Genomic DNA, 72,089 nt, shown 5'->3' on the forward strand with positions numbered 1-72,089 from the left:
GACCCTTGCAACCTAGCATGCCAAGCCGTGCAAACCTAGTGTCAAAGTCGTTACGCGCGCCATTGGCACATGCCATGCAACACTTGCATTTTGGCATTACCACCTGCACCCGATGCGCAACCTACAACCAAGGCATTCCACACAAGCCATTGGCACATGCCATGCAACCCTTGCACTTTAGCATGCCGCGCCTACATCAAAGGCCACGATTCTTATCAAGATAAAAAATATCGACCGTCGAAGGTCGCCAATGAGCCGAAACATCTCTCAAGCTTAAGTTATCAAACACCAGAGACATGCTACACGTTTTTCGCGAAAACACTCGAGACATCAATACATGTCACAAACTGGGGGATGCTTTTTATGGTTTTGGTTTGGCAGTTTACAGCGTGCGACATACACAAATACCCGTTTGAAGACAGTGTATTAAGAATAAAACGGTTAATAAATGCAGGAAGTAATGGTGAAACTCTCTTTCATTATGGAACATCAATTCCATCAAATTCCATCAATACCAGGCGTTACCACCTCTTCCCATTTAACTCATCCGTTTCTTTTTCTTACGAGTCCATAGTACGTTTCACTTAGACTTGTATAAATAAGTCTTACCTATTTCCACCAAGACAACAAGTTTTTGGTCAGGAGAAATGCAATACTCAGAAAGGAAACTTTGCTAGCTTTCACCTCTTGATACAAGTCAAGTACTTCTCTTCCAGAACTGTTCTGGTCTCAACACTCTCTTCGCTTCCCTCCCTAAACCAGCCCTTCTCCTCCTCTTTGTGATCGAAGCAAATCCGGAACGGCCATTTCTTGGTTTAGGCCGGACTTGTACAGATTGATCTCTCTAATCTAAAGTACCCCAGTGCAGTACATTTGTTTAGGGTTTAGATTTGTTTCTCACTCGTCTACCTAAATTGGAAAAATCGATAGAAACGATTTCACTCATAAACAACAGTCTCCTGCACGGAGTCCCCAGAGGCTCCACAATTCCTCACCCGAAGTGGATCTCTATTTTCTCCCTCGTTCCCCAGCTGAAGTTCCCCTGCTTCTATATTTGTTTTAGTCTATTGCAATCACTGGTTGGGTGATGAAAAAATCTGTGGTAGTGGCAGTATTTGGGGTTTGCCATCTCGGCCTCAGTCGGTGGGCGTCTGGGAGATGGTAGTCTGATAACATCATCTTGAATCCATGCTTCTAAGAGATCGATCACCTCCTCAATGGGAAACGGGAAATCCAGAGCATTTCCTTCAGCTTCGTGATGACGCATGGGAGCTTTAACGACGGCCTTCCATGGCAAAGTTGCTCGTTGTGCTGGTGCTTGGCGTTTAGGCTGCTGGTTTGCAGCTAGGGCCTTCCTTTTTCCTCCCTCGTTTACTACGATCAAAGAGGAGGGACCGACGTTTTACTATTTGTTGATAAAACGTCTATTCCCGCGAGTTTCGCCCACGTCTTCGGCTCTGGTTGGTCTAGCTCTTTCCAATAATATTGGTGTTGTTGTTGCTGATCGCTTGGAAGCTTCATGGAGTTCAGAGAATGTCTGGAAACGCAGGTTCTCTAGCAAGGCGCGGTAAATGGGAGCCATACCCTTGATGCATGAATTCACCAACTGTTGCTCGGTCATGTTTGGGTCATGAAAGTCTAGTGCTTGAACCCTGAATCTCTTGACAAAATTATTTGGATGCTCATTATCCCGTTGGTACATCCTTCCTAGGTCCGAGAAGGTAACTTGTTCAGACACAAAGAAGTACTTCTTGTAAAATGCGGTAACCACCTCAGTTGGGGATGTTGTTTGGCACGATGCTGTTGTACCATGTGTATGCTCTTCCGGTGAGCGATTTCGAAAAATCCCTCAGAGGAAGAACGTAATTGTATTCATGATTGCCTAGGCACTCCAGGAATCGAGAGACATGCTCACGTGCATTTCGGTGCCATCGTACATGGTGAATTGAGGAGAGGAGTATCCTCTTGGAAGAGGAATTCTTTGTATTTCAGGTGGGTAAGGAGGTTGATGCTGATGCATGTCTACTTCATCATTCTTGATTTGGTTCCGGATAAGTTGCTCCGGATCCTATCGTGTGACAAAATTGGAAGGCTGATTTCTTTCCAATAGGGTTCTGGAACGAATCTCCTCGTTCGCGGAGATGCGGTCCACCGAGGTGCTGGCACCGGGGGTGTTAGAGGCGTTTCTCATCGGCTCTGGAGGGCATGACTCCTGCGACAGCCGCTCTGTCAGGGCTTTGAGAAAGACGAGTACTTATTTTTGTGTCAAAACCATGACCGTCTGGGCTCTAGCGAGAACCTCCTTCTGTTCCATCATATCAGAGATGGTGATATAGGGTCGGCTTCCTCTAGTTCCTCCGGTATCTCGTCCTGTTGGCAGGGTAATTGGAGTCTTAGTGGCGGTTGGAGGCGCCATGGTTGACAAAGCAGTAGGAACATTAGCGTCATCTCTGGCCCTGGTGACTGGCGGCGTAACGCCTGAAGGAGCGCTTTCAGTACTTCCAGGATTAGCAAGTTGAACAGGAACATTAGAGGCGGCAGCGGCTTTAGCCATGGTGATCGGTGGTGTTACACCTGAAGGAGTGCTTTCAGTGCTGCTGGGGTCAGTAGGTGGTGCAGTAATGCCTTTGGAAGTGGCGTTAACACTAGGGACAGATTCTGTGTTGGTGTTTTCGGCAACTGATCCGGATCTGAGTTCCACCATGTTGGAATTGGAAGTGAAAGGTGATATCGGAAATTTGGAAATCGATGTTTCAACCGAGAGATTGATCTACCACGGTGGTCGTCAATTGTTTTAGGGTGAAAACGGTTTCTGCTGATTTTGGTAATTTCGGGTGTGTGGGTGAGAAACGAGTTTAAACCCTAAACAATGTACTGCAAGGGAGTACTTTAGATTAGAGATATCAATCTGTACAAATCAGGCCTAAACTAAGAAATGGTCGTTCCAGACTTGCTTCAATCACAAAGTGAAGGAGAAGGGTTGGTTTTGGGGAGGGAAGCGAAGAAAGTGTTGAGACCAGAATAGTTGATTCTGGAAGAGTAGTTGTTTCACGACTTGTATCAGAAAATGGGAAGCTAACATATGGGAAAGCTAGCAAATTTTTTCTGAATGTTGTATGCTCCTGACCAGAACTTGTCGTTCGGTGGAAATAGGTAAGACCTATTTATACAAGTTGAAGTGAAACGTACTCTGGTCTCGTAAGAAATGGAAAATGGATGAGTAAACGGGAAGAGGTGGTAACCGGTAACGCCTGGAATTGATGTTCCATAAAAGAAACCGTTTTACCATCATTACCTGTATTTACTAACCGCCTCATCCTTATGACACTGTCTTGTAACGGGCGTAGTGTACGTCGCACGCTATAAACCGCCAAACCAATACCCAATGCGCATCCCCCAGTTTGTGACATGTGTTGATGTATCGAGCGTTTTCGTGGAAAATATACAACATGTTGTTGTTTGGAAAGTTGAGCTTGGGAGACTTGCCGGCTCGGTGGTGACCTTTGACGGTCAAGATTTTACATCTTGAGAGGAAAGATAGCCGTTGATTTTGCAAATCCTTCGTTTGGTAGCTAGTGGCATGAAAGCATGGACGGACTGACTTTTATATGGCATAGTTTAAGCGCGTCCAAAAGTTAGGGTTTTGTTATTGTTTGGGAGCGACCAAAACTATGGCTTGGTATCGGGCCAAAGGTTGTCGGGCGTCGGCTGGTAACCTTGGACGGCTAGGATTTTCATCTAAGATGGAAGAATGGTCGTTGATCGTCGCAAGCCTTCGTTTTGGCAGCCGTAAAGGGAAGGCCGGCATGGTATGGCAAAGCAAGGTGGCTGACATGATATTGGCACATGTGGCATGGACGGCATGCCTTGGCGCGGCCTAGGCATGGCCAAAACTAGGGTTTTGGCGTTGGGCCAAGGTTACCATGCGTTGGTTGGGGACCTTGGACGGCTAAGATTTGCATCTAAGATGGAAGGATGGCCGTTGATTGTCGCAAGCCTTCGTTTTGGAAGCTGTAAAGGGAAGGCTGGCATGGTATGGCATGGCAAGGTGGCTGGCATTCCATTGGCACATGTGGCATGGCCGTATTTCCTTGGCGCGGTTTAGGCGTGGCCAAAACTAGGGTTTTGGCATTAGGTCGAAGGTTACCATGTGTTGGTTGGCGACCTTGGACGGTTAAGATTGGGGTCTCAGATAGAAGGATGGTCGTTGAATGTCGCAATCCTTCGTTTTGGTAGCCGCAAAGGGAAGGCCGGCATGCTAGGGTTTATGCATGACAAGGTGGCTGGCATGCCATTGGAACATTGGCATGGCCTACATGCCTTGGCACGGTTTAGGCGTGACCAAAACTAGGGTTTTGGCGTTGGGATAAGGTTACCATGTGTCGGTTGGCGACCTTCGACGGCTAAGATTTGCATATGAGATGGAAAAGGTGGTCGTTGATTGTTGTAACTCTTTGTTTTAGCAGCCGTAAAGGGAAGGCCGGCATGGCATGGAGCGGAAAGGTGGCTGGCATGCCATTGGCACATGTGGCATGGCCGGCATGCCTTGGCGCGGTTTAGGGGTGGACAAAACTAGGGTTTTGTCATTGGTTGGCGACCTTGGACGACAAAGATTGGATTCTCAGATAGAAGGATGGTCGTTGATTGTCGCAAGCCTTCGTTTTGGCAGCCAGCGGCATGTAGCAGGGCCGACATGGCATTGGCATGGGAACATTGCTGGCATGGTTTGTCATTGACACGGTGGTGCGGCTGGCATAGTCGGCATGTCGTAGCGTGGAGACGTCGCTGGCATGGCAGGACATTGGCACAGTGGCGCGTCTGGCATGGTCGACAATGGCGTGGCGCGGAGACGTGGATGGCATGGAATGCCATTGGCACAGTGGTGCGGCTGGCATGGTCGGCATGCCTTGGCGCGGAGACGTGGATGGCATGGCATGCCATTGGCACAGTGGTGTGGCTGGCATGGTTGGCATTCCTTGGCGCGGAGACGTGGCTCGCATGGTTTGCCATTGGCATGGTGGTGCGGTTGGCATGGTTGGCATGCCTTGGCGCGGAGACATGGATGGCATGGTTTTCAATTGGCACGGTGGTGCAGCTGGCATGGTTGGCATGCCTTGGAGCGGATACGTGGATGGCATGGTGGTGCGGATGGCACGGTTGGTATGCCTTGGCGCGGTAACATGAGAATTAGGGTTTGGCATAGACGATTGTCAGTCAATGTTAAGGGTTCTGCCGTGGAACATGACCCATGTAAAAAAAGGTACCCCTGTAATTCTTACGTAGGTGATGTGATTATAGATAGTGGTAAAAGTGGTTCGTTTCTCAGACTTGCGAAGGATAAAATATAGACTTCAATTCTAAAACTAAAATAGAAAAATCACTAATAATTATAGCAAACACTGACAAAGTTGATATCAATATTAAAAGACAACTGAGGCTAAGATTTCACTATTTTCCAAGTTCAAAGTGATTTAATCCAATCTTTATCTTCATGCAATTTTCTCGTTCAATTTGATTTTAAAATATTGCAACAAGTAGATTTTCAAAAGTAATAGTTGTAAAAAAAAGTATGAAGAATCAAAAGTCTTAAATTGAGCATACTCCATCAAAATAGATCACAATCACTCAAATAAAAATCATATTCAAAAGTAATTTGTTTTCTCGCTGACCTAGCACAATGCCTATAGCATAATCTGAAGCATCACACATAATCTCAAAGGGTAGGTTCCAGTTAGGTGCCTGGACTATGGGGGCGATAGTGAGTAAATTTTTAAGCTTCTCAAAAGCCTCTAAACAAGCATCATCAAAGACAAACTTAACATCTTTTGCAAGCAAATTGCAAAGAGGTCTAGAAATCAAGCTAAAATCCTTAATGAATCGACGGTAAAAACCTGCATGCCCTATGAATGACCTAATATATTTTACGGTTTTAGGGACCTGTAAAGTCTTAATAAGGTCAACTTTGGCTTTGTCTACCTCTATACCCTTTGAAGAAACGATGTACCCTAACACAATTCCTGATTTAACAATGAAATAACATTTTTCCCAATTAAGCACTAAATTCTTTTCCTTACACCTAGTCAACATTAGTGTCAAATGATGCAAGCAGTCATCAAAAGATGAACCAAATACTGAAAAATCATCCATAAAGACCTCTATAAACCATTCTACCATATCGGAAAATATGCTCATCATACAACGCTAAAAACTCGCAGGGGCATTACATAGCCCGAAAGGCATGCGTCTATACGCGAAGGTACCAAAGGGACAGGTAAAAGTGGTTTTCTCTTGGTCTTCTGGGGCAATAATGATCTGATTATAACCAGAGTATCCATCTAAGAAGCAATAATGACTATTTCCAGCTAATCTCTCTAGCATTTGGTCGATAAAAGGAAGGGGAAAGTGATCCTTCCTTGTGACCTTGTTCAATTTCCTATAGTTGATACAGACACGCCATCCCGTGGTCACTCGGGTTGGGATCAACTCGTTATTATCATTCTGGACTACAGTGATACCTGATTTCTTGGGGACAACCTGAACGGGGCTGACCCACTTACAGTCTGAAATTGGGTAGATAATGCCCGCATATAACAAATTCAGCACCTCATTTCGAACTACCTCTTTCATGTTAGGGTTTAGTCGACGTTGCATCTCCCTAGAAGGTTTGGAGTCTTCCTCTAAATGAATCTGATATATACACACAGTAGGACTTATACCCTTAATGTCGGCTATAGTCCAGCCTAAAGCTTCCTTATTATCTTGAAGTACATTCACTAGCCTACTTTCCTGATCACTATCCAAATCGGAAGCTACAATGACAAGTAAAGTCTCATATGGGCCTAAAAAGACATACTTTAGAGTATCGGGTAGTGGTTTAAGGTCCAACTTTGGAGGTTCTTATAAAGAAGGGATTAGGGTAGTCTCAGAAACTGGTAATGGTTCGAACCTAGCTTTCCATCTATCAATGTCTAACACATGGGTAGAATATAATAGAGCATTCACTTGTTCAATAGGGCTATCATCATCAAAATCTAAACCAAAATGGGATAGACAACTCTCTAATGGGTCTTCAGACAAGATGTTTAGTAATGACTCCTGAACTAAGGATTCTATCATATTCACCTATTTTACGCATGTGTCATATAGCTCATAAGGTAGCTTACTGACATTAAAAATGTTCATCTCCATAGTCATATTACCAAAAGATAAATCCATCACACCATTTCGACATTTAATGATCCAATTGGACGTAACTAAGAATGGGCGACCTAAAATCACAGGTATCTATTTCTCTGGGTCAGGAACAGGTTGGGTATCTAGGACCACGAAATCCACTGGAAAAATAAACTTGTTGACCTCAATAAGAACATACTCAATAACACCTCGAGGAATTTTAACAGACCTATCAACTAACGGCAGTGTCATCTGAGTAGGTTTCATTTCACCAAGTCCTAGTTGTAAGTACACATGGTACGGAAGTAAGTTCACATTGGCTCCTAAGTCAAGTAAATCTTTTTCTAACCGGTGTTTACCTATTGTACAAGAAATGGTAGGGGAACCTGGTTCTTTGTACTTTGGAGTTGTGGTGTTCTGAATGATTGAACTTACTTGACTAGCTAAAAAGGCTTTCTTATGGACGCTAAGTTTTCTCTTTAGCGTACACATATCCTTAAGAAATTTGGCATAAGCAGGAATTTTCCTAATTGCATATAACAAAGGAAGGTTTGTGGTAACTTGATTAAAAACCTCCAATATGTCATTAAAGTTCGATTCATTCTTTGTTGGTACTAATAGCTGGGGAAATGGGGCTCTAGGCACAGAATCAGACCTCTCAGGAACCGAATTGGCATCATCGAAAATTTTATCAGTCCCCTCAGTTAGTGGTGATCCTGAGGGTGAGATCCTGAAGGGTAAACTACAATATGTTCACTATCGGGCATGGTTACCTGATTTTCTACTACTCTGCCACTCCTAAGGGTTCTAATAGCATTCAACCGATTCGATGGTTTTGCACCTACTTCATGAACTCCTCTAGGATTGGGATTAGTCTGACTAGGGAACCTTCTGTTATCTCTTTCACTTAAGGTCTTAGCTATTTGGACCACTTGAAGTTCTAACTTAGCAAGGATCTGAGCATTAGTTTGAAAGTTCTGCTTGGTTTCCTGTTGAATACTAATTTGGCTCTCTGCTAACATATCTTGAGTTTTTGCTAACATCTTAATAGATTCCTCTAAGCTAGTCGTTTTATTTTCTGGGCCTGAAGAGTTCTTAGTATAACCAAAACCTGGGGGAGCATTAGAATTACTAAACTGAATATGGGTTTCTAAATTATAGGTTTATGTCCCTTAGACCAAGAAAAGTCTGGATGGTTTATCCAACCAGGATTATAGGTTTCTGAATATGGGTCAAACTTTTGACTATTATCAAATCTTGTGTTATTATAGAGAGCATTGTATTGCTCTTCATTATTCTGGCATTCCGAAAAAGGATCTAATCTACCACTAGTGTGACCCACTTCTAAAGCTTCTAACCTTTTCGCTATAGCAACAATTTTGGCATCTGAGTCAAAGCTTCCTCCTATCCTATTAACGTTTCCTCTGCCTATAATAAATTTTTTTCTGGGGTCCCCTATTACTTTCCCATTGTTGGGTCTTTTCGGAGATTTCATGCAAATATGTCATCGCATCATCAACTGTTTGGTTTTCAAACCCACTTGTACACATAGATTCTACTGTGGTTGTAGTGGGATAATCTAAATCCTCATAAAGGATATGAACTAACCTAACCTTTTTTAAACCATGATGAGGACATTGGGCTAATAGATCATTGAACCTGTCCAAATACCTATACAAAGATTCTCACTCTTATTGAGAAAACGTGCATATTTGCGTCCTAATAGACGATGTTTTGTGCCTAGGGAAAACTTGTTCAAAAAGGAAGATATAAGTTGTTCATATGTTTCAATTGAACCAGAAGCCAAACTATATAACCACGATTTATCTTTATCTTTCAAGGAAAAAGGGAATAACCTAATTTTGAAAGCATCATCATCAAGGTTTCTAATTTTTAGGGTACTATAAATTTCCTCAAAGTCCCTAACATGGAAATAGGGGTTTTCATATTCTTTCCCTAAGAAGATTGGGAGCAGTTGTAAGGTCCCAGGTTTAAGTTCATAATTTGCTTCTGTTTCAGCTAACCTGATACACGAGGGACGAGTAGTCCTAGTCGGGTTCAACAAAGCTTTCAGAGTTGCCATTTCTGGCACTATCGGAATATTAGGAATTGCCTCCTCAAACGGAGGTTTAAAAACGGATTCTTCAAAAATCGTACTTTCTAAATTGAGGTAATCAATACGCTTAGAAATAATAGGTTTCTTTTTAACAAATCTACCTAGGGCGTCTCTTTCAGGTTCAGGCATGCAAAAGAATAAGGAAGGGGATTCTATGCAATCACAAAACAAGGATGACTCAACCAAACCAAACCTATTTATTTCTAGCAAAAAAAAAGCATGATGGCTCCACTTAGATCGTTTCTAGACCAGCTTTTAATCTTCCGAAAGGCAACTAGGTACAATTTTAGCAAACCTCAAACGAACGAGTTAAGCTAATAAGATACACAATGCAGTCCTTTTGAACGATTTTCCTACAAGCTCGTTACCTTATCAGTCTCGTTCTAGTCAAAATTTTAAGCTTGGGTTCTCGTTTGGTATCGTTTTCCTAAGGGGGGGGGGGGGGGGGCAAGAAGAGAACGGTGATGAAATCCGAACCCTTATCTTGTATGGTCAGGCTTGCCCTTTATTAGGAAATTAAACTCTGTATTCAGTCCTCAACATATATGCAACCGAAGGAATACAGTAAACCCGCTGACAGGAGATTCGCGGGTGTTTAGAATCTTACCTCCCGTTCCATACGGGGGATGAATCAGTTGTAGTCGACTCGGGCCACCGACTCCGATGTTAGTGTACAAACCCAAGGTGCAGAGACAATATCGTAATTGTCCTCCTTATCTGCAAACAGTTTATATTTAAACGTACCCTTCCGTAGGGTAAAATTAAAAATAATGTCCAAAGTCCAAAATTCCAAAAGTGTCCAAAAAGAAAGGAAAAATTACAAAATAATAAACCCTAATACAATTTTTTTTCCTTCTAAAAATAGAAAAATAAACAAAAGCCTAAAAAAAATAAAATAGCTAAAAAAAACTGTCTCTTTTCCGTTCTTTTCTCTTTAATCTTTCGCTCCAAGTCTTTACGCTTTTAGCTCCAAGTCTTTTCGAAATCACCAAACTCCTTGGCTCAATTTTCTTTATGATCCAAAACCTGTAGACAAAAGATAAATACCAAAAAAACGTAAAATAGAACAAAAATAATAAAAACCTAAAAAAGAAAAGAAAAGAAAAATAAATCTAAAACCCTAAAAGCAAGTCCGCGTCGGCGGCGCCAAAAATTGATGTGATTATAGATAGTGGTAAAAGTGGTTCGATTCTCAGACTTGCGAAGGATAAAATATAGACTTAAGTTCTAAAACTAAAATAGAAAAATCACGAATAATGATAGCAAACACTGACAAAGTTGATATCAATATTAAAAGACAACTGAGGCTAAGATTCCACTATTTTCCAAGTTCAAAGTGATTTAATCCAATCTTTATATTCATGCAATTTTCTCGTTCAATTTGATTCTAAAATATTCCAACAAGTAGATTTTCAAAAGTAATAGTTGTAAATACCCAGTATGAAGCATCAAAAGTCTTAAACTGAGCATACTCCATCAAAATAGATCACAATCACTCAAATAAAAATCATATTCAATCATAGTTTAAGGCAATAAATAGATAAAATAGAATATACCACTTCTTGTTGGAAAAATAGCTTCCTCTATCGCCTCAACAATAGGGTTTAGCTCCTCATATTAATCATGATCTCAAAATATGTGTTTATGGCTTAAAAGATGATTGAAAGGATGAAAAGTAATGATATAGACGATTTGCAACAATGTAAATATGTTACAGAATCTTTGCTACAAAGAGGAACAGTGGGTAAAGACCTAATGCAATTACTATTGGTAAACGATATGTAGGTTCTGTTGTTGAATAGAAATAGTTTTCTGCGATAGATACGCGTGCGTCAATGTTCTTCGTGTTCTTAGTATTTCAACAGCGGAAATAAAACTCCAACTCATGATTTGAGCTTCCTGTTCTCCTCCAAACTTCCCCAAAGTGTACTTAACCCCTCTATGACTTGCAACAAACCTATATATAGCCAACAACCCCCAAGTAAACCCTAAACAACTCGAGTTTATCTTCATTCTTCTTTCACGACAAGTCACGGATTTTTATATTTCTTCTCTTTTGTACGCGTCAACTGGGTCAATCCCACCTCTTCAATATTCCAGCATGATCTCATGAACTCAATCCTGTGCGTTCAATCCTTTCCTAAATCATCCCATAATTTCCAAATATCCCAACAGAATCCCGGCAACTTTTCTCTTCCCTGTTTTATCCAACTCGATGATTTCCTCCTCTATTTTCGAATCTTAAGGAATTATCATCCCTGTTTGACCGAAGCAGGATACTTCTAATCCATATCTACGTCAAACTCCGACTAAATCTGCTCCTAGTCATCAACAGAACTTCGATAAGCTTCCACCTCCTCTGTTTCGCTCCAACACGGTTGCCCAGCCCAAAATACTCGATCCAAACATACACACCAACCCTGTTAGGCTCTAACAGGTCTATTCCAACGAAAATAATCCATTGAATCTCCATAGAAATCGCTCAAAACTCCAACCCTAAATCTTCCTGCCTTTGCATTATTTCCCGTCAATTTGAAATTTGAATTTGGGAAGAAAGATGGTCTCCCCTATCCAGAGTAGGGATGCGAATAGAAGCTGCCTTGAGGTGTACTGTGGGTTTCCCTTATCCAAACCGTGGGTGCCAATATCATTTCCTCCGGGCGATTTAGACAACTTTCGAGCCGATTTCTCCAAAAATGTTTATTGGCCAAAAATACCTACACACACATAAAATACCATAATAAGTACAAAAATGAGCACTATCAATATATAGAATCGAGACAAATCGGACACAAAAATGTGTCCATCAGTAGGCATGCTGATTGATTTAATAAATGTGCTAATGGTCATAGTGACGTCATGTCAGATGTACAGTTTTACGATTTTAACCCTAAGTTAAAAACCACCATCAACAGGAGTAAAGTTATTGCTGGACCTTACTGTTGGCAGGAGACTTTTATTGAGGATTGGGGTCGCTTGAAATCGCTGGAAAAAATTAATCGTGTGGTTGAAATGCTCATTACAAGAAGCTAAGGTTATGTAAGCAAGCTAGGGATTATTGGAATTTCAAGTGACAGTACTTTGACCTTCAGTTCTTGTCAGTAAGTGCAATACCACTTCGGTATTGCAGAGACCTTAATTTGTATCATAATTGAGTTTGAGTGGTAGTAACTGGTTTACCACACTTATCTCTTTGTTTGGATTTGCTTTTACATTCTACATTTAGTTCACTTATAACAAAGTTAATTTCTTGATATTTTCTTTTCATGGTTTTGACTTGTCTCTGCATATTATACCAAATATAGGCTTTAGTCTTTTGTTTGTAACCTCGTACTGAAACATCAAATTGGTTATTATGCAGGTATTTGGGCTTAAGTCAAAAATCATTACTTGGTGATATTTTAGCAGCAGCTGAATCTACGTATGATTTGCGGAGGAAATTTGTTAGTCAAGCGGAGTCTCGTGATACATTCTGGTGATATTTTAGTCATTTTTTCCCTGTTTTTCAATGCCTCTGTCAGTTGACACAAATTAACTAGGTTACCCATCCATTTATAAACATCAACATAGAACGAATATTGTATGTCATTCACAAAATTTTGGGTTATGTAAGTTTACTTGTGTACATTTGTATCAATTGAATAATTTTTTCTTCTATAATATTATCTAATGGTGGTTCTCAATAAAATTCTCCACAATACAATTTTGTATCACCATTGTAGTTTATATATCTGTATGGATATTGAATATGGGGAACTGGGTAATTGCAGGGGGAAATGTAGGGGCAATGAATTTTGACTAGGTCGATAAACATTGACTTGACCTTTTTTTGGTGGTCGCAAAAAATTAGCAACCTCAAGAATCTGTTGCTAAATTAGAACCAGAACCAATAAATTAGAACTGAAATCAACAGTATCTAGGTCCGGGTAAGGGTATTCATGCAATTAGAAACAGATTAGCAACAACAGCATGTTGTTGCTAATAAAAAAATGTAGCAGCAACGTCAAGCGCCATTGCGAATTCCCATTGCTGACCGAGATTCGCAAAAAAACTTATGTAGTTGCTAAAAATTGCGACACTGTGTTTTTCAACAACGAAAGCCTGTTTCGACCCTGTTTAGAAACATCTATGGTAGGTTGCTAATACCTTAAAATGGTGTAGTGTGACTATAGAGATTTAAATAGAGTTACTATACCGTATAGGTTTCCTATACCACGCATTAATGATATGATTGGTATACTTTCTGGTGCTAAAGTCTTTACCAAGCCTGATTTACGTATTGGATAACCACCAAATACGTATTCGTGAAGGCGATGAGTGGAAGACAGCATTCAAGGCAAAAGAAGGTTCATATAAATGGTTAGTTATGCCATTTGTTCTGTCTAACGCGCCTAGCAGATTTATGTGTCGCATGAACCAAGTTCTGCCACCTTTTATTGAAAAGTTTGTCATTATTTATTTTGATGACATATTGATCTTTAGAAACACGGAAGAAGAACACATAACACATTTATCTCAGGTGTCAAAGCTTTATAAGCAAATGTTTTATATGTGAATTTGAAGAAGTGCACTTTCTTTACAAACATAGTTACTTTCTTAGGCTATGATGTGTCCGATACTGGTATTTCTCTAGATGATTCAAAGGTAAAAGCAATTGTTGATTGGCATGTTCCAACTTCTATACGTTAAGTACGCAGTTTTCATGGATTAACATATTTCTATAGAAGATTTGTGAGGAATTTTAGTATTGCAGCTGGTTTCACAGATTTTTTGAAGCATGATACTTTTGAATGAACTGAAGAAGAAGATAAAAGCTTTAATATACTCAAAGAAAAGTTGTGTAGTGCTCCTGTTCTTCCCAAGCCAAATTTTGATAAACCCTTTGAGATTCACTCTGATGCTTCTATTGTTGGTATTGTGTTGTGTTATCTCAAAAAGGACATCCAGCTGCATACTATAGTGAAAATAATTCAGATACAAGGAATAAGTGGTCTACTTATGAGTTGGAATTAATTGTTATTGTTCAAACTCTTAAAAACTGGCATCCTTATCTTATTCACAGTGAGTTTGTTGTCAATATTGATAATCAAGCTCTAAGTTTTTGAAAACATCATCTAAGGTCAATCGTATGCATTATAGGTATACTATCAATCAATACACCTTTTCTATTGAATATCGGAGTGGAAAACTTAACTAAATAGCCGATGCTTTGAGTATAAGAGCTCATCTTCTTGTGACTCTCAAACATGAGAGTTTCTCTTTTGATTTCTTAAAAGATCTGTATAGTGAAGACAAAGAATTTCAGAAAATCTGGGAAAAGTGTGGTTCTTCAATAGACAGCATTGATGATTATCTCATTCAAGATGGTATTCTTTTTAGTATGGACTTTGTGCTTGGTTTACCACGTATTTCTCGAAGGAATGATTCAATTATGGTGGTTGTTGATCGTTAATCAAAAATGACTCACTTAATAGCATGCAAAAAAAAACAACAAATACCTCCAATGTTGCTTACTTATTTTTCAAAGAAGTGGATCGTTTGCATGGAATTCCAAAGATAATTACTTCTGATCGAGACGGTAAGTTTTTGAGCTACTTATAGAATTCTTTATGGATGCGTTTCGGAACTAAACTTCAGTATAGTACAACTGCTCATCCCCAAACATATGGCCAAACTGAAGTAGTTAATCGATCATTAGGAAATCTGATTAGAGTCAAGGTTATTGGAGGAAAAGAGAAGCAATGGGACAATTTCTTTCCCAATATGGAATTTTCTCATAACACTTCAGTTAATCGATCTACAAGTAAAACACCTTTTGAAATTGTTTATTCTTAAAAAGAAAACACATATTGGATTTGGTAGTGCTTCCAAAACTGTGAAAATAAAATGCTAAGGCCGATAACTTTCTTGAGAAAGCTTCACTCATTCATCAGGAAGTAAATTCCAAGCTTACGAATTCTAATAACAATTACAAAGAATATGCAAATCAACATATAATACTTAAGACTTTTGATGAAGGAGAATTGCTTATGGTTCATCTCTGAAAATAAAGATTTCGTACTGGTACTTACAACAAGTCCAAGATGAAGAAATATGGACCATTCAAGATTTTAAAGAAAATCAGTGACAATGCATATGTTATTGATCTTCAGTCAAATTGGAACATCTCTAATATCTTCAATGTACAAGAAATATTTACATTTCATGAAGAGAATGAAGTTCTTTTTTACACATTAACTCGACGGATAGTTTCTTTCAAGAAGGAGTTATATTTTGTTTTTTTCTTTTTCTTTTTTATGTTAGTCGGTTCTTGTGAACCTATTTAAAGTCTATGCCTTCTTGTTTTGAGGACACATCTTATTATCAATATTATTATCAAGTTTGATTATCAATATTTCAACCCTAGAATCTTGATCCTAGAATCAGATTTTAACTAAGTTCATTACGAAATTTATATTATTACGTACGTGTATATGTGATGTGACCTTTGATTTTCCTTCTGCTTTTGTAAATATTTACATGAAGCTTTCAAAGTCCCCCTTGTAATACAACTAACAAATGATGAGAAGTACGTCTATAAGAATCTTTCAGTAGAAGAAACCAAGAGGCTTTCTCGTGAAAATGCCAAGCATATCATTGCATGTGGCTTTGATATAACAAGAACCTTCATTTTCTCAGATTTTGGTTATGTGGGTGGAGGGTTCTACGAAATCGCGATTAAAGTTTTAGGTAACACCAAAGGAAATCAGATGCATGGAACATTTGGTATCACTCTAGCAGATTCTTCTGCGAAGTTCATTTTTCCAGGTCTGCAGGCAGCAACATCCTTCCCGGGTTCGTTCCCTCATTTGTTTACAGGTAAAGATAAGTTATGATGCCTGATCCCTTGTGCGATTGACCAGGATCCGTATTTCAGAATTAAACGAGATGTTACACCTAAGCTTGGATATCAGAAGCCTGCTTTGATTGAGTCTTCTTTCTTACCTGCTCTTCAGGGGAACACAGGGAAAATGTCTGCTAGTATTCTGAATTCTACTATATATGTTACTGTCTCGGCCGACAACACTAAAAGAAAGGTAAACAAGGCTGACATTGGTGGAGGGGATTCGTTAAAGGAACAACAAGAACATGGAGCAAATTTGGATAAAGATATACCATTCAAGTATCTAAATATTTTTTCTTGAGGACGATTCTGAGCTAGAACAAACAAAACAGGCATATAAATCTGGAAAGATGCTGTCCGGAGACATTAAAGACCGTCTTGCTAAGGTTGTGTGGGTAAAATACCCGACGGCCACGTGTCAACATCCTAAGGAATGAATATATGATGAGATGATGAGGTTGGAGCACCGAATCATTAGTGGAGAGAAGGATTTGTATCAGTCGAGGCAACTGCACAAACCCCACATGAATGACGCGTATGTATAAAGGTCTAATCTGCTCAGACGGTCAAGTATAAAAAGAAATATCGCATTTAGTGAATAATAAGAACATGACTTGGGTAGTTGGTCTTCGTGACGGAAGACTTGGACGATCTATACTACGACCTAGAGGCGATGGAGCACGAGGTTCTCCACAGAAGGGAAGCACGATCCAAGGGAGAGCGAGACAACTCGGAGGGAGGACCAAGTATATATTTCATCGCGAGGGATGGTATAGAACGAGTTCGAGGGAGACAGGATGTCGGAGGAAAGCTCACCCAACTCGGACAATCAAGCGACCACGAGTTTATTTTGTCTATAAATACCAGTCCATGTACCAGGAGATGGACAACTTATGTAATCTTAGATGGTCTTTCTACAGAGAATTCTTGAGAGAGACTTAGATAGAGAGAAATTGAGAAATCTAGAAGAGTTAACACTTTCAAGGGTAAGACCTTATGATCAATAAGAAAACATCTTCATATCTGTGGACTTAGGTCTTCATGGCCGAACCACGTTATATGCTTGTGTCAATCTTTACATTTCATTCTATTTACATCTTGTTCATGTTGAATCTTGTATGTTTAAGTAGTTTTTAGTCTTTAATCTTACTTGGGTGTAGTAGTCAGAAAATATGCAGCTACATTTTGGCGCTAGAAACTGGGAGGTATGAAGATCTAATCTACCTCCGTAACAAAAGATCTATATTATTTTCATAATCTCTGTAAGAGAAGTGTTTTCACACAACAAAGTAGATTTCTGTTGAGATGAATGAGTAGAGCTCGGACTCAAAAAGGATCTTCACGATCTGAGAAGTCTAGAAGAACCTCAAGATCAACAGATCTACGTTTTTTCACTAATTTTCTTTAAGATTTCTTGTTATTTTCGAGATTTTTAAAGTCTTCCTCATGTAGCTCAGGAGAGTTGTAGATCGGAATAAACATGGAGTTTTAAACACTTCGGTGCTCAAACGATATCCTCCATGAAAGCGCTGGGAAGAGATGATAGTCAGTAAACTACATAAGGAAGCGAGCTATGAAGAGCAGCCTCTTCATCTCTGAGTAACTACGACTACCCTCATCAATCAATCAGGAAATCACCAATTCACGATCATCATCAAGTGATTCAAGTCTTACTAGTTAGTAGCTATCAATAAATTAGGTAATCTTTTTGATGTAAACGATTTTAAGTAGTTATGGCTTGATTAATCAACTAACCCTAGTGTTTATACTCACGCAGGTTAAGTGGTGACTGCCAAGGATACCAATTTCTTCTTCGTCTATCAGATTCAATCTAAACCTTTTTGTTTCCAAGGTACTTTACAGTCTTTACTTATTCTTGTTCTTCTGATTGAGAAATCTATATTATGAAATTAACCTTGTTGATGTGAATGATTTAGGGTTTGACATTGATTAAGAGTTTGAGATCGATTTAGGTTTTGAGAATTCAGATTGATTGAGCAATACATGTTAATATGTTATAATGAATATATAGATTGATTGTACTCTGTAGTACCGTGTGATAAGTGATAAGTGATAACTGTGATTCTATGAATGATTTTGCAATTAGTTGTATCTTTCTTGTATGAGTATGTATGATAGTATCACTATGTCTATGTGTATGTCTCACTGGAGGTATTTCCTAACTTGGATTTGTTGATAATATTGAGTTTGTATGTCAGTATGTTTGTATGTTGATAATATTCAGATGACTGTTAAGTTCAACTCTTTGAAACCATATGAATTGTGCTTACTTGATGCTTGTTATGTAAAATTATGTTTGCTTATCATATCTTTTTTTTGTTAGATGATCATATCAAATGCAACTCCAACTACAAATGCAACTCCAACTACAAGTACAACTCCAACTACAAGTACAACTCAACAAACAGAAGTTGGATCATCATCTCAAGCTGCATCTCACGTAAATTAATCTGAAACTGCAACTCCAACTCCAACAAGTACATCTGAAGCAGTTGAAGTTGGTGATAGCAAAAAGAAGCACAGCAAAGTGAGATCAACTGTTTGGTTGGAAATGACTAGGATAGATGATGAGTGGGCTGAATGTCATCATTGCCACCATAAATACAAAGATCACAATGAAAATAATGGCACTTCTGGATTACGCAAGCATTTGAATAGATGTCTAAATAATCCTAACAGGAAGAAATAAAAGGGACAACCATCTCTGTTGATGCCACCCCCAAAACCATGTCAGGATGGTAAACTTATTGCTCATACTTACAGTTATGATAGGTTAAGAAGGCGTTTTGTTGAGTGGAAAATTACGGATGAAATTCCTTTTAGAAAAGTATAAGGGTCAGGATTTGTAGCAATGATGCAAGAGGCACAGCCTAGGTTCAAGGTTCCAGGACGTATGACAATTTATAGGGATATGTTAAAGATGTATGTAGAAGAGAAGAATAACCTAAAAACTTACTTCTTAACATCTAAGCAGAGGGTATCTTTGACAACTGACACATGGCATCACCAAATAATTTTAATTATATTTGTGTAACCGCTCACTACATTGATCAGAACTGGAAACTGCAGAAGAGAATACTCATGTTTTGTCAAGTTGAAGGTCACACATGTAATGCAATCGGTGAGAAGCTAGTGGATTGTTTGAAAGATTTTGGTCTAAAAGATATATTTGGTGTCACTCTAGACAATATCAGTGCCAACACAGTAGTTATGGATCATCTGAAGCAAGTTGTTACTAGTTGGACAGGATCACCAATCAGAGCTAAATATTTACATGTAAGATTCTCATTTCACATCATTAATACATGTTCATTAATAATCATAGTTCTGAATTTGTGTGTGAAGTTTTCACAGGCATCTTATGACTAATTTTTCTTGATTATTTGTTATCAGGTGAGGTGTTCAGCCCATGTTCTTGCTCTTGTCATAAAAGATGCAGTACGACTCTTTAATGAATCAGCTAAAAGGATAAGGTCAGTTGTAAAATATGTTCTTGGTTCTCCTTCTAGGTATGAAAAGTTTAAATAATGTGCTTCCCTAGCAAAGGTAGATTACAAGAAAGCACTGACTTTAGATGTATACACACGATGGAATAACACTTACTTGATGTTAGAAGCTGCTCAAAGATATGAAAAAGTTTTTGCAATGTTAGCACAGATTGATAAGGACTTTCAAGAGAGGTTTATTTTTGAGCAAAACAAGGAATTTGTTTTACCAAGTGATGCTGATATTGAGGAAGCTATATCTAGTGATGATATCGTAGAAGAAGTGGTTGAGGATATGAAAGAAGATGAAGAGGTTGAGGATATGGAAGAAGAGGTTGAAGAGGTAGATACAAAGGGCAAGAAGAAGAAGAAGAAGAAGAAGAAGAAGAAGAAGAAGAAAAAAAAAGTACAAACTCATGCTCCTTATGCAGAAGATTGGAAATATGCTAGAGGCCTTGTGAAGTGTTTAAAGGTATTATTCGATGCAATTGTGAATTTTTCTGCATCTACACAAGTCACTACTCATTCTTTTTTATGGGAATTGGTATTCATCCATGAACAGTTAATTGAATTTAGAGAAAATGTAGCATCAAATCCATTTATTGCACGTATGTCTCGTCTTATGTTTTCCAAGTACAATAAGTATTGGGGTGTGTATGAGAAAATGAATTTTGTTATGTTTTTTGCTCAACTGTTGGATCCAAGGGAGAAACTAAAGGGGCTAGAATTTACTCTTAACTGTTTGTTTGAGAAAAATTCGTGGGAGGTTCAAAGAATCATGAGAAAGGTGAAATTAGAATTTCAGGAACTCTTTAATGATTATAGGTCAGTGTATTCAATTCATGAGGAAGGGTCATCTAGTGCTGCTCCGGTAGTTGCCAGTTCGGTTAGCACGCAAACTCGAGGCTTGAAATCTAGAATTGAATCAAGGAAGAAACAACATTGGGACAACCCAAGTTGTGTTGAAGAAGCAAGAACAACGGAGTTAGATAGGTACTTGACAGATGTAATGGATGGAAAAATGCGTGAAGTAGATCAAGATGATGGCTTTGACATATTGGCTTGGTGGCAGGCTAATGCAAACAGGTATAAGGTACTGTCATACATGGTAAGATATATATTAGCCATGCCTGTGTCTTTAGTTTCCTTTGAATCAGCTTTTAGCACAGGGAAGCGCGTGCTTACTCCATGGAGAGCTTCTATGTCTACAACGACAGTTGAGGCATTGCTCTGTACACAAAGATGTTTACAAAAGCCCATTGCTTTTGATCTTCTATGTGATTATGTACCTGATGATGATGGTGAAGATGCGGCAGGTACGTATTTAAGTTTTTCTTCTTTTTTGTTTTCTTTAATAGTACTTACTTTTCTTGTATTGGTACTTACTTTTTGTTAAAAAATTTTTTTGCCTGTTGCAGTCATAATTGAGAATCTCCTAAAAGCTTGCAGTTTGTTCCTTTGTTCCTTGCTAAGAAATGGAAGGTTGGTAACTTTCTTTATCTTGATGTCCTTGTTGAAACATAATTTGGATTCATTTCTATATCAAATTATCATTGCTACTATGTAATGTATGGAAATGAATGGACTGAAAATATTCAATCTATATAAATTCAACTGTAGTTATCAACTTCTTATGTATTTGCTTGTTATTTGTTCTGAACTGGTTGTAAACTTGTAATACACACAGGTTGAGGTTGTGTTATCCAATCAATGGCCTTATTGGAGGGGAAAGTGCAGATTTGTGGCCTAGGATTGTAACTTGCAAGTGCAGGCTGTGCAGCCATTCATTTTCGTTTGTAATGATCGCGTTTCATTTCTTGTCGACTTGTCCTAGACAGACTTATATGGTTGTGGAAATGTTGTTTTTACTTTTTAGCAAACTGAACTTATTTTGGATTGTTGTCTTGAAGTTATAGAAATGTTGAACTTAAGTATGTATGCAATCTGAACTTATTTTGGATTGTTGAACATTGAACTTATGGAAATGTTGTATTATATTTTGTAATATTTTTCAGGTAAAAAACCCGATACCGCTCTTGTACCGGATCGGTACCGGAGGACCGGTACAACTCTAGGTACAAGTACAGGAATCGGTCCTCAAAATGAGGTACCGGTCAACACCAAGTACAAGGACCGGTTCCATAAGAAAACCGGGCCGTACCGGAATATGTGCAGCCCTACCAAATACGAGTACTTAACTGGACGTTACTAACGCCGTTAGGTATACGAAACTTCCGTCCAAATTCAACCCTAACCGAGATACCATTGAGGTTGAGGGAAAGGAATAATTCCCCCCCTTTTTTTTTTGTTCCTCCCCAATTTCATCCCACTGTTGCAGAGAAAAGATTTTGATCGAGAACATCGTATCTCTGCTGATCAGAAGGAGGGTGTTGGGTTTGCTTTTAATAGGCTCACTTGATGTTCTTGAAACCTAGAGATTAAGAGGGGATGGAGTTTCAAATGGATTCATTCAGTATTTCTTCGAGGTTTAAAGGTTCCATTAGTGGCGGTAGTAAAGGTTTCAGGTAGGATTTTTTGGTATGCTTTTGATTTTTTATTCAATTAAGCTACAATTTTAAGTTTGATTTTTAGGGTTTCAAGCTCAGTACCGATTTTGGAAACCCTAATTTCGGCTAAGAACAATAGGTAGATAACAAATTTTGGTATTTTAGGGCTTAAATGTTATCAATTGAAATTTGATTGATTTCTTAACAACAACATTAGTGATGGTGTCTTTATGAATTAGGTTCCGATTTAGGTGTTGTTTCACCTTTTTACTGCTGCATTTTCCAATAGTTTATCTCTCTTTTTTGTAATTATGCTTAAATAAGGAATACGTATCTTTCTCTCTAATAATTTGTTCTTCACTGTTAATTGGTTAAATTTGAAATCTGTAATGAATTAGGATTCAGTATGGGATTATGTGAATTTGATTGTTTACACAAATGGTGTTTGCTTAAATGCCTGAATGAATTGATTAGTATTTATGCTACTCAAAGGCTGCTGTTTCCAATTGAATGAGGGGTTGAAGTAAAAGCAGAATTTCAGGTAATTCAATGATATCTCATATTGCTTTGCATATACTGAACTGTGCTCCAGGTTAAAATTTTCCGAGCTCAAATCATTTTCTGATCCTTATAAATTTATTAACTACATGTGCTTTGTTAAATTTAAAGTTTCTGCCATTTTGGTGTTATAGTTTATCGACTGGTGCACAGCTATAGGTGTAAGCAATTGTCATACCTCAAATTGTTTTCTTGAAGTTAGTGTATCTGCATTGAGTTGGTCATGCAGATGATTGATTAAGTATGAGGAAAATGAAACATAAGAGTACCTACATTTTCAGGAGCAAATGGTGTTAATAATTTGTACTGTTCATGGAGATTATTTGACTATCATGTTAAAAGCATTAGTTACTGGAAATGTCTAAGACTAGATGAGTTATGGATTTTGTAATGATGGGGCAACTTACTTTAGCTCCAATTTAGATCTTTGATTCTAAAATTTTGGTCACCTCGAAAAAAGACTCAGAATCTCTTTTATTTATTTATTTAGTTTGTAGGTGTAGAGAGTGATGAGGAGATAAGAAGAGTTCCATAAATGGGTAGTGAAGAACGGGTCCATCAATATCATGTAAAGGAGGAGGAGGAAGAGAACCCGGTCCAGACAGGGTTCAAGCATCAACAACAGTAGGTAGTACTCGAACGAAAAGAGGAAGAAGTCCAGCTGACAAAGAAAACAAAAGGATCAAAAGGTAAAATACTTTACCTCACTTAATCAAAATTTTCTTTCCATGGGGAGCTAAGATTGAAAATGGCTGGCTAAGGGGGCAACTGGACCCATTTGAATGGTTTTTTATTAAACTGTTGTGAACGGATTCTAGGTTGCTGAGGAATAGAGTTTTAACACAAAAAGCAAGAGAAAGAAAGAAGGCTTACTTGACATATTTACAAGTGAAAGTGAAAGAGTTAGAGAAGAATAATGGGGAACTGGAAGAGAGACTCTCAACTTTGCAAAATGAGAGTCAGATGCTTAGACATGTATGTATTCGATTTCTCATTATAACCCATTTTTGTTACCGTTGTCATTCGTATACAATTATCAAAACAAGTATGCTGGTGCTTTTGTTTGAAATTATTTTACTTTCAAGGATCATACATGACATGTTACTAGATTAGTGCCCTTAATATCTCATCATGAACTGGCATTTTAGCATTAAGTACATGAATTATGGATCGATTTGGATTTTAGCTCAGTTGGCTGGGGGCTGACAGTCAAAGTCTTATTTTAGCATGTAGTACATGAATTGTTAACCAGAAGGATTGGTTTTGAATTCGAATTTGGTTTGTTTATGGACAATGGTTGTTTCCGTGAAAATATACAGCAAGTGAGATCTATGTCGTTGGTTTTAATCGACAAATGGTTTAAGTAGACATGGTTTGTTTAGAATTGAATGTCTTGCTGGGATGGAGATGCAATAGCTTTAGTAATCAACAGCAATCCTAAATCTGGTGTTTGAGGAAATGCTTTGCTAAACATGTGAAAAACAAAAGGGCATGAGAGAATTCCCATATTAGTTTTCAGTTCACTTATATTTTCATTTGTTGCCATATCTTTTGATTAGTTTTTATGAAATGGCTAAAACATTACAAATTCAAGTGTGCCTGTTGGTATCGTAGGCTTTTGCTGATTCGTTTTTTTTTTTCTTTTTATGTTTCTGATGTTCAGTAATTCTATTTGTCTAGATAAATTTCACTTGCTTAGTTAATTCTATTCTATCATAATATGACCAATAATCATGTCTGGATAGTTCCTTATAATTGTGTTCGTTGGTGCTTACCTGGAACTATCAATGTATGGAATGATTTATTGATGGTTGTCTTACAGAATGAAGATGGTCACTCCTCGAGTTAAGTAAATAATATAGAGTTTCATCTATCGTTTGGTGATCATGCTCCATATGTAATCCCATTAGGTTAATTTTGATCGAAAGCTGTAAAGAACTCATTGATATTTGCTAATTGTCATACTTTTTTTTTAATATGCAGGTTGTTGTGATCAATTCTCAAAGTATTTGCTAAATGTCATATTTTTTTAATATGCAGGTTGTTGTAATCAAATCATAAGCGACGAGGCGAGGCTAAGCCGAGCTGCACCAAATAAAAGTTCCTAAGCGTGTATCGGGACGGGACGAGGCGAAGCCGAGCTACACAAAATCAAAAATCCTAAGCAGGAATCTGGACGGGCGAGGCAAAGTGGTTTTCGGGTCGGCCCGATGCGTCAACAAATCTAGTAGTTTATACTACTGAAAATTAATTATGCCTCGTTCTCATCTCACTTCTTCTCATAGTTTTCTCTCTCTTCCTCCACTTTCTTTCTCTCTTTGCTATAGAAACGGCAAACAATGGAGTATTTGATTTCTCCGCTTTATGTTCATCACTAATTATCACTCATAGATGATAGTGACTCATACTACTCATACATATTTTGAGTATAAATCTGTTATGTAAGCATCATAATAGCAACATCACATAAGCACCTATTCGGCACAACATCAATTAGAGCATCATCAAATTGGATACAGATCTGCTATTATGTTCTTAGTTTTATGATTAGTTATTTTTATGTTGAAGATTAATTTTACTCTTCTCTACTTCTATAATCTAATCTCATTATGAATTTTATGCTCGTTTCATGTCTCTTTGTGAAATTATGTTGAGTGATTTGTTGGATGAAGATTCAGAAGAGCACACCAACCAAAAAAATTGTTTGATTTTAGATTTTGATCAATGCTCGGTCGATCCAGTGTTGGACCTTACTGGGTCGTACGGTTCGGTAGTTGAATCTCCCGGATTAGCCGGGTTTTGAAAACTAGAGCGGTTTTTATGAAATTTGTTGGGTCAGTGTTGAATCGGACCGGAAAAGTGACTGGTTCGCGAGTTTTCCGGTCCGACCGATCCGGTCCGGTTCCTGAACACTGCCAAATATGCATAATAAAACTCACTCGGAAAGTGCCGAGTGAGCATGTAGAGTGCGTCCGAAATGAAACGTGATTTTTTTGCACCCGCTGAACCTAAAAACCAAATATGCCTTATGTAATTCCGCTTCACGAGCATAGTCGATCTATGAAGCCTAAGAACCGAAATGATTATGCTCGCGCGTTACTCAAGCAAATACCATTATCACAGCCAACCATTGAACATATGGATGGCTGTGACGATATTTAGCAAAATTAAAAACCTTGTTTAAATTAAAATCTCTCTTTTAAGAACACCAATATATAAAAAAAGAAAAAAAACTAGAAAATCATTGTGGATTTAAGTTGGCCAGGAGTCTGATTCTCGAGTAAGAAGACAGTGGGTCGTGCCCTATTGGCTAGGTTCGTGTAGGGGGCTTTTATGTCTAACATTGGTGTAAAAAAAAAACCCACTCTTTCACCATTTTTTCTCGCATGAATGACATTTTGACGGTGATACACGTTACGTATTCCTCTGACGGTACCCCACCACCCCGGTAATACTAAAAATCCTCCACTTTTATATCCCAAAAATTTCACATCCCTATGTGTCCATGTTTTATTGGCTCACTTTTAAAGAGGACCCCCTGTTTTTCTCAGGTGGGATAGACTGACGATGAAATCTACGGTGGATAAAAGTGACACATAGAGGTGTAAAATTGTGGTGTAAAAGTGGAGATAAATAGCAGCTTCGCCACCACCCTCCTCAGTAAAGACTTCTAGTAGACTATTTACCATGAACGATTTTTTGGGGACCATGGTTTTTTTGGGGGGACCATGGTTTTATTTTGGGTAAAGGCATTAGAAGTAATTTTAGGTCATCCCATATCTAGTTATTTATTTAATACCTAATCTACCCTCTTAATTAATTTTAGGTTATGATTAGTGAATGATTTAGTTAAAAATAATTAGTGAGATTAAATTAAAAGATGGATTTATTATTAGTTGAGTAGAATTATTGAGAAAGTAGAGTTAGAGAAGATGAAGGAGAAAAACATGGAAAATAATTTTTTTTCTAATTCACTAAGTTTGAGTATTCAAATGATGAAAACTCATCTGATTCTTCATCTCCATCCTCTCCTAGAATATTTTTTAATCTTCAAAATGATCCGGATTTGAACTGGATTTTGAACAGTTCGGTTACTTTATATGAAGAAGAAGTAACCGAACTCATCTGAAGCTGTAGTTCGGTTGCCCCGTGAGATGAACAAGTAACCGAACTTATATGAAAGTGTAGTTCGATTACTTGTTCCAAACACGCAGGTTACCGAACTCTCAAATAATAGAATTTCTAGGAGTTACAACGTTATGTTCGGTTGGTTCTCAACTAACCGAACTTTGGTGTACAAAGTTCGGTTGGTTCGCAAACTGCATGCACTTTTGATCTAACCGAACTTTACGTAATATAAGAGTATATAAGTTTACAAAGTTCGGTTCTTTCGCAAATTTGAACCTAACAGCTAACCTACTGAACTCCGAGTTCGGTTTCTGCGATAAAATTATGACGTTACCGAACTTAACAAACAAAAAAAATGTGAAGTTCCAGCGTCTATTAGCTAAGTTCGGTTACTTTGTAGTTTTAAAAGTTTTTGCGAACAAACCGAATTCTATTGGCTAAGTTCGGTTACATTTTTCTCCTATATTATAAGGATATATAGTAATTATACTTGCACAAGTCCCTCCACATCCTCCATTCGCATTTTCAAGTTTCTTGGTATAGTATTGTAGTAGGCAAGTTAGATGTGAAGTAGATAATATTGTGGATATTGCTGGCAATAGGTGGTGATGGATGCCTCAAGAGAGTAGTGTATCTGGGTAACGTTGTTGGTGGTCTTAACAAGTTCAAACTTCATTTTTATTCTCCTTGGTTAATCTATAAAAGTGCAGTGAGGTCTATGAAAGTCTTCACTGACCTTTATTTAATTTTCCTGAATAACAACCTGCCAGTTTGAAATTTTGGATGTCACTTCGGCTGATTCTAAGTAAATAATAATGTCTACACACTACAAAATAAGTAGTTTCTAGGGACAGGCTGTTTTTTCAAAACCGTCCCTAAAGAGGGTTATTTGGGACGCTCATGGAGTATTCGTCCCTATTAGTGATCAAATTTTTAAATTAAGGCAATAATATGACCGTCCCTAAAAGAAATGACGACCAAATAGTATTAGTGACGGTGGAACAGGGGACGGTCAAAAAAACGTCACTAATATCTTTTTGGGACGGATTTGGGCCTCTTGCGACGCTTTTTAGCCGTCCCAAGAAGCCTTTTGTTTTGTAGTGACATATACTTAGGTTTATGTACTTTTGTAGGATCTGGGTCAAGAGAATCGAAATTATGCGAATCCAAGCACGTTTCTAAATTAGCACATCAGTTTAGCAACCACACAACAACATTTCCATTAGGATCTAAATGCACACACCTTCTCCATGTATATGTTCTAGGACTTGACCAATGTATATTGGCACTGAAATGCACTGTGCCCAAGTGTTCCGCGTGGATACGTTAAATATGTGTTCCTGGACCAACAATTTATGCTAGAGAAGGAGATACAGTTCTTATAAACGTTACCAACCACGCTCAATACAATATGTCCATTCATTGGTACGTATACAAAACCGCATACAATACATGCTAGCATGGCATCCATATCTCGGAATGTGTATGACTTATTATTTGGACTAATAATCATCACATTATAAATTTGCAGGCACGGATTGAAGCAGTTTCGCAACGGTTGGGCAGATGGACCAGCATACGTAACACAGTGTCCAATTCAAACTGGAAATAGCTACACCTATGCTTTCAACGTAACAGGCCAAAGAGGAACACTTTGGTGGCATGCACATATTCTTTGATTAAGAGCAACTGTATATGGTGCAATTATCCTCATGCCCAAAGAAGGAACTCCATTTTCGTTCCCCCAACAAGTCAGTATCGTCCTAGGTCAGTAATCATTTACATATTTAGCGGTCTATTGATCATTAATTTATTATGATCAACGTTTCTTTACAGACTTAACTCAAAATCTCGCTTATTTAATTATGGAACATAGGAATGGTGGAACACCGACGTTGAAGAGTTGGTTAATCAAGGGAACAAGTTGGGTTTACCACCAAATATGTCTGATGCACATACCATCAATGGGAAACCAGGGCCACTCTTCCCTTGCTCGAATAAACGTAAGAACGTGAAGTATTCCACGGCTTTTAATTTAACATCTATATTAGAACCGTTTTCAAGAAATGCAAACAACTTTAAAACAAACCGACATATATTGCCATTTGATTATTTTTGCTAATTTACTTCTCCTTTGTATGGTTTAGATATTTGTTACGGAGGTTGAACAAGGAAAAAGCTACTTACTACGGATATTCAATGCTGCACTCAACGACGAACTTTTCTTTGCCTTAGCCGGTCATAATTTCACAGTGGTGGAGATTGATGCAGTCTATGTAAAGCCCTTCACAACTGAAGCTATTTTAATTGTGAATATTAGGTTGATCACATGACAATGTTTACTCCTGTGCAGTGAACTTAGTGCTGCTAAATCCAAGCAAAAGAAGTGGCGGATGCACCCGACAGGTGGCTCTAAAAATATTTACTAATCTAAATAGTGAAGCACCTGCATTCACATGACTTTTACTACTCCTATGACTTTGTACTCTGGCATAGTTGGTAACTAATCTAAATAATATTTACTAATTATTTGCCTGAGATGGTGAGTTATATGAAGCACCTGCATTCACATTCACTTTTGGTTATAATATAATATATGATTTACTAATGTGTGTACTAAATGTTTGCTTAATTTTTTGATCCTCATGAATTGGATGTGCCGATGTGATAACTCATTTGTATTGCAACTAAATCAAAAATCCTAAGCGACGGGGCGAGGCGGAGCCGAGCCATACCAAATCAAAAAATTTAAGCGACGGGGCGAGACCGAGCCATAAAGCGATGGGGTGAGGCGGAGCCGAGCCATATCAAATCAAAAATCCTAAGTGACGGGACGAGGCGAAACCGAGCCACTCCAAATTAAAAATGCACGACGGGGCGAGGCGAAGTCACGTCACACCAAACCAAGAATATGTTTAGAGTGATATTCCCCTGTTCTTCTCAAATCGCCGAGCCACACCAAATTAAATAGGGACAGGACGGAACGAGACGAAGCTTTACCAAAGATGGTTTTGGGGTCCGTCGGATACGTAGCATGGGCCCAAAATCTAGTTACTGTTGAAGCTCTAAGAAAATTTTACTATCAACTGTTGTAATTATGAAATAAACAAATATTTATGGGCATGACTTCAGCAAAATTGTGCACACAAATATTTCAAGGTGTACATTTTTGATGTTTTCTCATGTGCTTTTTGTAACAGCACAGTTTCTATATCTGGTTTGCTCCCTCCAATCTAAACCCCACATTTGGGAAATGGCGAATCCCATCTGTACTTGAATGTGATTCAAATCCTAGATATGTAGTGTAGATTGGAATGAGCAGAGTAGGGAGGTGGAGAATAGGGAGGTGAATAGCATTTCTTTTTCTATATATACACTTTTTTTTTCGGAGAAGATGATAAATCCTCAAATGATATATTGATTTGATCGAGTCTCAAAACTATGAGAATCATTAGCTGTTACAAGATTGATGCAATTCATAATATATAGACAGTGCAAGATGGATTCTAATCTTTCATTTGTCCAAATATTTTGGATACCATTTCTATTACAATAACCAGCTATGTTTGTTGCCTTAGTAATATTGAATCTTGATGTTAAAACGAAAGCAGAAACTTTAAAGTTAATACAATTTTCAGGTCCTGTTTCAAAATATTCACTAATGTTTCTATATATACACACGATGCTACTTAATGTATAAATTTAATTAGCCTTTATGTTGGATATTTTCAACAAATCCTTAATTTGTAGGCGCTATACAGAGTTTTCGGTGATCGACCTGAACATAAATATCGTTTTTCCAAATAGACACCATTGTTGGAAGAGATGTCTATTCGCACTGAAAGGATGCATGTCGGAGATGAAGAGTTATCTTCAACAGATGCTAAACTCTCTATAAATTGCGTCTTTGTTTTCCATTCAAAACACATCAAAAACTCTCTCTATTTTCTCTCTAACAAGCATCATCAGAGTCAAAATCTGTGTGTTCTTGGCTAGGTCAAGGTTGTACAATCTTTGAATCTCACATTGTTGTAGGGCTTCAAGTATCCTGAAGGCAATATTTGTTGACCTATTTGTACTCGCCAATTCAATTGGGAAGGGTCGAATAATTGTCGAAAAAAATCTATTTTAAAGCCTTGAACCTAGAAGACAACATTTTTTTCTTCATCCTGTTTTAGTGTCAATTTTCCAACACTTTCTTATCCAAAAGTTAAATTGCGAAAATGAATTTCTGATTACATAGGCATGCAGTAGTTCTGTTTCAAGTTTTGCCATGACCATGAGGCTTTAAATCTAAAGACATCTTAATGATTGGTATATCCGTTGCCACGGTGGGATGACCGGCCGACCGAAGAAAAATTTGAAGATGGGGTTTGTCTGCGACTATTTTCATCCCATCAGAAAATATGATGCTTTCGCTTTGTTTCAAAAAAAGTGATATTTTCGCTCAGTTTCAGAAGAAGTGATATTTTCGCTCAGTTTCAGAAAAAGTGATACTTTCGTTCTGTTTCAGAAAAAATGATACTCGCTCCGTTTTAGAAAAGTGATATTTTCGCTCCGTTTCAGAAAAAAGTGATATTTTCGCTATGTTTCAGAAAAAATGATACTTTAGCCCCGTTTTAGAAAAATTGATAATTTCGCTCCGAAAAGAAGTAACTACCAAAAAGAAATCAAATCTTTCTATGTCAATTGATCACTTACTATTTTCAAAAAAAGAAAAAAAATGGTCATACAAAGGTCTTTCTCGCTTCGTTCGGTCGGCCCGAATATATGCAGTGTCTGAGAAAGGGATGGAAGTACTGCCTCATAAAGTATGTGTATCTTTTAGGTCCCGTCAAATTATTTCAGATTATTTGCCAAAATTCTAATCAAGCTAGAATTTTCAAAAAAATTTATTCCATGGAAGACACTCCGTTATGTGGGACTTGCCATGGAATGGTACACGTTACGTATCCTCCCACCCTACCCTACGAGTAAAAATCGTGTAGAGACCTATTTAGACTCAACACCCAACCGCTTCTTCATTTTCCAAAAACCATACATCTAGCTAAACATCACATTCTTTGCGCCCCTACAAAATTTTATTCTCAAGACATATGTAGTTGTAAGATTTTTTACAACTACCCTCTACTCAAATTAATCCAATTTCTAAGTGATTATTATGAATTCTTATTTGGTTAATTGAATATTGAGAATGTTTACAAGATAGATTCAAGTATTACAACAATTTTACTTGAAACCTAGATTAACTTTCTGTCTCTCTCTATTTCTTGATCAAGACTTATCCTTTCACCCTTACAAGTAATGACCTCTCTCCTTTATATAGAATTTTACATAGTGGATGACAGCTAAGATACCCACTATTTTCGGGATCACTATGCGACACATTCTCTCATATACAATCGCTCATCTTCGCATAGCATACCTCTTCGTACAGTTCTTCACACTTTACTCGTGACTTTGCTGACATCATCTGGTGCGTCATCTCAACTTTGCTGTGTGCGTTGCTGTTCGCTTATGTTGTATTCTTTACTTTGCGTGATTACTAACGTGTGCGATATTTAACTCCTACATTTGCCTCTTCTCATATTGCTTATTCTTCAGAGTGAGCGATATGAGAAATTCTCCTTTTGCAAATCTCACATGCTTGTATTTTTTCATTTTACTTTGCCGACAATTTTCCCTATTTCAAGCTCTCCTTATGTACGCGTGTCCTTTTAACCACTCATCTTTCAACACGTCCTTTTTAACCATATATTTTTATCCGTTCATTTCTTCGCATTAATGATAATAAATCTTGAAAAACTGGTCGCTCTTTCTTATATATTCTCTTCTACCTTTCCCCTTTTATCTCTTTCATTTTTCTTCACCTTCTCTGCAATTTTATACTCTTCATTCCCATTCTTCAATGGCTCCTACTGGTAAAAATAAGGAGATTGTATTTAACAGATTAAAAACTGACTTCAACCATAGGGGGATTAAAAACTGACTTCAACCATAGGGGTTTAACCATAGGGGGTTACGAACTCTCTCTTCCTCCTTCATATAATTTCGTATCCAAACTTAATCTTGATCTAATGAAATATGATCAATGGAATAATCAAAAAATCATCGTTGCGTTAGGTCAACTTCAATTTCTACCAATCCCTTTATATAACCCTGAGATTCCTCTCTTCTATAGAATCCTTGCTGATGAAAGATTCACACGAGGAATATTTCAATTGAGTGGTGATTCTATTAGGATACCATTAGAGTATGCTCGTCGCGCAACTGGTCTTGGAAATTCTTACCCTGATGAAGTGCGAAAAGAGGATCATTCATGATAAAATTATAGATCATGCTGAGTATACTCTCGATAATTTCTTTAAGAACTATTACGTCACTGTTATGAAAAGTAACGTGACTAAATGGGCTGTTCGCATAAGGAGAGTGGATGGTATCGTTGAAGATGAAAAAATTATGCGAGATGTTGATTGGAATTCAAACTCTAATCGCGCTGCTCGCAGATCCAATGATTCTAGTTGGCTTAATTGCCCTGTCATCTTAGAAGGGTCCTTTGTATCTGGTAAAGCTGCGCATGGTTCTGACAATCCTCTGCCCGAGGATTTCCCTCTTTACCAACCTTGGGAATTTAAATTACTCGCCAACGAGGAAAAGAAAGTAGCGGTATGTGATCCTCTTGATCCAATTTGTAAATTCTCATAACTTTCCTTCTCTTATTTTTTTTTTTTTCGCATGATGCCAAAAAGGTCAGTATTTCACGCAAGGTATCAACTTCGCAGAATAAGGAAGTAAGAAACACACTTTCTAATTTTAACAATATTGTTGCCTCTGTTTCTTATCTTGATTATTTGCATAGGTGAATCCTTTGAATGACAAAACTTTAGGCAAGAGCACCCCTAAGAAACCCACGTCAAAATCTCTAACCAAGAAAACTTCATTAAAATATGATGTCTCTAGGAAGCGTGCGAGATATGATTCTTCCTCAAGTTCGGAATCTTCAGATGGAGATACTTTTGTTTATGAAGAAGAGGTATCGATCGGTTCGTATCGGAAGAAGTTGTCTGATCTTTTTTCTGGAGATGCTTTTGCTATTCTCGAGGATGATGAAACGGATCGTTCCTTCAAGATGATCTCAAGGATTTGTACTGCTTCTGATTGGGGATATCGATCTCTTCATGGAGCTGCCTCTGTGATAAACCCAGATTTTCAATTTGCGATGTATGGCTTGGTAATATATCTGCAACATTTGTCTTTATCTTTTCCTTATTATTTCTTTTTCTTATAATGGTTCTTTTACATTTCACAGAGTGCCCTCATATCTTATGCGATTTCTTTGGACAATGAAAGGAAGCTTCGCAAGTTGCAAGACAAGAATGCCAAACTGAAACATGAGAAGTCTATTCTTTTGGATGCGAATACGAATCTTACAGGCGAGAATACAAAGCTTAAAAATGAGAATTTAACTAATTCTCAATTGGTTCTCCAAGATCGATAAAGAAACAAGGAACTTATTGGTATGAAATTTATATTCTCACTCTTTTCTTTTATGCGATCGTTCGCACTTCTTACTTAATTACCTTCGCAGACCTGTATGACCTTTCAGATGAAACGGCTAATCTTCCCGATGATGAAATTCTTTTAGAGCATCTCAATTCCTCTTTAAATAATTATCCTACTCGTGGATTTGAAAATCTTAGCTTGGAAGAGTTAAGATTAAAATGTACTACCCTTAGACAACGCCATAAAAGTGCATTATCCACTGCCAATAATTTTAAACATCGTTTTTACGAGGGGAGATAAGCAATTCAAGTACTGGAGGCGAAGAAAAACAAACTTATTATTGAAAAAGACGAAATCGCTCTTAGGGGTGCGAAGGCACTAGAACAGTTTCAAGAATCCATTATTGAAGTTAAAATAGAACGTGATTCAGCTTTTCATGAGAGGGACACTGTTATTGAGGAAAGAAACTTAATTCGATCTCAACTCCTTATAGAAAGTGAAGTTGAGTTTAATTGGGATGCTAGAGTTCTTAATGATGCTAGAAATAATTTAGGTGTAAGTATTAGCCTTCACACCGAGCATTCTACACTGGTCGCAGAAATTATTTCCAATTATGAAGGTCATATGTTGTTCTTTGATCTTCATTCATATTCTTTAAGAATAATTGTCTGTTATTTTAACTCTTTTGTCGATGCTTCGCAGAAAAAGAGAAGGAGTATCAAAAGAAAGTTGCAGAGCTAGAAACTTGCTTGGCTGCTAAACAAGAAAAATCATCCATTCGCAACTCAAAGTATCAGCAATTGAAGGAAAATTAGTTTAACTTAGTCCAAAACAATCGTAACGATGGTAATCGCTCTCGTGAGGATGGTGTTAAAAGACTGAATTTACAGGAATTTACTAAAATTTACAACAAAAAATTACAAGAAGAAGAAGCAATCAATTTTCATCTCCCTCATTTCGCTCAGTCTCAGAATCACCAATTTCTTCCTTAGAATCTTCTTCTCCATCAGTAACTTGGATATCAAGAATGGTATTCCTTTGTTGAAATACAGCTTTCCAGTGATTCCTGAAAATGTACCCATTCCTGATATCCAAGTTACTGATGGAGAAGAAGATTCTAAGGAAGAAATTGGTGATTCTGAGACTGAGCGAAATGAGGGAGATGAAAATTGATTGCTTCTTCTTCTTGTAATTTTTTGTTGTAAATTTTCGTAAATTCCTGTAAATTCAGTCATCTTTTTAATATAATTCTTCTTTTCTTCTCTTCATATTTATAACCTCTTCATATGCATATAAGACTATCAAAATGGGGCAAATAACACTTCCTTTGCATTCCCATTCTTGCCTGTTGTTATTTGTCATATATTGATACACCAAATATGATTGGTATCCTTTATTAAAAACTTCTCTTGGTGTGAGCATATGTGTAACTTTATGAATAATTTCTTTTCTTGTATTATCCATGAGGTCTTATTTTTGCCTTCCTATGTAAAGGTCTTACGTTTCCTCTGTTTATGTGCGACGAAATCGCAGGCAGTTTTTACACCATAGTGTATTAACCCATTGACCTCGTCTTATCATTTTCTTGTATTATTTCCTCTTCAGGTTAATTCACATAAATATCACAAGTCTTAATACTCGTATGAGTTATAAGTCTTATGACAATTACGACTTTTGACACAATTCAGCTCCCTAATGGAGGGTGTCGTCCTTATCTTCCCCCTGATTTCCCTTTCAAGGAAACTTACCTCTATAGGGTTAAGATGATGGCTCTTCCCATCCAGTTTTTCAACAACCAGTTGATTCCGTAGTCTCGCATACACTACCTATAGGGTTTATGGAAGCAAGACTGCACCCTAAGTGGGGTATCTTCGGACCGAGTGCATCATAGTCAGGACTTTTCAAGAGTGGCAAGGTACGCTCCAGACGTCCCGGGCACTCTTGACTCAACCGTGTACCTCGGCGCCCTGATCGAGTTTTTGTACTCCTTGGGAGAGCCTTTCTCACCTTAGGCTCTCAATCTAAGATTACTATCTTAGCCATTCGCAATATAATATTCCTCACATTTCTACAGTTGCTTGTTGTGTGACCATGGAATCTATGATAGATACAAAATTCTTTGCTCCTCCTCCCTGGCGGTGGCTCTTCGCCTACATTATGTGGTTCTGGAATATCATCCATTAAGAGAGCGGCTTCCCATACTTTATCCACTGTAGTATTTAACTTTGGTAAATTTATCTGTTCCCACACCATTCTTCCATTTTTCTTGTTATAATGTGTTTGTTGTCCTGCAGAACTTCCTGGCTGAATTGTATCAGTACCTCCACGATTTTGAAGTTGCTTGTTTCTGTACTCTTTATCAAATTCTGCTTGATCTGCACTTCCCATAGCTACCATCTTTTGTTCCATCTCTGCATTATTCCTCTCTTGATTTCCCTGCGATGTACTCGCAACAGCATTTGTCAACCTCGGAAGTAAACTTGTATTTCCACCTTTCGAATCAGATATTGTGACTGGGTAAGACTCCATATCTCTTTGCTTTTCCTCAAGTGTTATATATTCTTCTTGAAATTCGCGCAGCTCCGATATTGTTATTGTATCCTTTATTCTGAAGATTTGGGTATATAATAGATTGGTTGCAAAGAGAGCATTAATGAATGCAATAATAAGATGTCGCTCATCCACCCGTTTTCCCATTTCACTACACATGGTTCTCCAACGTGTCGTTAAATGACGTAAACTCTCATTTATTCTTCTGCGAAGTCCGAATGTTGTCTCAATTCTTGGTCTGGATAGATTATTACTTATGTATTGCCCCAAAAAGACATTTATTAAGTGATGAAACGAACCAATGGATTCTACAGATAGTCCTTCAAACCACTTCAAAGCTTCACCTGCTAAACTTGCAGCAAAATACTTGCACATTACTGCATCACAATTTTCCCACTGCAATAAAGATCTTGCATAAGCCTTCACATGTTGTATCGCACATGCACTTCCATCAAATATACTTGTAAATGCCGGTAAACTGCACTTGGATGGTATTGGTGCTCTTTGAATTTCTTTTGTAAATGGAGTTTTTCCAGCTTCCTCCACTGCTTCCTCCAATTGTCTTCTTCCATCGTTTCTTTTTGTAGTCATCATTTCTCTTAATTCTGCCATCTCCTTAAGAATATCTTTGCTTAATGATTGATCCTAATCCTCTCGCATGGGTCTTTTTAATCTTGCTTGTCTCAATCTCTTCTCATGATTGTTTTGGCGTATTGCCTCTTGTTTCTCCTGTTATTCAGTTTCTTCTCTTCTCCGCCTACGCCTTTCATTATTTGCTTCATTTTGTACTCTATCATGTCTTTCTTCATTGCATGTGCGATCATATCGATGTCTTGATATTTCTCTTTCTTGTGGTATAACTCGACCTTGATCTATATCATCTATGCGATGACGCTTGCGTCCCCTTACCCGATTATCAAATGACGCAATCCTCTTTGTAATTCTCTCTCTTCTAATTCTTCCCTTCTTTTCTGTCTATCTCTTGTACGTGCAGTCTCCCGTTCGCGCTCACATTCGTCTCTTAATATTTCTCTGCCATGTAATATCATTTGTCCTTGCCTTGGATCTTCTTCTTCCCTTTCAAAATTAATATGTGCGCGACGAAGAAGTTTTCGTGGATGTTCATACCGATTAGTTGCTAAGTCAACTTTATGTCTCCTTTCCCTTTGATCCTCCAAATTTTCATTTTCTTGCGAGTTTTCTTCAATGACTTCCATGTGTTTCCTTCGCCTATCATTTCCTCGATTAGATTGACTTTGTGTGGAGGAACTTCTACTTGATCTTGACCTTGAACGTGTAGCACTCCTTGACCTTTGTTCTTGTAGTCTAAGATTCTCTTCTCGTAAATCATCGTTTTGACGGATTAAATTCGCACGCTCTTCTTCTTCTCTCTTTCGTTCAATTAGTAATCTTTGCCTAAGCTCTGCAATCGTCATATTTCCTTCACTCGCTGTAACTGGTTCTTTGTTCCCAATTCTCTGTTCTTCCTCTGTAGAATCCGTCATTGCAGTATGGACACTCACTCTATCATAATCTATATCATTATTCTGTCCTTGTTCTCGCTGAGATCCAATTGGAATTTCTGTTCTTTGATGTTCTTCCATTCTTTCCTCTGGTTGCTCAAGATTTGTAATTCATATTCGTTCAACAATTATGTTACTTCTTCTAGTTGTCCTTCCTTGTTCAACAACAGACTCGATCCTTACCATTTCTAAATTTTTAGATCACACTTTTTTCCTTAAAGTCTATTATATACTATCAAGAATTATCATCCAAAGCCGTTTCTAGCGCCAAATCTTACAACTACACTCTACTCAAACTAATCCAATTTCTAAGTCATCATTATGAATTCTTATTTGGTTAATTGAATATTGAGAATGTTTACAAGATAGATTCAAGTATTACAACAATTTTACTTGAAACCTAAATTCACTTTCTGTCTCTCTCTCGATTTCTTGACCAAGACTTATCCTTCCACCCCTACAAGTAATGACCTCTCTCCTTTGTATAAAATTTTACATAGTGGATGACAGCTAAGATACCCACTATTTTCGGGATCACTATGCGACACATTCGCTCATATACAATCGCTCATCTTCGCATAATATACCTCTTCGCACAGTTCTCCACACTTTACTCGTGACTTTGCTGACATCATCTGGTGCGTCATCTCAACTTTGTTGTGTGCGATGTTGTTCGCGTAGGTTGTATTCTTTACTTCGCGTGATTACTAACGTGCGCGATATTTAACTCTTACAACATAATTCTGAACAGCAAGGGCTGTGTGAAGGAGTGATTACCCCTTTTTTGGGAATTAGCATTAGTGCAGCGGTTTCGATTTACAGTTGGAAAGACTGATTTTCTTAAATTCTCTATTGCCCTCGGTTACCATGGATATTGGGTATTGATTGTGAGCTAGAATCTGTTACCACTTTGCATTCAATTCAAAGTTGATAAATCCGAAATCTAACATGTTTTGTTGACAGATTCATTCTAATTGATTGTATTTCAACTTTGTGACCGAAAAAAGTTGTCCGGCGAACTCAAATACATGTCTTGAGTCCCGATTCACTGTTTTTATGGTCATTGTGATCTAAATATGGGATGGCGTTGAAAGCTAATAGCAAATTTCAGCATTTTAGATTTGGAATCTGAACTGAAACTCAAAAGTTATGAAGAATCATAAAGAACTGTTGATTATAACACAATTTGCAACGCAACCATAAAAGGGGGAATCTTGCTCTAGTTTCAATAATTATTTACAAACAATGTTTGCTCTTTCTCCATATACACCTATCAAAACAACCTGAAGTGAAACTACCAAAATATCATTTACCACATTCACCAGTTTTCCTTTTCATATTTGTACAGAATTACAGAAGATTAAAAGGAGATGCAAGATTGGAATGCCTGTTACAAAAAGTGAAGGCCACTTACACAACAATCTATCACTTGGCGGTTTCATCTCCATGGCTGGCAGTTGTAGCTGGAAGGAAAAAAGGATCTTTTCCGTTTTGATAAATACTGAATAACTGCGTAGAGTATCTTCTAGCCAGCCTCTTGCAGTCGTCAACTGCATTAGAATCGAATATCTCCAACTCTTCGACAGACTTGTTCAGGCCACCTTCGCAGTCCTCATCCATTAGAAACTTGGCCAAACTAGTACACCTGTTGAGAGGAAATATCAGTAAGGCTAAAAGTCTATGAATACGAGAAACCAAGAAAATATGTTACTGTTGATTCATTCTTCTCATTCCATTTTATTCATTGCTCTTCAACATAACTATAAACATTTTGATGGCTGGCTTTCTGCCCAGTGCAGGTGCATCCACGAGCACAAAACTGTTGCTCCCACTGCTCAACCAACAACTACAGATTTGAAATCTGGGGAAGCCAGAAAACCGTTTATCTGACAATTACGAGAAATCAACCACTAATTTTTCTGGTGCCACCCAATTCCTTCAATAGTTGATATACAAAGCCCGCAGTCAGTACAAGAATTGAAATTTCATTTTGAGAAGCTATATGCAGGAACTCCACCAACTATATTGAGAACTAACAACAGGATTTCAGTGAAGGAAGGCAGTGCTATATTTTGACCGGGACATGAGAAAGGAACAAATGCATGATATGCTCATTCCTCTTGACTTGCATTTTGATTCGAACCATAAAGGTTCAAGTCTTCAGACATTGTGACACACAAGTAATAATGCTCTAACTACTGCTAAAATGAGAGGATAGTTTTCTAAAGTAAAGCCAGATAATAGAAGAATTGCATCATTTATATGATACGGTAATCAAGATATTACAATAACAACCTATGAATTCAACAGGAGAAAGTGAAATGAGACCATGCAACAGATTAAGCAACTGAACATAGACAACATAAAAAATGTATACCAACAAGATCTCAAATTTTTGCGCCATTGAACAAGCCACTGTATTTTAACTCCAAAAGCAGTAATTTGCGAATTGGAGAAAGCATACCTGAGTGCATCGCTGTTATGGAACAACCCCTTGTCTGATATTTTGTCTTCACATATCTGCTGTCGATATAGAGCACAAACAGCTTTCATACACAGCCCAGGATCCTCTTCAAATGATGAAAGCATATCAGCCTCAAACTTCCATTTTATATCTTTGTCTTCGTTCCTATTCCTATATTTCATCGCCAGCATGTCCATAAGGGCCCCAAGAGAACCTTCTGAATCAGTAGAACCATCTGAATCTTCAAATTCCCCAAGAATTTCAACACTGTTATCATCTGAGACCAAGTTCACAAAAGAATGCGTACTCATTTCCAGATGATGTGGAGATGGTCTCTCCTCCGGACAGCCGCAACCCTTCCCTTCTTTAACGTTTTCACCCCCACTTGATAAATGTAGACTACCAACATCATACACATTCAGCACCTTCTCTTTACACTGATACACATGAAAATCCTTCCTCCCTCCACTGCTGGTTTCAGCATTAGGTCTGCTCCTGTTGTTTTCATCTATTTGGTTTTCACCACTTCGAGTAACGGCATTTTGCGAACCTTGCGCTCCGGACTCTATCTTTTCAGAATCACGCAGTTCAACACACCTTAATATTGAATTTTCTTTTCCACTCCTTATGAGAGACTCTACACATCCCACCAGTGTCGAAATTTTATTTTCCATCCTCAGGAGTATGCTCTCCAAATCCGAAATGCGAGACTGTACACATTCTGCCATATCAAAAAACAGTTTCCTCCAACATTCAGTAGCATCCGTGGGTGTCCCGTCAGTCCCATCTGCAACAGAAGTCTTTCTAGTTTCTCCTACCTCCGCCAATTTACTCTGGAGTGTGGTGCACTCCACTTTCTTCTTCTCAAGCTCCACAGACAATTCAAAACACTTAATCTTGTAATGCTCCAGACTATCCAATTCAACGACAGTTTTCCCAATTCCTGCCAATGACGCTAGTTCTTCGGATCTTTCTGTTCTTTCGACATTTTCCCGATTCTATCAGCTGGATATAAAATTCCCAGTTAGTAAGACAATGCAATGATTCTTACTGTTCCTCTCGGGGTCTTAAACAGATGAAATTTATGGATTTTCTCAATTATCATATTTTAAACATGTAAGCAAATGAAATGAACAACTGCAAGAAGAGGTGAAATTATGAAATTTGTTTGTTGAATTAGTTATCATAATTTTAAACATGTAACAAATGAAGATGTAAGAATTACTCACAGGTATTGTCACCAGCAGCTCCTAGTGTTTGAATTTCTGTTTCATCATCTTCCTCGGTTACTTTCTCCCCCCGTTTCGAGCCGTTGGTTTCTTCTATAGCACCAGTAGCAGTACTACAACCTGCACCTTCACCATCTCCACTTTTCTTCTTCTTAGGATAGTTCTTCTTATGATACTTTGCGTAAGCATGGTAATGTTTTTCACAAAATTTGGTCTTACGAACTCTAGGATCATCAGCAGCAGCATGACTCATCCTAAAATTCTTGCATCTGCGTATACCACCACTTGTGTGACAACAATACTGTTCATCTGGAGGCAGCTTCTTCTTCTCCATCTCCTTGTGCATCTTATTCGAGGTGACAAAAGAAGGTTTTTCAATTAAAAAATCTGCGAAATCTAGTTCGCCAGACCATTCCGCTCCTTCGACTTTTTTCCTCTTGGACGCAACATTGGCAGAACCACCTTCTATATCTGCTGGACACATATAAAATTCCCAATTAGTAAGACAATGCAATGATTCTTACTGTTCCTCTAGGGAATTTAACAGATTGAGGATTCCCAATTAGTTAGACAAAGCAATGCAACTATGTAATTTCTCAATTCATATGAAACTATGAAATATTGATCAATTGGTTATCATAAATTTAAACAAGTAATTAAGCAAACCAAACGAACAACAACAAGATAAAAAATCAGAAAAATGAAGAAGATATAAGAATTACTCACAGATATCATCACTAGAAGCTGATTGAATTCCAAGGGAGGGATCATGTTCCTCCATTACCTTCTTCCTCAATTTTGAGCAATTGGAATCCCTAGTTTCTACAGGGCCTGCACCTTCACCATCTCTATTTCTCTTCTGAAGAAGCTTCTGCTTGGTATATAAGCTTGCATAGTAATTGACAATATGTAGACTTACGAACACTATGATCATCACCATGACCCATTCTTAAATTCTTGCATCTCCATGAACCATTACTGAGACGACATAAGTGTTCATCTGGAAGCGGCTGCTTATTCTTCTTCAGCAACTCAATCTCCTCCATCTTCTTCTTGGGTAGACATTTACTCTTGTTTAAAGTTACCAGAGAAGGATTCTCTGTATAAAAATCTGTGAAATCTTTGAAATGTTTATCACAGTACTCTAGTTTATTATCAACACTAACATTCTTGCAATTCCATAATTTCCCATTTTTGTTTCTGCAAATCTTTTCACCACCACCAGCAGCAGCAGCTTCTTGATGAGCCGCCTCCATTGCAACAACAAAAAGTCCTAATTTTGCCCTAGAAGTGAAATCAGATCAGATTGCTGTTGAAGCTGTAAAAAGATCTTACTATCTACTGGAAATAAACAAAGATTTGTGGGGCTTCAGCAATGTTAGGAATCGGTTTTTATATATGTATTGTGTAAAACGATTCTGGTTAACCAAATTTTTTTTCAATTAATACTCCATCACGAAATGAGTACGAAATCATACCCGATTTCATTTCGATTAAAAATGAAAATGAAAATAGTTCTATGTTTTAATACTCATTGAAAACGAGTATAACTTTATACTCGAATTGAAACTGAGTATGAAGTCATACTCATTCTTAACTCGGGTACTTTGATGTTTAGAAACACATAAGTCACATATATAAAAACCGATTCCTAAGAAGAAAAATTCTATAACTTTAAGAATCGGATTACATGTATATATATGTAATCCGATTGTTATGAAAAAATTTCTGTAACTTTAAGAATCGGTTTACATGTGCATTACAAAAGTCTGATTTTAGGGATCGGTTTATGTGGGAATTGAGCAAACTCCGATTCTGGGTTTACATCGTAACTTACAGAAAACCCAACCCAGAATCGGTTTTCAAATGCACGAACATAAACCGATTCTGGATCGAGTCTTTTGAAAAAGAAATTAAAATTTTTACAAGTGATGATTCATAATTAATCCAAGAATTAATTTGATTAAAAACTTTTTAATTTTTCAAGTTAACACTAATTGAACAAGGGTATATGAGGCATTAACAAAAATAGTGGAGAAGGGCCTATGAGGAATTACTTCTTAATGACCCTATTTTGTCATGTAGCTTACTTCTTAAGCCGTGTTGATAAATCCGAAATCTAACATGTTTTGTTGACAGATCCATTCATTCCAATTGATTGCATTCCAACTTAGTGACCGAAAAAAGTTGTTGGGTGAAATCAAATACATGTCCCCGAGTCCCGATTTATTGTCATTGTGATCTAAATATGGGATGGCTTAAGCTAACAGCAAATTTCAGCACTTAGATTTGGAATCTGCACTGAATCTTAATGTTGTTGATTATAACACAGTTTGCACAGACAATGTACTTAGTTTTTTCACTAGACTTCGTAAAATATACTATGCAGCACACGGCCAGCTACATTGTTACTAGCTTTAGTTCCAGTAATTAGATTTTACACATTTCACTATCAGTTCCATGAGCTAACCAAGGTTTGTTTTTTCTCCATGTACACCTATCAAAACAATCTCAAGTGTAACTACCAAAATATCATTTACCACATTCACCAGTTTTCCTTTTCATATTTGTACAAAATTAGAGAAGATTAAAAGGAGATGCAACATTGGAATGCCTGGTGCAAAAGTGAAGGCCACTTGCACAACAATCTGTTACTTAGGGATTTGATCTCCATGGATGGCAGTTGTAGCAGGAAGGAAATAAGAATCTTTTCTGCTTTGGTAGATACTGAATAACTGCATCGAGTAGCTTGTAGCCAGCCTCTTGCAGTCTTCAACCCCTTTAGAATCAAATATCTCCAGATCTTTCACAGACTTGTTCAGGTCACCTTTGCTGGCCCCATCCAACAAAAACTTGGCCAAAGTAGTACACCTGTTTGAAATAAAATATCAACAAGGCTAAAAGTATATGAAAAAACGAAAAACCAAGAAAAGATGTTACTGTTGATTCTTTCTCATTCCATTTTTTTCATTGCACTTCAACATAACTATGAACATTTTGATGGATGGCTTCTACCCTGTGCACGTGCAGCCACAAGCACAAAATCTCTTGCTCTCACTGTTCAACCAACAACAACAGATTTGAAATCCGGGGAAGCCAGAAAACCCTTTTATGTGACAATTACGAGAAATCGACCACTAAATTTTCTGGTGCCACCCAATTCCTTCAACAGTTGATATACAAAGTCCAGAGTCAGTACAAGAATTTCATTTTGAGAAGCTATTTGCAGGATTTCCACCAACTATAATCAGAATTAACAACAACAGATTTTCAGTAAAGGAAGGCAGACAGGGACATGAGAAAAGAACAAATGTAAGATAAAGGTTTAAGTCTTCAGACATTGTTATACGCAAGTAATAATGCTCCAACTAATGCTAAAATGAGAGGATAGTTTCCTAGGTAAAGCCAGGTAATAGAGGAACTGTAACATTTATATGATATGGCTAATAGAGATATTTCGATAACAACCTAAGAATTCAACAGGAGAAATGAAAAGAGACTATGCAATAGATTAAGCAACTGAACATAGACAACATAAAAAAATGTAAACCAACAAGATCTAAATTTTTTGGGACATTGCACAAGCCACTGTATTTTAACTCCAAAAAACAGTAATTTGCGAAATGGAAATGAAGGAAAAGCTTAGAGAATTCTTAGAATACCTGAGCGCATCTCTGTTATGGAACAACACCTTGTCAGATATTTCGTCTTCACATATCTGCTGTCGATAGAGAGCACAAACAGCTTTCAAACAGAGCTCAGGTTCCTCTTCAAAGGAAGAAAGCATATCAGCCTCAAACTTCAAATTTATTTCTTTATCTTCATTCCTATTTCTATAGTTCATCGCCATCATGTCCATAAGGGCCCCAAGAGAACAATAATAATCTTCAGATTCCCCAAGAATTTCAGCACTATCATCATCTGAGACCAAGTTCACAAAAGGATTCATACTCATTTCCAGATGATCTTGAGATGATGATCCATGTTGAGGTGGCCTCTCCTCCGAACAGCCGCAACCCTTCCCTTCTTGGACGTTTTCACCCCCACTTGATAAATGTAGGCTACCAACATCACACACATTCAGCACCTTTTCTTTACACTCGTACACATGAGAATCCTTCCTCCCCCCACTGCTGGTTTCAGCATTAGGTATGCTCCTGTTGTTTTCATCTATTTGCTTTTCACCACTTTTGAGTAACGTCATTCTGCCAACCCCGCGCTTCAGACACCATCTTTTCAGTATCGCGCAATTGTACACATCTCAATATTGAACTTCCCTTTCCACTCCTCAGGACTAGGCTATCCAACTTCGAAATGCAAGACTCTACACATCCTTCCATTGTTGAAATTCTATTTTCCATCATCATGACTATGTTCTCCAGATACAAAATGCGAGACTCCACACTTTCCGCCAAATCAGAAAACATTTTCTTCCAACATCCAATTGCATCCGCGAGTGTCTGCTCAGTCCCATCTGTAGTAGCAGTCTTTCTAGCTTCTTCTACCTCTGCTAATTGACCCTGGAGTATGGTGCACTCCACTTTCTTTTTCTCAAGCTCCACAGACAATTCAAAACACTTACTCTTATAATGCTCCAATTCAACCACAGTTTCCCCAATTCCTGTCAATGATTCTGGTTCTCCAAACTTTTCTGCTCTTTCAACATTTTGCCTAATAATTGTCTCTGCATAATAATTGTAATGTTATTCACAAAATCTAGTCATAGGAACACTATGATCATCATCAGCAGCAGCACCATGACCCATCCTTAAATTCTTGCATCTCCATGTACCAGTATTGAGACGACATAGGTGTTCATCTGGAAGCGGAAGCTTATTCTTCTTCAGCAAATCAATCTCCTCCATCTTATCCCTTGGCAGAAATTTACTCTTGTTTGAAGATATCAGAGAAGGATTCTCTGTGCAAAAATCTGTAAAATCTTTGTAATGTTTATCACAGTACTGTAGTTTATTATCCCCACTAACATTCTTGCAGTTCCAAAATTTCCCATCGTTTCTTCTGCAAAATTTTTGACCACCACCAGCAGCAGCAGCTTCCTGATGAGCCGCCTCCATTACAAGAAACGAAATGTCCTAATTTTGCCCTAGCTAGAAGTGAAATCAGATTTACAAGTGAATCTAACACTCATTTCTCTCTCAAGTACTGTTTGGTGGGTGGGGTCCATTTTTCTTTTACTTTTTTGCTTTTTTGGTCTACTGAACTAACTAGAAGGTCCTAGCAAGGGTATTTTAATCCTAAGGTTTTTTATTATTGTTGAAGCCGTAAAAATATTCAAAAATGATTGACTCACCAAAAGGATATCACCACAATTACAGCTTGTGAGAGGGAGTGCTAAGGTCCATTTCTGCCCACTCCCTACTGCAATGTCGGGAGGCGCTGCTGGGACCGTTGGATTATTGCACGGTGCATTTCACTGTGCAATTTTTCGGTCTGTCTAGCAAAGCTGAAAAATACTTTTCTTTCGACTGCTATAAGGCCTATTCCTGCGCACATTATATAAAAAAACATGTTTGACATATTAGGTGGCATGGCAAACGAGTTGCGTCACTATGGAAAACGATTGTGCGACGAAATTTTTAGCGAACGAAATAGATAATATGGACGGCACTACTATAAACATCGCTCGAGTAAGTCTAGCGCCAACGACTAGTTCTTTATCGCCTATAAATAGGTAATTTTCAAACAAAAAATTACACCAAAATTTATTTACACAAAAAATTTCTCTATTTCTCTCTTTTTCAATCTAATTTATTTTTTCAATTTTTCCGAAATGACACAATTTCAAACCTAATTTGATTCGGCAACGCAACTTGATTTTTCTGGAGTAGTGCTTGAAGGTGCCGTTAAAAAGATATGTGATAGTTATAAAGAAATAGGTAAAAAGAAAAGAAGTCTTCAAGTTTTGGATATTAACCAAGTCAAAACAAAGAAAAATCCGTTCATGAGTGCATTGATTGGAAGTTTTGTGAAATGAAGAAGATTAACAAGATGAAGAACATTGTCCCGAACTTTTATTTTTAAAGCTTATATTTCAAATTATTATTGTCTAGTTTTATGTCTTGTAAAATGCCTATGAAATGATTAATTCAAAGTTTAATGAATATGAAAATTTGACTCGTATTACTGAAGATTAAGCTTAATTCTATTCTTACATTTTAATTAAAGTTACATTCTAGTTTAAACTAAACTAAGACAAATATTAAAACTAATAGTTAAGTACGGACATATCATTAAACTTAGACTTAAGTTGAAAATTAAGAAATTAAAACATAAACATTTGATTATATTTGGGCAAACTTCTTAAAATCTCGAAATAACTTCCAAATTGGAAGTCTCTTCCGTTGATGCGACGATATTCCTCACGACACCTTTGTTCAAATTTCATCTTGGTTTCACCATCCCTCGTGTTTGGACTTTCTTGCTAAAGTATAATAAGATATGTTCTAATTTCCTTATTCATTACAGTGAAGCGATGAGACAACCCTGAAACATCACGATTGTTAGGGTTCATTGTTTGTTCTTGAAAGTTTTCAAATATCCTTTCCCAAAATGTTTGGGGATGGAATGCATCTTCGAATTTAGTCTCAGTTAAAGAAACATAATTCCTGCAACACCTTTGCCTCAATACTAATTTTTTCTAATCGCTCCTCCTAATTCGACTTTGCACATTAGATCGATTGGCAACACCTTGATTTTCGGCAACATGTTTGTTTGCTATGAACTCAACCATGTTCATATTATCAGCCATGCTCGAGGAATTGGAAGAGTGGTCAAAAGAAGTGGAGATTGAGAAATTCTATAGAGTTTTAGAAATTTTGATGTGAGTTGAAACGAGTTTGAAATTGGGTATTTATAGATGGAGGAAATTGTATCCATTGGATGAGGAACTGATGAGCGATGATCAACTCAGTGAGCGATAGTGAGACTAGCACTGGCGCTGGAGTGACCAACGAGCGATATTTTGACCATCTAGAGATGGTCACTCTATCGCTTGTTAGAGACTCCGTCGTGTATGCCTAACTGCTATTCCTGGCACATATGCAAATATGTTTGGCACTTTGGCATACCCATAGTGGATGCTAAAATGGCAAAATCAGCTGATTGACATGTTTATAGGAATAGGATTAATAATATATGAAGTAAAAGCCGTAGTAATCTTGGCCAATGCCTTTGTTATTTTGTTCATAAGATGCAGCATAGAAATGAAGTTGTCTTCTCGAGGGTTCTACGTAAATTGACAATCTTGTAATATTTCCATACTTAGCATTGCTCTTAATGGATGCTTATAAATTAGTGAAGTAACATTCTGATCGGTACTGGTTTTGGTGTAATGCATTATAGCCTACTCAATTTTTAGAGCTTGCGCTGGGCTTTTCTATTATGAAACAATACAAATAAAACTTAAGTTCGGAATAAGTAGCACTATAATTAGTTCTATGGAAGGATGAAAAAAGCTAGTAAAATGGAGGAAGAAATATGCAATAAAATAACCATAGCTTGCAATACACGAATCTCTGATTCTGGTCATCCATACAACTCAGATTCAGACGATGCTCTAAACAAACTAGGTGTTACACAGTTACACTCCCACATGGTTCATGTTTTTACCTTGACCATGGGGCTTTAAATTTAAAGACATCTAGAAAAATATGAAGTTTTTGAGAATCTCCAAGAGATAATGCATCTGCCGCATAACCATATGAACGGAAATGATAAAGCTACCGAAGGGAAAGTCACTACTCTTGCTGAGTCCTGGGACCCACCACACACAAAACGGAAGTCCTTCCCTAGAAGTGAAATCAGATCAGATCGATATTCTAAGAGCAAGGGCTATGGAGTGATGATCCTCATTCACTATAAATGAGCCTCACTCGTTTTGGTCTTATTTGGTATTGTTATGGGCAGTGAATGAGTCCACTTTCCCGCTGAATCACTCGTACACTCATTGAGATCAGTGAGTGTTGGAAAGTCTTCACTGAACGACTGATGTTCATCCTCCCAAGCAAAACGGATGAAAATGTGCCTTTTGTAACAAAAAAAAGGGAAACGGCTGAACATTAGCCTCTCAGACCTTTTTTTAGATTAGAGTTTTATTAATTTAAAATTCTTGGATGTGGATCCACAATAGAGTATATTTTTAAAAATAAAAAGAAAAAATTACGAGGCATATATTCATCTGTTCGGAAAGGATTTTCTCTTCAAGCAGATAAACATCATCCACTTAGTCTTTTAACTTAGATTTCCATGGTCACAAAAAACGCTCTCTTTCACTCTCACTCAATTGGTAGTAAATGAGAGTTAAAAATATTCTTTCCGTAACCCTTGCTCTAAGTGAATTTGAAAATCATTTCATTAAAGAAGTCCCTCTCAAGTACTTTTGGGTAGGTGGGGGTTTCTTACTTTTTTTTTTTTTTTTTTTTGTTCTATTATTATGGATAGTCCTAGCATGGGCATTTTAGACATAAGGTCTTTATTACTGTTGAAGCTGTAAAAATGGGATATGAATACAAATATTTCAAGGTGTACATTTTGCTGTCTTGGCACAGGCACAACTAATTTCAGTAATTTGTGCCCTGAACAGCACAGTCTCTATATATACGCTGTTATTTATGATTAGCCTATCTCATCCAAAAGTAAATAGTAAAATGAATCTCTCATTACATGGGCATGCAATATGGTGTCGAGGGATTTAGTGCTTTCTCGGTCAATTTTGGTCGTCGCTCCTCTGACTTAGTCAAGGCGAAATTGTTTCATCTTCATGATGCTCTTTTCTCACCATTAGGGTATTTCTCTATCACAGCTTTGTGATTTTGTCACTGATTTTTCCTTTACGATCCTTCATTTCTTTATGTGAGAATGGCATCTACATCTAATGACAAAGGAACAGGTTTAGAAGCAGTTAACACCATAAACAACTCTATTGAAGATCCGATTACATATGTTTTTGAAGACAGTGAGGATTCAAATGAAAGAAGCACATAGCACAACAAGAACATACTATTCAAATTTGTTTCAGGAAGAGAGTATAATATCAATCTAATGCAGCATATCCTAACCAAAGCTTGGAGACCATCAGGAGGGTTTACAATCTCGGAGATATGAAGTGGTATCTATAATGTCAAATTTGTTCTTCTGTGTGATCTAATAGCAGTTCTACAAGGGACTCCTTGGTCTGTGAAAGAAGATTTGATGATGATAGAAAGAGGTAATGAATAATTCTTATTAGAAGATTATGATTTTAGATATGTTGTTTTCAGCTTACACATCTGTGGGCTTCCATTAAGTATGCTGAATTCTGAGAAAATGTTGAGTATTGTCAGTATATTCGGTACCCCTGAACCTATTGATACATCCATGGATGCTAAATGGGGAAAATTTGCTAAGGTAAGAGTAAGACTTGATATCACAAAGACTCTCCCAAAGGATATGGAGATTACTCTAAATTTCAAGAGGAAGATTCGAATCACTTTCAGATACGAGAAGGTGCCCAGATTATGCTTTCACTGTGGTTATTTCGGTCATATAATGAAACAATGTCCTCATCTATCCAAAAAACTGGAAGAGGACAAAACTCTAAGCACTGAAGATATTATGCTAAGAATGAATGATAGAAGTTATGCGAGATACAATGAAGGGATTCGTTCTTTTTACAAACACACTGAACATGATATGAATCGATGCATTGAAGGGGTGAAGAAGACGAATGTGGAGTCTCAGGAACCGTTGATAAAGGAATTGGATCTGAACGGTGAGAACCATGCCACACGGCTACTCAATATGGATTTGGAGGCGCTGAGAATGAATGGATCCGACGGTGAGAAAGCACTCAGGTGCAGGCCAAGTAAGACAAATTGGCAGAAGACGAATGGCAACCTGGGAAAGGACAAAGCAGCAGGTGGTAGTACAACAAACGACACCAATGGAAGAAAGAATTCGGCAGACGACAACACGTTAGAAGATCCAAGAAAACTGCCAGGTGCAGACAACAAACGTGTGGCAGAAATGAAGTTAATAGAGCAGAGTTTGTCGGGTTTGGTAACGGTAAGGAAAGAGATATTTAATTATGTGACAGGTGGAGGATATGAATCACAGTTATGCAAAAATGACGTGAAATCCACGTATGACGACCCAAATCAAAATGTGGGTAACCCAACGGGTGTGGATGTTGAAATACCAATAGGAGGAACTACAACTCCAGCCAATCACATAGTCAATCGAAACAAAAATCCACAATACCCCTGTCCCTAACCTAACCCTAATACCGCAAATCCAAACAATCTCAATCCTCAATCATGCCAAAATATCTCAATCAATGACACAGAAGATGATGATTTCAGCTCTTCATCAACATCAACAAAGGAAAATTCGAAAAAGAATGAGAAGGGATGGAAGACAAAAGCAAGAAACTCAAGTAAAGTTCAGCAAAAAAAAATGTAGAAGAAGTTCTGAGTGGGATGAAGAGAATAGCTTGTCCAATAGAAATTGATGTACCAGTGAAGAAGTTCAACATTTCGAATTACCCTACTATGGGTGTGGTGGCTGACCAGAATCAGCCACAAGGTATATGTTAATCTTCTCATGGAACTGTCAAGGCTTGAGAAACACCTCGACAGTCCAAAATCTAAAATCGTTTCTCAGGGCTTGCAACCCTCAAATTTCTTTCTTGACGAAGATTCTAATGGGTGAGACGAATTCAGATAGATTGTTCAAATCGCTTAATTTTAACCAATACAAGTACATTCCTGCAATAGGGAGAAGTGGTGGAAATGTGTTATTATGGAAGAATTAAGTTGATCTGAAAGAGTTGCGAGCTGACAAGAATGTAATCCATTGTCGAATTCATCATATCATCGAGAAGGATTGGGATATACTATGTGTGTATGGTCCTCCTCAACAACAGTCAAGAAACAAGTTCTGGTATGATCTTTCTCATTATACTGCTCAATTAAAAAATCCCTGGTGCATTGTAGGAGACCTTAATGCTATTTGTTTCATTAATGAAAAAAAGGGAGAAATCCAAACTATGAACTATGCAAACAATGAGTTCAAGAATATTATCAAATATATAGGTCTCTTAGATATGGGCTTTGTTGGTCCTGCTTTCACTTGGTGTAATGGAGCTGTAGTGAATGAACCCATTTTTTGAAAGATTGGACAGGGCATTATGCACACCATATTGGAACATTATGTTTCAAGATAATGGAGTCCTTCATCTTCCTAGGATAAGTAGTGATCATGCTCCAATACTTGTAAATACTCATAGAACAAGTAAGAAAAAAAGGAAGCATGCTAACAAGTTTGAATATTATTGGATAGAGCATCCAGCTTTTCAAGATGTTGTTCATGAAGCTTGGCAGTCAAATTCTAATGAGACAACAAGGAGGATTAAGGAAGTGGGAGAAGAAATGAACAAATGGATTAGTAAGACCTTTGGGAATATATTTAGAACTGGAGAGGCTTTGAAAGAAAAACTTTTGAAGATTCAAATGGAAGATCATCTTAGAGACACAAGAAAAGAAGAGAATGAGCTGTGTATATATGGAGATAAAAAAGATAAATGCTTTGCAGAGAAGATATTATGAGCAGAGAAGCAAGGTTAAGTGGATTCCCAACATAGATAAGAACACTAAAACTTTTCACATGTCAGTACTCCAAAGGAAGAAGAAGAATCAGATAGATGCTCTTAGGCTACCAAATCACTTGTGGGTTACTGAAGATAAAGATATTGTTCAGTATCTAGTTGAGCATTTTACAAATTTATTCAAGAGAGATCCTGATGAGCTGCAGCATCCAATTCAGTTCCAAGCCAACTCCAAGACTGATGAACTTAGTAATGCCAACATATCAATGGTGCCCATGAAGGAGGAAATTTGGAACACAATCAAAAGAATCAAAAGTCTAAAAGCTCCAGGTCCAGATGGAATGCCTGCTCTGTTCTACAAGCAATGCTGGGAGCTGATAGAGATGAGGTAACAAAAACCATCCAAACTTGCTTCTCTTCAGCAACTCTTCCCCTATGGCTCAATCATACTAATATAGTGTTAATTCCAAAAGTAAAAAACCCTTCACTCCCATCTGATTTTAGACCTCCTGCTTTAACAAACATCATATATAAGGTGATCAATAAAATTCTAGCTCAGAGAATTAGAATCCACCTTGATAGATTAGTGGACAAAGTGCAATCTTCATTTGTCCCTGGCAGATCTATTATAGACAATATAGTAACTTCCAAAGAGATTTTGCACACCATGTCTAACTCAAAGTCCATAATAGGAGCATTTGCCTTAAAAATAGACATTAGTAAGGCTTATGACAAGATTAGCTGGAGATTTCTGAGCCATTGTCTAAGAATGTTTCGATTTGTTGGGAATACATATGAGTTGATCATGCACTGTGTAAGCACAACTAGTTTTGCTATTGATGTAAATGGGCAAGCTGAGGGATATTTTAGGTGTGAAAGAGGACTGCGCCAAAGGTGTCCTTTATCACCATATATGTACATTCTGTGATCACAAGGACTCACTTGGCTCATGCGCACTATGAAAAGGAATGCTCTATATAATGGTTACAGAGTCTGCAAGGGTGCACCAGTTGTCTCCCATCTTATGTTTGCAGATGATCTGCTGCTGATGTTATTTTTCAATTGAGTTGTAGTAAGATGATTCGTGCACTCAGACTTGTTGAAATTGTTTTTAGGATTAATAAAGGAAAAACACTAAAAATATACAAATTATGTCACAAGATGAAGAGACGTTGAGACGCGGGATTCTACTACTTTTCATATTGCTATGGTTCACTCATTAACTCTAGACAATATAGCTCAAACAAAAGAAGTTGTGACTCTAGTTCTTTACCAAAAATAGATTTCGTAAAATATTATTTGTAAGTTAAAAGCATGACGCATCTAAAGTATTTAGAACTAAGCATGCAGCATCTAACAAAATAACAAATAATTAACAGAAATCACAAAGTAATTAAATTTATGCAAAAAGTCAATAAAAGAATTAATTCATTTACCACAATCATGAAAAGTTGCTTCCTCCGTTGTCCCAGTGATGGGGTCTAGCTCATCATGTTGTTGGAAACACGCTAAAAAATCATTGTTATTGCTCAAAGGGTGTTTACAAATGATGAAAAGGGAGAAATAATTCAAAAATGGGTTTGTAACAATTATATTTGTTACAAACCAGAGAACTACGACCCTCGGCTGTGGTTCGTTACCACTGTAGAATATAAGACTGTCTTGTGACTGTCGTATTCACTGTAACATAAACGACTGCTTGTGTGGGTCAATGTTCTTCGTCTTCTAGGGTTTCTGCAGCAGCAGAACCAACTCTGCAACTCGATCAAACTCCTCTCTTTTCTTCCCCTAACTCTCCATCCTCCTTCTCTGAGTTCCCATCACCCTATATATACTCAACAACACCAAAATATCTCGCCATTACTCCCCAAATATCCTCCATTACCCGGTAATCAATAAAAATTATTTTCATGCAAGATACGAGAATTTCTTTCCTGTTTTAACTTCTCACGCAGCTAGCTATTGTTTACACACTCTAAACTGATTGATACACGTTCCAGAATGAGATGACAACGCTGTATACTCGCTCCAACTTTCCAAAACGAATCCAACAGAATCCCGTGAGTCTCTCAATCATGTTTCACGTCATTCCCACGCACACAACTCAAATATGCCGAGATAAAACACATTACCACCCCTGTTTAATCGAAACAGGGTTATAACAATCAAAACCGGGCATTGGGTCTCAATTAATCGCGTCAAAATCTTCCGCCAGAAATTTTCCGTAACAAAATACATGAACTGAAGAATTCCCGCCAATTTTCTGTCTCCCGTGAAGAAGAAGAAGTGCCACTTATCCGGTTGTGGAGTGTAAATAGCAGCTGTCCAGTTAGGGTTCCCCTTATAAACTGAGGTTCCCCTTAACCAACGGTGAGAGTCTGAATAACACGTTTCCTCCAAGGGTGCCCCGGGCAATTTTCCGAGCCGAATTTTCCAAAAATGTTTATTTCCCAAAAATGCCTACAAACACACAAAACACCATAATAAGTACGAAATCGAGTACTAACAATACGAAACATTGAGGACAAATTAGACACATAAATGCGTCTATAAAATACCCCCAAACTTATTATTTGCTAGTCCTCGAGCAAAAGAAAATAAAAAATAAAACCGAGTTAATCTCGGGAGAGTTTACCAGAGGTGTACCCACAAAACCATGACTTCTACTTGGTCACAAGTATCCAAAGAGCTATGAGGACATACATATTCTCAACCTATCTCCAAGTAACTAGAATGCTAGAGAAATTAAAGGTGCCAGCTCTAAAGCTGACAAAAGAAAAGGGGAGACACATCCGCAACACGGCTAGATAAAGAGATATCCGCTACACAGCTAGATAAACATTGTAAGATGCGTCCGCTGAATTACAGCTGGATAAGATTAGGAGAGAGATAAAGATGAGAGGTACATCTGCTACACAGATGGACTAATTACGTGTGATGAGTTAAACCAGTGCTAGAAAGATCTTCTGCCAGATTGAAAGCGGACTAACAAAGCAACCAAATGTATATTTCTTCGACTCTCTCATAGTTCTCAGTAGAAACAACGTCTTCTTCGGTCTTCAACTGTTGATCATAAACTATCGAACCTCATAGAACCTTGACAATTAACTCTTCTCTTCGATTTCTTGCTTGATTTATAAATTTCTACTTCCCTTTGGCCTTATTGAACAAAACGTAACGATGATTTTTTTTTTCTCAACATAAAAATAACAAGACAAAAATTTAAATGGCCATGATAGAAGGACTTTAGAACTTGGATCTTCGCAACTTGTGATGTCTTGGTATCATGAACTTCAACAACTTATATCATTTGCTCTTATAACTTTTTTTCTTTGAATTATTCTTTTTTATTATTGCTTCTAAACCTTAAACGTCTTCAACTTTCTTCATAAATTTTGATGTCGCTCTGCTTGTTGATGATGATAAGTTTCTACTGAGAGAGAGTCGTAATCCAGTAACTAAGACTACATTGTGAGGTTGCTTTATCTTTCTGGCATTTCCTGACCTACTTTCCTTTCCATCATGGATGGTTAGGTCCATCACGGTTACCCTCTAAAAGGAACAAGTTCTCTCCTGAATTTCAAGGATCTCAATGTCTTTTTCTCTAATGTCTCAATAGATTGCTATCTCTAGCATTCGAATTTCTATCTTTTCGGTGAGAAACAGTATGTAAACTTAGCTAACCGGATACCATGTGACGCTAGAAGTTTCAAAAATGCGACTAAAATACCCCCAAACTTAAATCTAACATTGTCCTCAATGTTCTAAAGATAAAATTAAAAGCATGAACAAGGAGAAATTGTTACCAGTTGAAGCAAAAGAGATAAGGAAACATATTACCGTGTCACAAGAATATTGGGTTACCTCCCAAGAAGTGCTAAGTTTAAAGTCTTCAGCCAGACATTGGAATAATTAGTCACCTCATAGAATCATATAGAAGTAGCCGAAATAACTGTGGGTCATCTGGATCAAAAAGTATTACCCACAAGAAGAGGAAACTTCAACAGACCAAAAAGATACCGAACATACCCTTGTTTAAGAAAACTACATCTAGCTGTGGCTCAGGTTCAGGTTCTATAACTAGGTTTAGATAACAGGTTTTCATCGGTTGGATTTTCTCAAAGCTAAGATCCGGTTCAGGTATTAGAGTCTGGAAAAACTCAACTAAGAACTTAGAAGCACATAACAACAACCTGAATAATTGGGGATCCTCTAAGTCAATTAGATTTGACTCACACAGCTGACCATAATGAAAGAGGTGGTCTTCCATAAGAAAATGTGTCGACCCTAATATCCTAAAGTGATTAGGTTTAGTCACAAAACTTAATAACCGACACATCTTAAAATCAAAAGTTCCCACAATTGGAAGAAAAGTTTTTGGTGGGAAAACAAAGTCAATCTTGGTATCATAGCCTGAGTTAACCACATCAACCAGAGGATGGGTTTCTAGCAACTGAGCTTCTTTCTAGACATCATTAGGTTCGGGAAAACATGTATGAAGATAATATTGAAAGATGGTTGAGGCATAAATGTCAAGTCCTACACGAGGGAACTTTTTAAGAGTTAAATAACACGGAGAATGATAATCACCCCCAAACTTAGAGTTTTTTGTGTCTCTATAAAGACTAGTCACAACTTCCCTAATTTCTAGGTCATCAGATACCTGGAAATGGTTAATCGATTCTTCTAAGTTGGGTTCATCCTCACTCATTTCTTCGAGTTTATCGTCTTCTATGACTAGTGTTTCTAAATCGCTTGATTCTAAAACAGTATTCTCAGAGTAAACTCTTTCCTCTAAACCATCATCACAATCATATAAAGGATTATAAACGGAATTTTCTAGTAAAGGCTCATTAACTAAGGTTTTAATCATAATAACTTCCTCTGATTCACTGATAGGCACATCAAATAATGGATTATCCAACATACTGCAGGCTAAAGGATCATGAACTACATCGTCTAAAACGGTGGTATCTCTAGTCAAATCCACATCCTTTTGAATAGGTGAATAATTATTAAAAATATTTGGATTTGTACTAGAAATAACACAACCATTATAAAGCTCAACCGAACTAACAAATTCTTGATCACTATGCCTACATATTTCATGTTCTTCATCAATACTACCCTCATCATAATCATCACTATAATGACATGAAAATGATCGAACCTTATCAAAACAAGTAGTGTTACCAATTCTTCTTCATCTTCATTATTATAAAAATTATCCTCATTTTCACGGGTGAGATAGGAAAGAATATATTGGCAATCACGAGTAATTCTTTCTTCCGTCTCTAATTTATGCATACGTGTTAACTCAGCAAACTCACGTGTTGACTCAGTTAACTTACATGTTGACTCAGGTAACTTCCTGAGGTTATCTTCTAAAGAAGGTTCACTCACCGTTAAAGTTCTTTCGTCCATAACTAAGTCATATGTGTCCGCTAACTTATGTGTCGACTCAAGTAACTTATGCGTTGACTCAAGTATCTTACGTGCTTCATCTAGAGGAGAGGAATTATAAGAATCTTGCTCGAATGACTGGTATGCATGTGGATAGTAATTTGTCTCACCATGGTATGACCCATATCCTTCAAAAGGATGGCGTTCCCAACCACTATTCGCACTCTGGTCATAATAGGAATAATGTTCATACTGCTCAGTCGGATACTCATTGTATTGGCTATTATAATACCAGTTCGACATCCTAACTACAAGGGAATTCTAAACAAACACAAAGAAGGCTGACTCGACCACAACAAGCCTAATTTATCTAGCAAACAAAAAGCATGATGGATCCACTTAGATTGTTTCTAGACCAGCTTCTAATCCTTCGAAAGGGAATTCGTTACAATTTAAGCAAACCCCTTTGGAATCAATCCGAGTCAAAGTAAGTTGAATAGAGGCGAGGGTAGTTTCGTGGAGCTTTGATACCCAAGGCCTCACCGCATTACAAGGCGGAGCAGTCACGCATTCAACTCACAGAAACCATCATGAACTTCGAAGTATGCTTAAAAGAGTAACCAATATTTCTCGAATGACTTTCCTATTAAGCTCATTACCTTATCGGTCTCGTTCTAGTCAAAATTTTAGGCTTAGGTTCGCGTAGATTACGTGTTCCTAAGGAGGGCAAGAAGGAAACGGTGATGAAATCCGAGTCCTTATCTTGATTTGGCCAGGCCTTGCTCTTTATTAGAAAATTAAATCCGATTTCAGGTCCTCAACATATAAGCATACAAAATCATCCAGTAAACCCGCTGACAGGGGATTCACGGGTTTTTAGAATTCTCACCTCCCGTTCCAGACGGGGATGAACCGTTGAAGTCGACTCGGACCGACTCCAATGTCACTGTACGAACCCGAGGGGCCGAGACGATATCGTAATCTTCGTCCTTCTCTGCACGCAGTTTATATTTAAAACTACCCTTCCGTAGGGTTTTAAAAAAAAAATGTCCAATGTCCAAAAATAAATCTTTACAAAAATAAAAAAACTTAATTACAGTTTCTAAAAAAATAAAATAAAAATTATTTATAAAATCTTCTTCTTCACTCCTTTTGGATTTCTCTTTTCTTTCCTTTTTTGGGCTTCACCTTTCTTTTTAGCACTTCTGTTTTTCTTTATCTTAGCTCCAGATCTGAAAGCAAACAAGAGTACCAAAACGCATAAAAAAGTACAAATAAAATAAAACCTAAAAACAAATCTATAAACAAATCCGCGTCGGCGACGCCAAAAATTGATGTTATTTTTCAATTGAGTTGTAGTAAGATGATTCGTTCACTCAGACTTGTTGAAATTGTTTTTAGGATTAATAAAGGAAAAACACTAAAAATATACAAATTATGTCACAAGATGAAGAGACGCTGAGACGAGGGATTCCACTAATTTTCATATTGCTATGGTTCAGTCATTAACTCTAGACAATATAGCTCAAACAAAAGAAGTTGTGACTCTAGTTCTTTGCCAAAAATAGATTTCGTAAAATATTATTTGTAAGTTAAAAGCATGACGCATCTAAAGTGTTTAGAACTAAGCATGCTGCATCTAACAAAATAACAAATAATTAACAGAAATCATAAAGTAATTAAATTTATGCAAAAAGTCAATAAAAGAATTAATTCATTTACCACAATCATGAAAAGTTGCTTCCTTCGTTGTCCCAGTGATGGGGTCTAGCTCATCATGTTGTTGGAAACACGCTCAAAAATCATTGTTATTGCTCAAAGGGTGTTTACAAATGATGAAAAGGGAGAAATAATTCAAAACCGGGTTTGTAACAATTATATTTGTTACAAACCAGAGAAATACGACCCTCGGATGTGGTTCGTTACCACTGTAGCATATAAGACTGTCTTGCGACTGTCGTATTCACTGTAGCATAAACGACTGCTTGTGTGGGTCAATGTTCTTCGTCTTCTAGGGTTTCTGCAGCAGCAGAACCAACTATGCAACTCGATCAAACTCCTCTATTTTCTTCCCCTAACTCTCCATCCTCCTTCTCTGAGTTCCCAGCACCCTATATATACTCAACAACACCAAAATATCTCGCCATTACTCCCCAAATATCCTCCATTACCCGGTAATCAATAAAAATTATTTTCATGCAAGATACGGGAATTTCTTCCCTGTTTTAACTTCTCACGCAGCTAGCTGTTGTTTACAAACTCCAAACTGATTGTTCCAGAATGAGATGACAACGCTGTATACTCGCTCCAACTTTCCAAAACGAATCCAACATAATCCCGTGAGTCTCTCAATCATGTTTCACGTTATTCCCACGCACACAACTCAAATTTTCCGAGATAAAACACATTACCACCCCTGTTTAATCGAAACAGGGTTGTAACAATCAAAAACGAGCATTGAGTCTCAATTAATCGCCTCAAAATCTTCCGCCAGAAATTTTCCGTAACAAAATACATGAACTGAAGAATTCCCGCCAATTTTCTGTCTCCCGTGAAGAAGAAGAAGTGCCCCTTATCCGGCTGTGGAGTGTAAATAGCAGTTGTCCAGTTAGGGTGCCCCTTAACCAACGGTGAGAGTCTGAATAACACGTTTCCTCCAAGGGTGCCCCGGGCAATTTTCCGAGCCGAATTTTCCAAAAATGTTTATTTCCCAAAAATGCCTACAAACACACAAAACACCATAATAAGTACGAAATCGAGTACTAACAATACGAAACATTGAGGACAAATTAGACACATAAACTTCTCAATCCAGCTCATCTGATATCCTCACATGACGGTCTCGAGGACAAGTTCGACTCCAAGACAGCAGGGTGGAAGAGTATTATTGTCCCATGCTGGAAGAACAATGCTGATCAAGACAGAACTGGGACTCATACCCCCTTATTATATGGCTATTTCAATTATACCCAAGAAGGTGCTAGCAAAGCTGACAAGAATTATGAGAAACTTTTGGCGGGGGCATGACAAGGATACGAAAAAAATGAATTTAATTAATTAGAATGTATTCGAGATGGAAAAGGAGCACGGAGGTCTGGGGGTAAGATCACTCCAAAAGCTGAATATGGCAATGATTGCTAAGCTAATCTGGAAGTTCTTGGAGGATGAAGATTGTGTTTGGGGTCAGATTATGAAAGCGAAATATGTGAAGCATGGAAACTTTTGGGAGGTCAAGAAACAAAATGGCTTCTTAGCTACTTGGAGTGCAATGATGAAAGTCAAGGAAGAGATGAGAGAGGGATGCTGTTGGACAATAGTGAATGGAGATAATATTGATATATGGGATGATCTTTGGGTACCAGGCATTCCAGCAATGAAACCAGAGAAGAGGGAGAATGGAGATAACAGTACAAAAAAGGTGAAAGATCTTATTATACAAGGAGAACAGAGGTGGGATGAACTCAAGCTGCAGCAGCTCTTCACCCCCACTGAAGTGACCAAAATTAAGGAGATCCACATACTTGTTGAGCCAGAGGAGAGTACTACTGATAAATTGTTGTGGATCCACCATCCAAAAGGTGAATTCTCAACTAAATCCTTCCTCAAAACTTTGAATGCAAGATCCCCTTCTGCTTTAACTAATAATGTGCTTCCATGGAAGAAATATTGGAATGTGAGAAACATGCCTCCAAAAATTCAAATGTGGTAAATTCACCATTGAGTCTCAGAATTGGGGAATGCCCAAATTTATCAGTTAAAGACATCATTTTTATGTGGTTGGAAGAAGGGGGTGACTATGCTAAACTGAGAATGAGATAGTGCGTTTTCTGGGAACTATGGAAGGGGAGAAATGATGTTGTTTTTAACAAGAAGAAGTTCAATGTAAGGGAGGTGATCCAAGAGGCAATGTACTGGTACAATATGAAGCTTGAAGTGGAGACTGATGAAGTGCAGCAAACTGAGAATGATATGATGGAGGCTCAGAAGGACTACTGGGAACCACCAGAAGGAGAGAAAATTAAGATCAACTTTGATGGTGCTGCAGGGCCAAAAGGTTTTGCTTGTGCAGTAATTGCAAGGGACAGAAGGGCTAAGGTGTAGGGGTGTCAAAACAAGATAATTGACTATTGCACAACTGTTGAAGTTGAGGCGTGGCAGTGGAGCTGGGGATCAGAAAAGGTTTCAGAGACATCATCTTGGAAGGAGACTCACTGAACGTTATAAATGCACTGAGATACAAGCACTATAACGCAAGTTGGAGGATCTAGAACACCATTAGCAGAATCAGAGATGATTTGAGAAATTTCAACTCGGTGGAATTCAGATATATCAGAAATAATGTCAATAACGTGGCACGTAATCTAACAGCTCTATCTGTTTCTACCCACACTTCGAATGTGTGTCTATCTTCCCCTCCTTTGAGTATTGTTCATCTTATTGAGAATGAGCAATATGCTACTAGCTAGTTAGTTTTTCTTTTTCTTTTCGTTGTTTTGTCTCTGTTTTCCCCCCTTCAAAAAAATAAAAATAAAAATATGGTTTCGAGAATTTCCAAAAGGGATAGATGTATGTGTATCCGCCGCATAAAGTCTGTGTATATTTTAGGTACCGTCAAATTGTTTCGAATATATCTAGGTTTACTTCGACTTTTCACCGAAATTTTCACTGTTTGTCTGGCACAGCCGGATTATTTCAGCATATGGAAGGTTATTTGCCAAACCTCTAATCAAGCTAAAAATTTAAAATTCTATATTCCATGGAAGATACTATGGGACTTGCCATGGGATGGTACACGTTACATATCCTCCCACTCATGATGACCCTACCTTGTAAGAGCTTCTCCAATGGAATGTTTGTGAAGATAAATGTCTAAATCCACCTAGGATAGACATTCTTTTTCCTAAAATTCTTTTCCAACCCCAACTTCTTAAATCAATGTGAAGATGACATGGCTTAACTTTTGTTAGACATTATTAAGGTGAATGTCAAGTTTTAGACATTCACCTTGACAATGTCAAGCTATCCTAGTAAGTTTTTACTTAACTAAAATTAATTTCAATATATCAAATACCTAAATTTTAACTCTAATAAAATCTAAAAGTTACTAAAAATATAATTTACATTTAATGCATAAAAAATCACAAACAACACCATTGGAAATGAATTGGTTTTCACCCCTAAATTTAAGGAAAAATTAGAATGAAAATGTCTTGTTTGAGTTGACACGTAGTAAACACACACAACCACCATTAGAGAAGCTCTAAGTAAGAAAAAGCGTAGAGTTTCTACCGCAGGCGTGAAGTAGAGACCTTTTTAGACTCAAGCACTCAACTCCCAACCGCTTCTTCATGTCCCGACAACCTTACATCTAGCGACTAGATAAACATTATAACAGCGAGGGCTGTGTGAAGGAGTCATTACCCCTCCGTGGGAATAAGCATTAGTGCAGGCGGTGGTTTCGTTTTACAGTGACCAATTGCTGCCTATTGTGAGCTGGAATCTGTTACCACTTCCTATTCAAAGTTGATAAATCCGAAACCTAAATTGACAAATCCATTCATTCTAATTGATTGCATTCCAACTCAAATACATGTCTTCAATCCATATTCACTGTTTTTATTCTCATTGTGATCTGAAAGCAAATTTAATTGGTCTATCATGCAGTTCTGTACCAGGAATGGCGTAAAGCTAATGGCATTCAGCAATTAGATCTGGAATCTGCACCGAAACTCAAAAGTTATGAAGAATCATAAAGATTAGTAATGTTGTTGATTATGACACAATTTGCACAGACAATGCAACCATAAATGTACTTTGTCTTTTCACTAGACATCACCAAGTACAAGGGGTAATCTAGCTTTAGTTTCAGTAATTAGATTTTACGCATTTTATTATCAGTCCCATGTTGTTTTTTCTCCATATATATCTAACAAAATAACCTCAAGTGAAACCACCAAAACATGATTTACCACATTCGCCAACTTTCCTTTCCATATTTGTACAAAATTACAGAAGATTAAAAAGAGATGCAAGATTGGAATGATGGGTGCAAAAAGTGAAAGCCACTTACACAACAATCTATCACATAGCGGTTTCATCTCCATGAATGGCAGTTGTAGCTGGAAGGAAATAAGGATCTTTTCCGTTTTGATAAATGCTGAATAACTGCGTCGAGTATCTTCTAGCCAGCCTCTTGCAGTCTTCAACCCCTTTAGAATCGAATTTCTCCAACTCGTTCATAGACTTGTTAAGGTCACCTTCGCAGTCCTCATCCATTAGAAACTTGGCCAAAGCACTACACCTGCTAAGAGAAAATATTAGTAAGGCTAAAAGTGAATGAAAACGAGAAACAAATAAAAGATGTTACTGTTGATTCTTCTCATTCCATTTTGTTCATTGCTCTTCGACATAACTATGCACATTTTGCTGGCTGGCTTTCTGCCCTGTGCACGTGCAGGCACAAGCAACAACATCTGTTGCTCCCACTGTTCGCCTAACAACTACAGATACAAAATCTGGGGAGCCAGCAAATCCTTTATCTGACAATTACGAGAAATCGGCCACTAATTTTTCTGGTGCCACCCAATTCCTTCAATAGTTGATATACAAAGTCCGCAGTCAGTACAAGAATTGAAATTTCATTTTGAGAAGCTATTTGCAGGATCTCCACCAACTATATTGAGAATTAACAACAACAGGCTCACAGTAAAGGAAGGCAGTGCTATATATATTTTGACCAGGACATAAGAAAGGAACAAATGCATGATATGCACATTCCTCTTGACGTGCTTTTTGATTTGAAGTATAAAGGTTTAAGTCTCCAGACATTGTGATATGCAAGTAATAATGCTCCAACTACTGCTCAAATGAGGGTATTGTTTTCCAAGGTAAGGCCAGGTAATAGAGGAATTGTAACATTTATATCATATGTCTAATCAAGATATTACGATAACAACCTAGGAATTCAACAGGAGAATATTAAAATAGACCATCCAATAGATTAAGCAACTGAACATAGACAAGATAAAAAATGTAAACCAACAAGATCTCAAAATTTTGGGACGTTGAACAAGCCACTGTATTTTAACTCCAAAAACAGTAATTTTCGAATTGGAAACGAAGGAAAAGTGTAGAGAATTCTCAACATACCTGAGTGCATCGCTGTTATGGAACAAGCCCTTGTCTGATATTTCGTCTTCACATATCTGCTGTCGATAGAGAGCACAAACAGCTTTCATACACAGCTCAGGATCCTCTTCAAATGACGAAAGCATATCAGCCTCAAACTCCCATTTTATTTCTTTGTCCTTGTTTCTATTCTTATATTTCATCGCCAGCATGTCCATAAGAGCCCCAAGAGAACCTTCTGAATCAGTAGAACTATCAGAATCTTCAGTTTCGCTAAGAACTTCAACACTGTCATCATCTGAGACCAAGTTCAAAAAAGGATTCACACTCATTTCTAGATGATCTTGAGATGATGATCCATGTTGAGATGGTCTCTTCTCAGAACAGCCGAAACCCTTCCCTTCTTCAACGTTTTCATTCCCACTGGATAAACGTAGGCTACCAACACCAAACACATTCAGCACCTTCTCTTTACACTCATGCACATGAGAATCCTTCCTCCCTACACTGCTGGTTTCGGCATTAGTTCTACTCCTGTTGTTTTCATCTCTTTGCTTTCCACCACTTTGAGTAACGTTATTCTGCGAACCACACGCTTCGGACTCTATCTTTGCAGAATCGCGCAATTCTACACATCTCATTATTGAACTTCCCTTTCCACTTCTCAGGACTAGGCTTTCCAACTTCGAAATGCGAGACTCTACAGACCCCTCCATTATTGAAATTCTATTATCCATCCTCAGGACTATGTTCTCCAGATCCAAAATGCGAGACTCTACACTTTCCGCCAAATTCGAAAACAGTTTCCTCCAACATTCAGTTGCATCCGCGGGTGTCCGTCCACTCTCATCTTTAGCAGCAGTCTTTCTAATTTCTTCTACCTCCACTAATTTACCCTGGAGTGTGTTGCACTCCACTTTCTTCTTCTCAAGCTCCACAGACAATTCAGAATACTTAATCTTATAATGCTCCAGACCCTCCAATTCAACCACATTTTCCCTAATTCCTGTCAATGATTCTAGTTTTCCATAGCTTTCCACATTTTCCCTCTTCCTCTTGATATTGGCAGTGCCACCTTCTATAATTGTATCAGCTGGATAGAAAATTCCCAATTAGTTAAGCAATTTTACTTGGACAGAAAATTCCAAATTAGTAAGAGAATGCAATGATTCTTACTGTTCCTTAGGGGGATTTAAAATTAGTAAGAGAATGCAATGGTTCTTACTGTTCCTTTGGGGGATTTAATAAATGAAAACTATAAATTTTTTCTAAATTATGATATTTAATCATGCAAGCAAATGAAATGAACAACGCAATAAGAGGTGAAACTATGAAATTTGTTCATAATTTTAACATAAATCACTAAATTGAAGATAGAATAAGAATTACTCACAGGTATCATCACTAGCATCTGGTTGAATTCCAAGGGAGGGATCATGTTCCTCCATTACCTTCTTCCTCAGTTTTGAGAAATTGGAATCCCTAGTTTCTATAGGTCCTGTACCTGCTCCTCGGTCTTCACCATCTCTACTTCTCTTCTTCTTCTGACGATTCTTATAATAATTGTAATGTTTTTCACAAAATTTGGTCTTAGGAATACTATGATCAGCAGCACCATGACTCATCCTAAAATTCTTGCATCTGGATATACTGGTACCACTACTACCACCTGTGTGACAACAAAACCGTTCATCTGGATTCTTAGTAGAAAAATCTGTAAAATGTTTGTAATGTTTATCACAGTATTGTAGCTTATTATCACCACTAGGCTTCTTGCATCTCCAATGTTTCCCATTGTGTCTTCTGCAAATCTGCTGTTCATCACCACCAGCTGTCTGATGAGTCTCCATCTCCAACTTTTGTGCCCTAGAAGTGAAATCAGATCATATCACTATACTTCTTCCAAGTGAATCTACATTCTAGACATTATTTCACTAATGAAGTAGTAATGGTAGTTGGTGGTTGGTAGTTGGCCACTTTATTACAAGAATAAGCCATTATTATTATGTCATGGGTGGAAGGTACTAGCAGGGGTATTTTTCTAGTACCATACCTCCAGTCTTTCCGGTGAGTCAGTGCTTTTTCCAGTACCATACCTCCAGTCTCTCCGGTGACCAACGACTAATTACCTAAACATCATGGAACTTCCATAGGCCTTGAATGCACCCTCCACCTTTCCTTTTGTCAAATCTAATTACCCACATTTTGCCGTTCTGTCCACTCCTTCTTCACTTCTCGATATATGCTACTCCCTCTGTCCGTTTTTATATGTCCTAATTTTTATTTTGGTCTGTCCATTTTTATCTGTACGGTCTGTTTATGGACATATTTTTTCCTTAAACTATCAAATATACTCCTTCTTTTATATAATTATAAAATCATTTTTAATATAATTAATTAAAAATCATAAATATCATCACCATATATAAAGAAAAAATCCATTCAATATTTTTTTATATTAATTTCCATTCCTTTTTTAAATAAAAACATTTATGGGTAGTTATAAAATTGCTAATACTTCTATTTATTCTTACATTGCCTTTTCATCTGTATTAATCTATTTTTCATCTCTTTTCCTAAAACACCATGGAAGAACATAAGCTAGACTATCTAATTTCTTTAACTAGGACATATTTACGATCTCATGAATTGGTGCTGGGAAACGAAAAATATAGAAATTTGTAGGTTTAGAAGGAGTAATTGATTATGGGTACGGGTGGGTTAACATGGCTATATACATGGGAAAGAAAAATTATGACAGAATATTACTTTACAATATTTCCTAAAACAATAATACTATCCAAATTAAAAAATTTAACACTAATAATTTTAATTTTGGTAATAACGTAATATTAAATAGGCTAGTCATGACATTTTATAGGATTTTCTTAATACCTTGACAAAGTCAAAGCGAACTTTTAAAAATGGACGGAGGGAGTACCATTTTTTTTATTCTTGGGACAATTCCTATGGCAACAACCAAACTAAAACTTTTATCGAGCCAGGTAGATGGCCAAACACAATTTTCCATTATGGGAAAAGAAGTGGGCAGTTGATCATCTAGCGCCAGGCCATATAACATCCGCCAGAGTATGTAGGTAAAACTCGGCGTGTGTAGTAAAATCGCTAACAGCTAGTTTTGCAAACTTAAAAAACGTTTATTTTTTTACCTCTATAAATTACCACAATCTTCAAACAATTCACTCCCACCAAAATTCACTTCTCTTGAATTTTCTCTTCTAAATCTATTTCAATATTTTAGTTTTATTTTTGGAGAAATGGTTGAAAAGGTGATCACACTCTTTCGCAGAGGAAATATATTAGACTAAAACAACTACTACATAGACGTCAATTCTCGTCCTCATTGGGGTGGTGGAATTCCTTGGGCGATGTAGGGATCGAATCTGTTGAGCACCCTAAGAATGTTGAAATAAGCTTGGAAAGGTGAAAGGTTCGTCGTGAGATACTGCCCACATCGCTAGTGTTCTGGGTTCCACTTCATGTTCAGCTTCACCATTGAGTTTATTTTTGTGATTGTGCACTAATATAGCTACGAATTGTGATACACGACGTCTAATTATAGTGAAACTATGCGACAATCCTACACAATCACGCCCATAAATTTTCCCCGTTTCTACGACAAACATTCTAAAAACTCTTTCCAAAAAAACATTAACATCGAATCGGATATATTCTCTTTGATAGCATCTCTTGTATGAAAAAAAAAGGCTCTAGAAATTTCTAAATCCTCTTGTTGAGTTAATCTATTACCACGAACTCTAGAAGGTATTTTTGTAAATGATTTGAGAGTGAAGAATTTTTGTTGAATTGAAGACTTTTTTTAAGCTCAGAGAAGATGAGTAAAGAGACTAGACTAGAGGTGTAGAATGTGTGAATTTGGAGTTTAAATGAGGAGTATTTATAGAACTAAAAATTATACCCGCTGGATAATAACATTTTTCAGCCGTCCAGATTTAGCCGTTGGCGGTTTTGGACCACACGTTGGCGTGTTAAGAAAAAATGATGGCATTGTATCACACGCCAACGTGTTTGGTTCAAACGCCAGCGTTTTTGCCTCACACGCTGGCGTTTTAGCATCAACCGCCTAGCTGAGTCGACTCGCCGATCCTTCTTTTTTTAGCAGTAGCCTTCCTTAGATCGCACAAATAGTAAAATGTCCTTCTCTCAAGTTAATATGTGTACAACTTAGATTATCATTAGAGCTAGAAAGATGTGGTACATCTTTCCCTGTATCAACTCATCAAGTTGATCCATTATTTTTGTATCAACAATGCTTGTTGATCACTTGAGTTCATATCAACTATGACTGTTGATCCTTTAAGATTTTATCAACTATAACAGTTGATCCAAGCGTCTGTTTTAGTTTCCTTGCTTTACAAGTCTTTTCTTTCCTAGTTTATGTTAAACTCTTTTCTTTTAGTCGGTTCTTGTAAGCCTATATAAAGGCTGAGTCTTCTTGTTGAGAGATAAATCTTATTATTTAATATTATTATTATCAATCACAATTTATCTTGATTGTTTTCAATCAGATTTATCTAAGTTTCTGACTGAACTTAAACTCTCTTCGCATCCCCAGCAACTAGTTTGCTTTCACCACTATGACTTTTATCTGTACCACACTAGTTGGTATCACATACACCGTTTTTAGATTTTATCTAGAAACATATCCTTGAACCGCTTCAGCAACTCAAAATCCAAACTTTCGTTTCAATGGGAGAAAAGTTTACACAAACCTATATTGATGCCCTTCTCAAAGCACTTTTGAAACCATTATCAACTGCCCTCATCACAGATCTTAAGCCAGAAATTGAAACAAGTATCAATTCTATCATAGAAAAGAAACTTGAATCGCATGAACATTATATTCTCAAGTTATTGAAACACACGGGTCTAGATGAGGAAGGTATGCCAGGTTTGAATGATGATAAGGATGTCAATACTGAAGAAAATAAATCAGTAGGAACAAAAGACGATGAAGCAACAAAAGTTAAAAATTCTTTTGTTCAGAATACTTTTATGCCTGAAGAAGTTTCACAATTTTTTAAGTTCACAAAGAAATTTGATAGCTTTCTTAACAGTCCTTATAAGAAACCTGTAACTACGGATCTCGACAGTGATCAAGACAAGGACAAGTTGGAAGATAATTTATCCAAACTTGGGAAGATGATAGAAGGTTAAAATCTAACATGAATTCTTATGGTTCTTTACCAGAATATAAACTGAAAGCTCATATACCCAACTTTCATGGTGGTTTACAAATAGAAGAATTATTGGATTGGTTTTATGAAGTAGAGTCGTTTTTCAACTTCATAGATGTACCTGATTCTTCTAAGGTTAAATTGGTTACATATAAACTAAAAGGTGGAGATGCAGCTTGGTGGGATAAACTCTGTGATGATCGACGTAAACTATCACAAACCTCACTTACGTACTTGGAAAAGAATGAGAGACTTATTAAGAGATAAGTTTTTACCTAGATATTATATGCAACAACTGTTTATCAAGCTTCAAAACTGTAGACAAGGTGCTAGACTTGTTGAAGAGTACATAGCTGAATTGTATAGTTTAGTTGCACGTAACCAGTTGAATGAATCTAAAGAACAATGGGTAGCACGTTTTATAGAGGGTTTAAATAGGCTTATACAACAAGGGATGACTCAATCCGTATATACAATGGTTGAATCCATTCAAAAATCTATTAAGATTGAGAGACGTGTACTCCACATTTCTAGACAAGCATCTCCTCGACAGGTTCGTTATCAACATTGTTATAAAGTTGCAAAACCGTATACTTA

At 37.5% G+C, this 72,089-nt stretch overlaps 6 protein-coding genes, 1 long non-coding RNA gene and 1 pseudogene across 10 annotated transcripts in view; 3 read left to right on the forward strand and 5 right to left on the reverse strand.

Moving 5' to 3' along the window:
* Positions 1-15,792: 15,792 nt before the first annotated feature.
* Positions 15,793-18,642, forward strand: LOC113272704 (annotated as a pseudogene).
* Positions 18,643-21,985: 3,343 nt separating this feature from the next.
* LOC113338668 lies at positions 21,986-25,340 on the forward strand. Its single transcript, XR_003354811.1, has 4 exons — positions 21,986-22,203; positions 23,234-23,432; positions 23,562-23,718; positions 24,784-25,340. It is a non-coding gene; the product is annotated as an uncharacterized LOC113338668 (long non-coding RNA).
* Positions 25,341-36,390: 11,050 nt separating this feature from the next.
* Positions 36,391-37,299, reverse strand: LOC113272708. Its single transcript, XM_026522510.1, has one exon. It carries the CDS (start codon positions 37,297-37,299, stop codon positions 36,391-36,393), a length of 909 nt encoding a protein of 302 aa, XP_026378295.1.
* A 530-nt stretch (positions 37,300-37,829) lies between these two features.
* Positions 37,830-38,528, reverse strand: LOC113272717 (vicilin-like seed storage protein At2g18540). The gene has a single exon (XM_026522520.1). It carries the CDS (start codon positions 38,526-38,528, stop codon positions 37,830-37,832), a length of 699 nt encoding a protein of 232 aa, XP_026378305.1.
* Positions 38,529-39,872: 1,344 nt separating this feature from the next.
* Positions 39,873-42,179, reverse strand: LOC113272725. The gene is made up of 3 exons (XM_026522525.1): positions 42,141-42,179; positions 40,912-41,916; positions 39,873-40,092 (listed from the first exon to the last, which is right to left on the reverse strand). Exons 2-3 carry the CDS (start codon positions 41,637-41,639, stop codon positions 39,873-39,875), a joined length of 948 nt encoding a protein of 315 aa, XP_026378310.1. The 5' UTR covers positions 41,640-41,916; positions 42,141-42,179.
* A 2,451-nt stretch (positions 42,180-44,630) lies between these two features.
* Positions 44,631-46,801, reverse strand: LOC113338675. 2 transcript variants are annotated; one of them, XR_003354817.1, is made up of 3 exons: positions 45,803-46,801; positions 45,156-45,303; positions 44,631-45,011 (listed from the first exon to the last, which is right to left on the reverse strand). XR_003354817.1 is itself a non-coding variant. In XM_026584053.1 (2 exons), the coding sequence occupies exons 1-2, from the start codon at positions 46,342-46,344 to the stop codon at positions 45,261-45,263; spliced, it is 585 nt and encodes a 194-aa protein (XP_026439838.1). In that variant the 5' UTR covers positions 46,345-46,801; the 3' UTR covers positions 45,142-45,260. The 2 variants fall into 2 exon arrangements, 1 of the variants encoding a protein (XP_026439838.1); XM_026584053.1 differs by lacking the exon at positions 44,631-45,011 and having other exon boundaries at positions 45,142-45,303.
* Positions 46,802-64,439: 17,638 nt separating this feature from the next.
* On the reverse strand, positions 64,440-68,190 carry LOC113319336. Of its 3 annotated transcripts, XM_026567605.1 has the most exons (4): positions 67,667-68,190; positions 66,295-67,366; positions 65,216-65,446; positions 64,440-64,863 (listed from the first exon to the last, which is right to left on the reverse strand). In XM_026567605.1, exons 1-3 carry the CDS (start codon positions 68,121-68,123, stop codon positions 65,227-65,229), a joined length of 1,749 nt encoding a protein of 582 aa, XP_026423390.1. In that variant the 5' UTR covers positions 68,124-68,190; the 3' UTR covers positions 64,440-64,863; positions 65,216-65,226. The 3 variants fall into 3 exon arrangements, with proteins under 3 accessions (XP_026423390.1, XP_026423383.1, XP_026423396.1); XM_026567598.1 differs by lacking the exon at positions 64,440-64,863 and having other exon boundaries at positions 65,047-65,446; XM_026567611.1 differs by lacking the exon at positions 64,440-64,863 and having other exon boundaries at positions 65,315-65,734.
* Positions 68,191-71,480: 3,290 nt separating this feature from the next.
* Positions 71,481-72,089, forward strand: part of LOC113272732 — a 3,216-nt gene continuing 2,607 nt past the window's right edge. The window contains exons 1-2 of the mRNA XM_026522532.1: positions 71,481-71,722; positions 71,814-72,089. The exon at positions 71,814-72,089 is cut by the window's right edge and continues 606 nt beyond it. Of these exons, the coding sequence (XP_026378317.1) occupies positions 71,481-71,722; positions 71,814-72,089 (518 nt within the window). The remainder of the gene's footprint in view (positions 71,723-71,813) is intronic.

This window comes from Papaver somniferum, chromosome 1, assembly GCF_003573695.1.
Source record: "Papaver somniferum cultivar HN1 chromosome 1, ASM357369v1, whole genome shotgun sequence".
Classification (NCBI taxonomy): domain Eukaryota; kingdom Viridiplantae; phylum Streptophyta; class Magnoliopsida; order Ranunculales; family Papaveraceae; genus Papaver; species Papaver somniferum.

Bases quoted from the DNA above. Each gene is read 5' to 3' on its own strand.
- LOC113272708 (XM_026522510.1), bottom strand. From the start codon at position 37,299: ATGTGCAAGTATTTTGCTGCAAGTTTAGCAGGTGAAGCTTTGAAGTGG.
- LOC113272717 (XM_026522520.1), bottom strand. From the start codon at position 38,528: ATGGAAGAACATCAAAGAACAGAAATTCCAATTGGATCTCAGCGAGAA.
- LOC113272725 (XM_026522525.1), bottom strand. From the start codon at position 41,639: ATGGCAGAATGTGTACAGTCTCGCATTTCGGATTTGGAGAGCATACTC. The intron at 40,093-40,911 runs GTATGCTTTCTC...TCCTCTCAACAG, and splicing joins CATAACAGCGATGCACTCAG to GTGTACTAGTTTGGCCAAGT.
- LOC113338675 (XM_026584053.1), bottom strand. From the start codon at position 46,344: ATGACGTTACTCAAAAGTGGTGAAAAGCAAATAGATGAAAACAACAGG. The intron at 45,304-45,802 runs GTATTCTAAGAA...CAACTGTTGAAG, and splicing joins CATAACAGAGATGCGCTCAG to GAATTGGGTGGCACCAGAAA.
- LOC113319336 (XM_026567605.1), bottom strand. From the start codon at position 68,123: ATGGAGACTCATCAGACAGCTGGTGGTGATGAACAGCAGATTTGCAGA. The intron at 67,367-67,666 runs GTGAGTAATTCT...TTTTCTATCCAG, and splicing joins AGATGCTAGTGATGATACCT to CTGATACAATTATAGAAGGT. The intron at 65,447-66,294 runs GTATGTTGAGAA...TTCTCTTAGCAG, and splicing joins CATAACAGCGATGCACTCAG to GTGTAGTGCTTTGGCCAAGT.